Here is a 72,089-nt window from a genome sequence, read left to right as displayed (position 1 = left end):
ACACTTTCTTTACTGAAAACACACAACCTACTTTCCTTAAATGTTTTTTTCACATCGAGTTACTTGTTGACAAATCCGTAACAGAATAAGGTCTTATTTGACCTCTAGTAAACCTGGGTACAACAAAAGTACTATACTTAACATTGATGACTCTATAAAGACATGTCTATATTAATCAGACCAACCAGCTTAAGCCACCTTTAATACCAGATATCAGCCTAGTATTGAATATTTCCCAGATGACATGAGCCTGAAATTCATTCTGGCCAGTTTTATATTTGAGTATTTATATAAGCTATAAGGACTTAATTTCCTTTAAGCCAATTAAATAGAGCTCTTTTATGAATTAATTTTGGCAATAGCATACATCTGCAACACACATAGATACATACGAACACACAAACACAGAGACCTCATAGTTCCCATTTCAAAATTTCAGCCCCGAGTCAGGTACAGTAATATAAAACCCATCATTTACAAGGGGTTGGATTCAAATTGGGCTTCTGGCAGATGGAACAAATCCAGGTCACCTGTCTAGATGGCTAAACCCTTTTTACTAATGTTGACAAAAAAGACACTTAGGATTTCTATTTATCCTTGACAAGTCAAGATCTAAATTACCCTCTTTCAAAATTTGCATTTTAAAAAGATGGCAGATAGAGGGGCAAGATGGCGGAAGAGTAAGACGCAGAGATCACCTTCCTTCCCACAGATACAGTAGAAATACATCTACACGTGGAACTGCTCCTACAGAACACCCACTGAACGCTGGCAGAAGACGTCAGACCTCCCAAAAGGCAAGAAAATCCCCACGTACTTGGGTAGGGCAAAAGAAAAAAGAAATAACAGAGACAAAAGAATAGGGACGGGACCTGCACCAGTGGGAGGGAGCTGTGAAGGAGGAAAGGTTTCCACACACTAGGAAGCCCCTTCGTGGGCAGAGACTGCGGGTGGCAGAGGGGGGAAGCTTCAGAGCCACGGAGGAGCGCGCAGCCACAGGGGTGCGGAGGGCAAAGCGGAGAGACTCCCGCACAGAGGATCGGCGCCGAGCAGCACTCACCAGCCCGAGAGGCTTGTCTGCTCACCCGCCGGGGCGGGCGGGGGCTGGGAGCTGAGGCTTGGGCCTCGGTGCTAGCCGGGAGGGAGTCCGGGAAAAAGACTGCAGCTGCCAAAGAGGCAAGAGACTTTTTCTTGCCTCTTTGTTTCGCGGCGCGCGAGGAGAGGGGATTCAGAGCGCCGCCTAAACGAGCTCCAGAGACGGGCGCGAGCCGCGGCTATCAGCGCGGATCCCACAGCAACAGGGGCGCAGAGGGAAAAACGGAGAGATTCCCGCACAGAGGCTCGGCGCCGACCAGCGCTCACCAGCCCGAGATGCTTGTCTGCTCACCCGCCGGGGCGGGCGGGGGCTGGGAGCTGAGGTTCGGGCTTCGGTCGGATCACAGGGAGAGGACTGGGGTTGGCGGCGTGAACATGGCCTGAAGGGGCTAGCGCACCACAGCTAGCCGGGAGGGAGCCCGAGAAAAAGTCTGCAGCTGCCGAAGAGGCAAGAGACTTTTTCTTGCCTCTTTGTTTGGCGGCGCGCAAGGAGAGGGGATTCAGAGCGCCGCCTAAACGAACTCCAGAGACGGGCGTGAGCCGCGGCTATCAGCGCGGACCCCAGAGGCGGGTGCGAGCCACGGTTATCAGCGCGGACCCCAGAGATGGGCGCGAGCCGCGGTTATCAGCGCGGACCCCAGAGACGGGCATGAGACGCTAAGGTTGCTGCTGCTGCCACCAAAAAGCCTGTGTGGGAGCACAGCTCACTCTCCACACCGCCCCTCCCGGGAGCCAGTGCAGCCCGCCATGGCCAGGCTCCGGTGATCCGGGGACAACTTCCCCGGGAGAGCGCACGGCGCGCCTCAGGCTGCTGCAACATCACGCCAGCTTCTGCCGCCGCAGGCTCGCCCCACCTCCTCCGTACTGCTCCCTCCCCCCGGCCTGACTGAGCCAGAGCCCCCGAATCAGCTGCTCCTTTAACCCCGTTCTGTCTGGGCGGGGAACAGACGCCCTCAGGCGACCTACATGCAGAGGCGGGTCCAAATCCAAAGCTGAACCCCGGGAGCTGTACGAACAAAGAAGAGAAAGGGAAATCTCTCCCAGCAGCCTCAGAAGCAGCGGATTAAAGCTCCACAAACAACTTGATGTGCCTGCATCTGTTGAATACCTGAATAGACAACAAATCATCCCGAATTTAGGAGGTGGACTTTGGGAGCAGGATATATTAATTTTTCCCCTTTTCCTTTTTTTGTGAGTGTATATGTGTATGCTTCTGGGTGAGATTTTGTCTGTATAGCTTTGCTCTCACCGTTAGTCCTAGGGTTAGGTCCGTCCGTTTTTTTTTTTACTTAAAAAATTTTTTTTCCCTAATAAATGTTTTCTTAATAATTTTTTCCTTATTTTCTATTTTTAAAAAATTAAAAAAAAATTTTTAGTACGTTTTATCATATTTTTTATTTTAGAAAATTAAAAAATTTTTTTTCTTAATAAATTTTTTTCTTAATAATTTTTTCTTACTTTTTATTATAAAAAATTAATAAATCTATTTTTAAAAATTAAAAGAAAATTTTTTCTTAATAAATTTATTCTTAATTTTTTTCTTATTTTTTATTATAATAGCTTGATTTTATTTTATTTTATCCTCTTTCTTTCTTTCTTTCTATTTCTTCTCCCTTTTATTCTGAGCCGTGTGGATGAAAGGCTCTTGGTGCTCCAGCCAGGCATCAGGGCTCTGCCTCTGAGGTGGGAGAGCCAACTTCAGGACACTGGTCCACAAGAGACCTCCCAGCTCCACGTAATACCAAACGGCAGAAATCTCTCAGAGATCTCCATCTCAACATCAAGACCCAGCTTCACTCAACGACCAGCAAGCTACAGTGCTGGACACCCTATGCCAAACAACTAGCAAGACAGGAACACAGCCCCATCCATTAACAGAGAGGCTGCCTAAAATCATAATAAGGCCACAGACACCCCAAAACACACCACCAGACGTGAACGTGCCCACCAGAAAGACAAGATCCAGCCTCATCCACCAGAACACAGGCACTAGTTCCCTCCACCAGGAAACCTACACAACCCACTGAACCAACCTTAGCCACTGGGGACAGATACCAAAAACAACGGGAACTACGAACCTGCAGCCTGTGAAAAGGAGACCCCAAACACAGTAAGATAAGCAAAATGAGAAGACAGAAAAACAAACAGCAGATGAAGGAGCAGGGTCAAAACACACCAGACCTAACAAATGAAGAGGAAATAGGTAGTCTACCTGAAAAAGAATTCAGAATAATGATAGTAAGGATGATCCAAAATCTTGGAAATAGAATAGACAAAATGCAAGAAACATTTAACAAGGACGTAGAAGAACTAAAGAGGAACCAAGCAACGATGAAAAGCACAATAAGTGAAATTAAAAATACTCTAGATGGGATCAATAGCAGAATAACTGAGGCAGAAGAACGGATAAGTGACCTGGAAGATAAAATGGTGGAAATAACTACTGCAGAGCAGAATAAAGAAAAAAGAATGAAAAGAACTGAGGACAGTCTCAGAGACCTCTGGGACAACATTAAACGCACCAACATTCGAATTATAGGGGTCCCAGAAGAAGAAGAGAAAAAGAAAGGGACTGAGAAAATATTCAAAGAGATTATAGTTGAAAACTTCCCTAATATGGGAAAGGAAATAGTTAATCAAGTCCTGGAAGCACAGAGAGTCCTATACAGGATAAATCCAAGGAGAAACACACCAAGACACATACTAATCAAACTATCAAAAATTAAATATAAAGAAAACATATTAAAAGCAGCAAGGGAAAAACAACAAATAACACACAAGGGCATCCCCATAAGGTTAACAGCTGATCTTTCAGCAGAAACTCTGCAAGCCAGAAGGGAGTGGCAGGATATACTTAAAGTGATGAAGGAGAAAAACCTACAACCAAGATTACTCTACCCAGCAAGGATCTCATTCAGATTTGATGGAGAAATTAAAACCTTTACAGACAAGCAAAAACTGAGAGAGTTCAGCACCACCAAACCAGCTTTACAACAAATGCTAAAGGAACTTCTCTAGGCAAGAAACACAAGAGACGGAAAACACCTACAATAACAAACCCAAAACATTTAAGAAAATGGGAATAGGAACATACGTATCGATAATTACCTTAAATGTAAATGGATTAAATGCTCCCACCAAAAGACACAGACTGGCTGAATGGATACAAACACAAGACCCATATATATGCTGTCTACAAGAGACCCACTTCAGACCTAGAGACACATACAGACTGAAAGTGAGGGGATGGAAAAAGATATTCCATGCAAATGGAAATCAAAAGAAAGCTGGAGTAGCAATTCTCATATCAGACAAAATAGACTTTAAAATAAACACTATTACAAGAGACAAAGAAGGACACTACATAATGATCAAGGGATCGATCCAACAAGAAGATATAACAATTGTTAATATTTACGCACCCAACATAGGAGCACCTCAATACATAAGGCAAATACTGACAGCCATAAAAGGGGAAATCGACAGTAACACAATCATAGTAGGGGACTTTAACACCCCACTTTCACCAATGGACAGATCATCCAAAATGAAAATAAAGAAGGAAACACAAGCTTTAAATGATACATTAAACAAGATGGACTTAATTGATATTTATAGGACATTCCATGTAAAAACAACAGAATACACTTTCTTCTCAAGTACTCATGGAACATTCTCCAGGAAAGATCATATCTTGGGTCACAAATCAAGCCTTGGTAAATTTAAAAAAATTGAAATCATATCAAGTATCTTTTCTGACCACAACGCTATGAGACTAGATATCAATTACAGGAAAAGATCTGTAAAAAATACAAACACATGGAGGCTACACAATACACTACTTAATAACGAAGTGATCACTGAAGAAATCAAAGGGGAAATCAAAAAATACCTAGAAACAAATGACAATGGAGACATGACGACCCAAAACCTATGGGATGCAGCAAAAGCAGTTCTAAGAGGGAAGTTTATAGCAATACAAGCCTGCATCAAGAAACAGGAAACATCTCGAATAAACAACCTAACCTTGCACCTAAAGCAATTAGAGATAGAAGAACAAAAAAACCCCAAAGCTAGCAGAAGGAAAGAAATCCTAAAGATCAGATCAGAAATAAATGAAAAAGAAATGAAGGAAAAATAGCAAAAATCAATGAAACTAAAAGCTTGTTCTTTGAGAAGATAAACAAAATTGATAAACCATTAGCCAGACTCATCAAGAGAAAAAGGGAGAAGACTCAAATCAATAGAAGTAGAAATGAAAAAGGAGAAGTAACCACTGACACTGCAGAAATACAAACGATCATGAGAGATTACTACAAGCAACTCTATGCCAATAAAATGGACAACCTGGAAGAAATGGACAGATTCTTAGAAATGCACAACCTGCCGAGACTGAACCAGGAAGAAATAGAAAATATGAACAGACCAATCACAAGCACTGAAATTGAAACTGTGATTAAAAATCTTCCAACACACAAAAGCCCAGGACCAGATGGCTTCACAGGCGAATTCTATCAAACATTTAGAGAAGAGCTAACACCTATCCTTCTCAAACTCTTCCAAAATATTGCAGAGGGAGGAACACTCCCCAACTCATTCTACGAGGCCACCATCACCCTGATACCAAAACCAGACAAAGATGTCACAAAGAAAGAAAACTACAGGCCAATATCACTGATGAACATAGATGCAAAAATCCTCAACAAAATACTAGCAAACAGAATCCAACAGCACATTAAAAGGATTATACACCATGATCAAGTGGGGTTCATTCCAGGAATGCAAGGATTCTTCAATATACGCAAATCAATCAACGTGATACATCATATTAACAAATTGAAGGAGAAAAACCATATGATCATCTCAATAGATGCAGAGAAAACTTTTGACAAAATTCAACACCCATTTATGATAAAAGCCCTGCAGAAAGTAGGCATAGAGGGAACCTACCTCAACATAATAAAGGCCATATATGACAAACCCACAGCCAACATTGTCCTCAATGGTGAAAAACTGAAACCATTTCCACTAAGATCAGGAACAAGACAAGGTTGCCCACTCTCACCACTATTATTCAACATAGTTTTGGAAGTGTTAGCCACAGCAATCAGAGAAGAAAAAGAAATAAAAGGAATCCAAATTGGAAAAGAAGAAGTAAAGCTGTCACTGTTTGCAGATGACATGATACTATACATAGAGAATCCTAAAGATGCTACCAGAAAACTACTAGAGCTAATCAATGAATTTGGTAAAGTAGCAGGATACAAAATTAATGCACAGAAATCTCTTGCATTCCTATATACTAATGATGAAAAATCTGAAAGTGAAATTAAGAAAACACTCCCGTTTACCATTGCAACAAAAAGAATAAAATATCTAGGAATAAACCTACCTAAGGGGACAAAAGACCTGTATGCAGAAAATTATAGGACACTGATGAAAGAAATTAAAGATGATACAAATAGATGGAGAGATATACCATGTTCTTGGATTGGAAGAATCAACATTGTGAAAATGACTCTGCTACCCAAAGCAATCTACAGATTCAATGCAATCCCTATCAAACTACCAATGGCATTTTTCACAGAAGTAGAACAAAAAATTTCACAATTTGTATGGAAACACAAAAGACCCCGAATAGCCAAAGCAATCTTGAGAACGAAAAATGGAGCTGGAGTTACCAGGCTCCCTGACTTCAGACTATATTACAAAGCTACAGTAATCAAGACAGTTTGGTACTGGCACCAAAACAGAAATATAGATCAATGGAACAGGATAGAAAGCCCAGAGATAAGCCCACACACATATGGTCACCTTATCTTTGATAAAGGAGGCAAGCATATACAGTGGAGAAAAGACAGCCTCTTCAATAAGTGGTGCTGGGAAAATTGGACAGGTACATGTAAAAGTATGAAATTAGAACACTCCCTGACACCATACACAAAAATAAACTCAAAATGGATTAAAGACCTAAGTGTAAGGCCAGACACTATCAAACTCTTAGAGGAAAACATAGGCAGAACACTCTATGACATAAATCACAGCAAGATCCTTTTTGACCCAGCTCCTAGAGAAATGGAAATAAAAACACAAATAAACAAATGGGACCTAATGAAACTTAAAAGCTTTTGCACAGCAAAGGAAACCATAAACAAGACCAAAAGACAACCCTCAGAATGGGAGAAAATATTTGCAAATGAAGCAACTGACAAAGGATTAATCTCCAAGATTTACAAGCAGCTCATGCAGCTCAATAACAAAAAAACAAACAACCCAATCCAAAAATGGGCAGAAGACCTAAATAGACATTTCTCCAAAGAAGATATACAGATTGCCAACAGACACATGAAAGAATGCTCAACATCATTAATCATTAGAGAAATGCAAATCAAAACTACAATGAGGTATCATCTCACACCGGTCAGAATGGCCATCATCAAAAAATCTAGAAACAATAAATGCTGGAGAGGGTGTGGAGAAAAGGGAACACTCTTGCACTGTTGGTGGGAATGTAAATTGATACAGCCACTATGGAGAACGGTATGGAGGTTCCTTAAAAAAGTAAAAATAGAACTACCATACGACCCAGCAATCCCACTACTGGGCATATACCCTGAGAAAACCATAATTCAGAAAGAGTCATGTACCAAAATGTTCATTGCAGCTCTGTTTACAATAGCCAGGACATGGAAGCAACCTAGGTGTCCATCATCGGATGGATGGATAAAGAAGATGTGGCACATATATACAATGGAATATTACTCAGCCATAAAAAGAAATGAAATGGAGGTATTTGTAATGAGGTGGATGGAGTTAGAGTCTGTCATACAGAGTGAAGTAAGTCAGAAAGAGAAAAAGAAATACAGTATGCTAACACGTATATATGGAATCTAAGGGAAAAAAAAAAGGTCATGAAGAACCTAGTGGCAAGACGGGAATAAAGACACAGACCTACTAGAGGATGGACTTGAGGATATGGGGAGGGGGAGGGGTGAGATGTGACAGGGTGAGAGAGTGTCATGGACATATATACACTACCAAATGTAAAATAGATAGCTAGTGGGAAGCAGCCGCATAGCACAGGGAGCTCAGCTCTGTGCTTTGTGACCACCTAGAGGGGTGGGATAGGGAGGGTGGGAGGGAGGGAGATGCAAGAGGGAAGAGATATGGGAACATATGTATATGTATAACTGATTCACTTCGTTATAAGGCAGAAACTAACGCACCATCGTAAAGCAATTATACTTCAATAAAGATGTTTAAAAAAAAAAAATGGCAGAGATAAGGGTTCCTGAGAAGACCTTTACCCTCTTTCAAAATTTGCATTTTAAAAAGGTGGCAGAGATAAGGATTCCTGAGAAGACCAGGTAGGATTGGAGTATTACAGGGAGATTGGCATGGCACCAAAAGCCCATAATTAATGAATTTTGAGATTAGGGGTTGGAGGCCTCTTTGAGCCTCTGGTTTTATGGGGTATTGACGCCCGGAAGGGAAGTTATTAGTTTCCTGTAAGGTGATTTTTATAGGAGTGACAAACTTTGTTTTCCCTGGGATTCCCTGATCCCAGACCTGTGGATCTGTAAGTTTTTCAATTCCTGGGGGGAATATTTTGGGTTGGACTGTCCATGTCTTGTATAATACATAGTCCAGCCAAAAACACTCCTTGGCTTTGGTCTTCAGGGAGAGTAAGAGTTGCCCCCAAGACTGAGAAAATCCCTTCCCAATAATGGGCTGGGGCATTCAGGCATGACAAGGAGCTTGTGAGTTTTAAGACTCTTTCCCCAGGTGCAAGTTAGAGGGGTGGTGGAATGTTTTAATTTTGGCTTTCCTTCAACCCCAACAATAGAGCAGGTTTCAGGGGCAAGGGGCCCAGCAAGAGAAGTCAGGACAGAATAAGTGGCTCCTGTGTCCACTAGAAATTGGACAAGCTTACCTGCCACATCAATGGTCACCCACAGTTCCTCCCGTGTATGATGACTGTCTTCTCAGGAACCTTGGGAGGTCCCAGGTCCTGTCAATCAACCACTGCCATGACTGGCATGGGGGAATATCCTCACTCCCTTTGGAGCTGGGGGCAGTCCTTCTTCCAGTGGCCCATCGTCTTGCAGAGTGGGCATGGCGTTTTGGGTGTAGGCTGGGACCTGTTTCCTGAGCATTCCTTGCTCCAGTGTTCAGGACTCCCACAGCTGAAACTGGCTCCTTTCCCTGGTGGAGGTCTTCTAGGAGTACTTTTGGGGTGACCAGGAAGGAGGTGGCTTAGGTCTCGTCATGACAGCTGCCAAAATCCTGCCTTGCCGTTGTTCCTTCCTTAAATCATGCCGTTCCTTCTTTTCCTCCTCAGTCTGGTTTCTACTGTTAAAAACACTGAAGGCTGTGTCAATAAGAAGGTTGAGAGGGGTTAAGGGCCCCATGGCAAGCTTTTGAAGCTTCCGACAGATGTAGGGGTTGATTGGCTAATGAAGTGGGTTGCAAATATAATGTGTCCCTTGAAAATATTTGGGTCTATATTCGTATATTTTCTGAGGGCATCTACCAATCGGGGCTGAAATAGCGCTGGATTTTCATCTTGGCCTCGGGTGACCTCTTTAACCTTAACATAGTTAACAGGTTTAATTACGCATCATTTCATCCCTTCAATGAGGCAAAGGATCATGTGATCCCTACTAGTGATACCAGGCTGGCCTGGTTGATAGTCCCAATTGGGATCCATTAGAGGCACGGCTGTCAGGCCCAAAGGGTATCGATGTGGTTGGGCAACCTGTAATTCATCAGCATATGTTTGAACCTGTGCCCAAATACGGGCCTTTTGCTCACTAGTGCAGCAGTGGGAAAGGACAATATTTACATCTTCCAGGTAAGGTCAAAGGAGAGAGTCAGTGCCTGGAATTCTTCGGTGAACTGGCCAGGGTCCTCCAAGAATCTACCTAAGCAGGTGTGGCATTGGTTAAGGTCAGACAAGGAAAAAGGGGTGTGGACTCTGGTAATTCCCTGAGGCCCACCTACTCCTTCCTAAAGGGGGCAAAAGGCTCTGGCTGCATTTCTGGTACAGAAGGGTAAAGAGGCTTATAGGGCGGGGGAAAGGCTGAAGATGGTGGAAGAGTGTTAGGGCTTGGGTCTTCTGTCTGGGGCTCCTGTTCTTCCAGGTATGCCACTACAGAGGGCTTTTGTGTAGCCTAAATGGGTCCCAGCCGGCCAGGTTCCCTAACCTAGGACTTGCGAAGCTCCGGGTTTTCTCTCAGGGCCATAAGAGCCTGTACATAAGGAACTTCTGTCCCATTTCCCCTGCCTTTTGCAAAAGATGTCTAACTGTAGGATTGGTATTACAGTTGAGGCTCGCATTTGCTGGCCAGGCCTCATCGTCCTCAAGTTTATACTGGGACCAGTCTTCATTACAAAAGAAAATGAGCTTTTTCGTTTTAAAGAATCTAGAGAAAACTTGTCCCAGTGACTCAAGTTGCAACCAAGGGGTGAGTCCTTGGGGATGGAGGAGGTGTTTCCCATTGTTCCTTCAGGGAGAGGGTGCTCCTGTACCAGAGGGGAACGCTAGCGTTAGGAGGTCCCATGGGAGCGCTCTAAGACAGGAGTGGTTCCAGGCATCCCCATCCACATAGTCCTGTTGACTTTATCCACAATGGGGGTTAGCTACTCCCCCATGTGGCGGTCCTGTTGGCCCCAAAGTCCTGGGGCCTGTATCCTATCCTGGCGTCTGTGGTACCCAGGATGAGTGACCTTCCTGAAGGTTTCTCTATACAGTCTATAGATTAATTCCTGTGCTCTGGGATATGTTCCCCTGGAATGGACATCCTCATGGCTCTAAGACTTATTTAAGTCCCAGCCTTTTTCCCTAAAAAGGTGGTAAGTTTCAGAAAACAGGCACTGGCCATTAAGGGAGATGGTTTGTGAGAAAGAAAAAAACTTCTCTTTTCCCTTCCCTTTTGCGGGCAGTACCCCTGGGACCTTGGTGCCATCCTCCTCCTCACCCCCTCCCACACATGCTCTGGCCAGCGGGCAGTGGGGCTGGGTGCAGGGGCTGATATGGCAGCCGAGGCAGAGGCACCATGACTGTCGTTAGGGGGATGGAGGGCCCCGCAACCCTAGAAGACCACTCCCAATCACGTGACCCCAGGGAGGCAAGCACGGCAGATGCGGGTCATTGCTCAGGCATGTATCCCTGGGGCGTGGCCATGCAGTTTGAGTCGCCTGGCCAGCCCTAACAGGGCGTGGTGGCAGTGGGGTCAGGGTGGACTCTGGAGGGGGCCGGACAAACACCAGGAGGCGGGTGGTGAACGATGGTCCCACCACCGTGAGTCCCAACCACGTGGGGAGGAACCATCCCCCTCCTAATACCCGGGGGTATGCGCACAGACAGCCTACTGCTTGAGGGAGCTCCCGAAGGGATTGCAGCCGCTGTAACCATGGCACAAACTCTAAGTAAGGTTGTATTCCATATTTTTACACAATTGGACCTGTTAACAGTTAATTAAATGGTGGATGAGGCAAACCCAGAAGGCAAAGATCCTGTGGTTCAGGTCCCTAGATGTCTGTGAGGATGACTGGCAGTAAGGCTGTGCCTCTCAAGCCCAAGGGAGATGAGAAGCTAGGTCCAAAAAGGCGACAGAGTAAGAAAGCAAAAGAGAGAGAGTAAGGGAGAGAGTAGGAGAGAATGGGAGAGTAATGGTGGGAAATAAAGTAGTTCCTCTCAAGCGCAAGGGAGGCGAGAGGCTGAGGCTTACCGAATTCTCCTGGCTAGCTCACCAATATGTTCCCAGTGAATCTGAGGTTCTTGCTTCGTTCTAAAAGAATTCGGAGATGAAGTGATAGGTAAGAAGTGGAGTGTGGACCATCTCAGAAGATGAGAGGCCTTGGGAGAAACACGCTCCACAGACAGAGCGTGGGCCATCTCAGAAGGCGAGAGAGGGCCCCAAAATATGGTGCGGTTAGTTTTTATGGGCTGGGTAATTTCATAGGCTAATGAGTGGGAGGATTATTCCAATTATTTGGGGGAAAGGGGCAGAGATTTCCAGGAATTGGGCCACTGCCCACTTTTTGGTCTTTTATGGCCTTTTATGGTTAGCCTCAGAACCGTCATGGTGCTGGTGGGTGTGTCATTTAGCATGCTAATATATTACAATGAGCATATAATGAGGCTCAAGGTCCATTGGAAATCGAATCTCCCGCCATCTTGGATCTAGTGAGTTCTAACCAGTTTTTGTCATGCCTATGGCCATGTCATTCTTTTAATGGTTGTGCCCTGTCCCCTTCCCTCTTGTTTCAATACGAGATTTAGCCTTATGGGCCTTTTGGTGCCACTATAAACGATCTATAAGTAATCTGTAGCTTTCAATTTTTAAAAGATACCTTTCTAATAATTTATGACTGAAGTAACTTTTAAAAAGTCCTTTGTATTTCTCTACATTTTTTCTTTTAAAAGATAAATAGAGCTTGTAAGCCATAAAATACCTAACACCTTTCTGTTTCTGTTGGCTTTTTTTCCTCCTGATTAAGGTACTGCAACTTTCTACCCATGGAAATTGAAAGATGGGTATGAATCTGCAGTTATTTTAAAAATTTCTGTGCTTCATAAGTTATGGTGGACCAAAAGTTGCCTTAGCTAATTTTACTAAGCTAATCTGTATATTTCTACTTACATAAGGAGTCTTTTAAGACGGCTTACACTGCAGTACAGTGATTCTCAAGCTTTCACCAAAGGACTGGTTTTTTGTTTTGTTTTGTTTTTAATTTCCATCCATTGCAGATTGATACTTTAGTAAAATACAATAAAAATTAATTACTAGAAAAATTTTGAGATACAAAATAAAAGCCCCATTTATTATAATAGACATAAAATGGCTGTCAAATATAAAAATGTTTGAATGTTTTATTTTCTGTTTCTATGACTATCTTGTCATAAACCAGTAAAAGGACCACACTTTGAGTAGAGCTGATGAGAATACACGCACAGACATTACCACCTGCTCATTTACACTTCATCTGAGTGGACCGGGATAACTGAAGACCAACAGGATCTCCAAATGCCTTCCTGTCCCCATTATCTTAAGTCACTGTTTACAGAATAGCCACTTCCCACTTGAAGAACAGTGAAAACTAAAGTAAATGTGGGGGAAATGGCAGGCAGCTCAGTTGCTGTGGCAGCAACTCTACATTTTCCAGCTTAATGTTTCAACCTGAATGACCTGGAGTTGGAAGGATGTGCTGTGGAATTTGGGAGAGAGGCTGGAAGAAAACCAATTAGTCCCTCACCAAGTATTTAACAGGCTGGCAAAGGAGCTGTGTTGGAATGTTGGCTCTACATCTGCTCAGCTGTGTCTGCTTGGCAGGGTTACCCTCTCTGAAGCTGTTTCCATGAATATAAAATGGGGACAAGGATGCCTCTGGTAACCGCAGTGGTGGTTCAAAGGTTTCAATATGGTTGGTAATGGATGTTAAATTCTAAAGTGTTGTGTGGATATAAAGCATTAAGCAACTCTTTTCTAAAAGTTGAGCTAATTAGAAGTTGGAAAAATGGTTAAGACATCAGCTTTATGTTTATTTATCATTAGGAGAAAATGTCCTAAATTTGTCATATAAATGTCCTATGTCCTATATTCAAATTTACAGGTGGTAAAGACAGGGAGTGCATTTGCGGGTGGAAGATTCGTTTTCTCCAGTTTATTTTTAAAGCCATTCTCTGTGGTTGAACTCTCTCTACACCCTCTCTCTTGGTCTTTCATTCACTTTCACTTTCCTACTCCTGTTCTTTGTTGATACCTTAAATACTTGGAGCTAAATTCAAGCCTCTGAATCTCACTTTAGGATGGGAACTAAGGGGAAGTTCACCATGGAGAAACCCTGTCTCTTCGAAGCAGCAAACACAGTGACACAAGTGCTACTCAAAAGTCAGTGACCAGAGCTGGGTCTTTGCTTTAAAGTTTGCTGTTTCCTATCTGCAAGTTCACTTCCAGAAATTTATCCTATAGACATACTTCACAAAGATCATTGTGTAAGGATTATCAAGGAGGTCTGTAAAAGTGAAAAACTGAGACCAATCTAAACATCTGAAAGAATGACTAAAATTATGCTAGAGGGGTCCCAGACGCAGGCACTCATTTTTACTACTCTAAAAGTTGAGCTCAAATGGCTGAGGAGTTTTTCTACTCCCAGTATTCTGGCTTCCCTAGCTTACGCACCAGAAAAACTTCCATGTTATACTGTCTTCGTTTCCCTATTTACTGATTGTGAGCTTTGTAGAACAGACTATACTTGGCCTGAAATTTGGTAGATGAGGGAGAAGTTTGAGATAGAAAAGTAACATACAAAATGGAAAACTTCCTGATAACTTAGTGAGTATACCAAGGAGATTAGGCCAGTGGCAGAATCTCTTCTTCCACTTGATTCATGGCTTCTCTTTTAACCTTCTTTACATGTAGTCCCATCCCCATCCCCTTGAGACCCAAAGAGGCAGTAAGAGAGAGCTCTGATCTGTGGTAACAAGCCTAACGGAAATCATATATTTACCCTTTAAAACTTCACCATCAGATTTCTTTGCCAGACACCATGAAATCAAAGTGGTATTCCTGATAATCTCATGTTGGCCAGGAATTCCAACTGGCATTTATGTATTGTTATTGAATAAAAACAGGAAACTGAATTATTATTTAATAAGTTCACTTTGTTTAGTAAGAAAAAGTCCTTTCAAACCATGAGGTACCTGAGGGAAAAGTACTTTCTAGCATATTTAGGGACAGAACTGCCTGAACAACCAGGGGTCTTGCATCAAAAGAATTTAACCTACCTGTGGGTGCACTTGATAAGGTCAAATCTGAAGCTAAATCTTTTGATTTTACATTAGTAGGGCTCTTCCTCCCTCTCCCAACATTCAGTCTTTGCTAAACTTTACATAAAACCCACCAATATTATAAAACATTCAAAAAAACAAACAACCCAATCAAAAAATGGGCTGAAGACCTAAATAAATTTCTTTAAAGAAAACATACCAATGGCCAACAGGCATATGAAAAGGTGCTTAACATCGCTAATTATTAGAGAAATGCAAATGAAAACTACAATGATGTAACACCTCACACCTGTCAAAAGGGCCATTATCAAAAAGTCTACAAATAATAAATGCTGGAGAGGGTGTGGAGAAAAGGAAACCCTCCTACAGTGTTGATGGGAATGTAAATTAATAGAGCCACTATGGAGAACAGTATGGAGGTTCTTTAAAAAACTAAAATTAGAGCTACCATATGATCCAGCAATCCCACTCCTGAGCATATACCTGAAGAAAACCAAAATTCAAAAAGATACATGCACCCCAATGTTCATTGCAGCACTATTTACAAAAGCCAAGACATGAAAGCAACCTAAGTGTCCATCAATAGATGAATGGATAAAGAAGATATGGTATACACACACACACACACACACACACACACACACACATATACACACAATGGAATATTACTCAGCCGTAAAAAAAGAATGAAATAATGCCATTTGCAGCAACATGGAAGGACCTAGAGATTATCATACTAAGTGAAGTAAGTCAGAGAAAGACAAATATCATATGATATCACTTATTTGTGAAATCTAAAAATATGATACAAATGAACTTATTTACAAAGCAGAAACAGAGTTCAGACATAGAAAACAATTTTATGGTTACCAAAAGGGAAGGCGGGGAGGTGGGGGTTGATAAATTAGGAGTTTGGGATTAACATATACACACTACTGGGAACTCCCTGGCAGTCCAGTGGTTAGGGCTCCACGCTTCCACTGCAGGGGGCACGGGTTCAGTCCCTGATTGGGGAACTAAGCTCCCACAAGCTGTGCAGCACAGCAAAAACAAAGAAGAAAAAAAACATATACACACTACTATATATAAAATAGGTAAACAACAAGGACCTACTGTATAGCACAGGGAACTATATTCAATATCTTGTAATACCCTATTGTGGAAAAGAATCTGAAAAAGAATATATATGTATATAACTGAATCACTTTGCTGTACACTTGAAACTAACACAACATTGTAAATCAACTATATTTCAAAAAAAATTTTTTTAATATTATAAAACATTGAAATTCCTGAAAGAGGAAGAGATTCATAGGCAATGGAGTTGAGCACCTTAGTTAACAAGAGGAAGCCATCTTGGTTGAAGGAACAAGTCTGATGTGATAGGAAGATTGCCCAAGATATTTATTTTTGTATATACCATTTGAAATAAAAATTTTTCAGTGAACAAACAATTACAATGTATCCATGCTATGAATTGCATTGTGGAGGCAATAAGAATATTTAGGAATAGGTAGAGACATGAAATAATGCCCAAGAAACATTAAGGGAGAACAAGCAAGTTGTAGGGTAATGTGTATAATAGAATCCCATTTGCCTAAAAAGAAAATAGATTAAATATGTATATTGTGGTCCATGTATATATAGACAGATATTTTCATATATGCATGAGCAAGTCTAAAAGGATACACCCGAATTTAACTATTGCGTAGGAAAAAAGGAGAGAGAACTTTTACTTTTTACTTTAGATATGGACTCCAATATCATTTTAATTTTAAAAAACGATTCATCCCCTTTGTAATTAAACCAAACACCCACCTAATGTTGAAAATGCAGTGGAAGGACTTCCCTGGTGGTCCAGTGGCTAAGACTCCCAATGCAGGGGGCCCGGGTTGGATCCCCGGTCAGGGAACAACTAGATCCCACGTGCCACAACTAAGAGTTCGCATGCTGCAAATAAAAATCCCACGTGCCGCAGCTAAGACCTGGCATAGCCAAATAAATAAATAAATAAATAAATATTTTTAAAATAAATAAAGGCAGTGGAGATATCACTTACATGTGGAATCTAATTTAAAAATGACACAAATGAACTTATTTACAAAAGAGAAACAGACTCACAGATCTCAAAATCAAACTATGGTTACCAAAGGGGAAACATGGGGGGAAGGGATAAATTAGGAGATTGGGATTAACATATACACACTACTATATACAAAATAGATAACTAATAAGGACCTACTGTAGAGCACAGGGAACACTACTCAGTATTCTCTAATAACCTATATGGGAAAAGAATCTGAAAAACAATGGAGATATATATATATATATATATATATATATATATATATAACTGATATATAACATTCACTTTGCTGTACACCTGAAACTAACACAACATTGTAAATCAACTACACTCCAATAAAAAAAAAATTTTTAAATAAAAAAAAATTAAAATAAAATAAAAGGCAGTGGAAACAGTGGACTCAGTATCCATGTTCTCAGGGTTTGGAAAAGTTGACAGTGGGAATGGGTTATGGGTGTGCAGAGAGGTGCATGTGCTGGAGACTCGCACTGTCCCTTAATAGAAGCTGAGCTCTGGATCGACACACTATCAACTACCACAGGAATTTGATCTGCTTTCAGTAAACTAGAGGCGTCTGAGGCTTCCCTGAAAACTGGGCAGAAGAAACATGCTGGATATATAAAGGCTGATGACAGAGAGAGGGCTTCCCTTTCCCCAGTCTCCCCTCCCATGTTGTCAAAGGGGGCTGTATTTGCGTCTGGGCCCTGGGGTTTCACCCCATCACATTTGGTTCCTCTCGGTTCCATCTCCTAACATTCTATTCTGCCACGTCTTCTCTGCCCTCGTTACAGTTATCTAGCCTTTCCAAACCCTATCCTCTCTCAGGGCTTGTCTCTGCATCCCTGCACTGAGCAAGATATCCTGATAACCTTCTTGTCTCTCACTGCCTTGGCTCCTCAGCTCTGTGTGGTACCATTTCAAATCAGAGCAAGCGTGACGTCCTGTGGAGCATTTAGCATCTCATGCGGGCTCCAGAGGACAGGGGTGCTCTGTTTCAGCAATCCTTGCATACCTGGAACACCATGAAATGAGAAAGAACAGTGTGTCCCTTTTGGGTTTCTTAGATCACAATCTCTGAGAGGACATTCTGTCGACAAAGCACGTAAGTTCTGGCGTCTTATGCACCGTTGAACGAGGTGATAACAAGTGCCGCATCCTCGTTTCAGCCCCTTCTAGAAGCAGGAAGGACTCTATTGAATCACAAGTCACATTCCAGAAGCAAAAACTTCAAATTAGTCTTCTGGTTACAATACAGGGGAGAATAATGGCGCTAATAAAGTGTGGCTTTTCTGAATTGCTGAAGAATGTTTATGGTTAGAATCAATGTGATTAATTCCATTGTCATGAAAAAAAACCTGTCAGGTCCCTGGCTGTGGCTGAGGGTTTTGCTTCTGTCTACAGCTGATGGAAACCTCTCCCAGGGCCTCTGAGTTCTCCGCAGGGATGGGCTCACACACAAAGGACCAGAGCTTTGTTTGCAGGTTTTATTTCAGTCTTTAAAATGGTTTTTTTTTTTCCTCACAGCTTGAAACATAACTTATAGTTTAACATGTTCAGTGGCTAAACCTCTATGATTTAATGTTTTCTTTTTTTAAAAATAGACAAAACCCCCAGGCTCAAGAATCAAGAACTTTCCACAGGAATATTCAAGATGGGGGGAGCTTAAAAGTGCAAAATAAAGACACAGAAAGCTGAGGGAATAACCTTTCATGAAGATTTGGGGCAGGGGCGGGGCACAGATTTAATTTACATCTGGGTTTGTGTCTCTCGCTGGGTGTTCTTTTCCATTTCTCCTTTTATTACAAAGATGACCACCCCTGACTTCTCATAAACTGAGAGGTAGATTTCTGGAAAGCAGGTAGTGTCAAGAGGACAGAGGCTCTAGCAGCTACCCAGATCCAGTCCGGTTTCCTGCTGATGGGTGTGAAAAAGGACGAAGAAATGATCAGATTATCCTTGACCCTCTCTGGCACTTATCCTGCTTCTTCGCGGCACTGGAGACCAGTATAAGAAACCCATCCTTCATGGCATAGGTCTGGTTCCCGTGATTGCTGTCCAGGGAAAAGGGTGCAGGTGTGTGTGTTTACACATGTGTCCAGGAGGTGGCCTGAGGTGAGACCCTTGTGTGTGTCACATACTTAGGCTACAAATCGGTCGTGTAGATCAACTGCTCTCTCACCTTCTGAGTCAAGTAATGCCTTTGGAGCTCTGCTCTAGATCACTGATAGCCCCAAAAGATCCCTTCCTGTAACCCCGGATTCAGTATTCAGGGAAAAGCCTCCTACTAACGTCTCCAGGTAACTTCTGGAAAAGATGTGGACACTGGGGACTTGAAGAGAGGGAGAAGAGAATGTTCTAGCTCTCCTTCATGTTTGTGTGGGTAAATTCGCAGCTGAGGGCTGGGGACACAGCTACTAAGCTCAAATTCCACCAATAATTGGGATGGTGCCTTTGATCTGTAGCTAAGAATGTTGGAGAGGGAAAAGAGAATGGAAGATCAATTCATGCCTGCTTTAGAGCTTGCCGAAAGGAAGCTGAGATGGAGAAACTCAGGCAAACGCGGTGGCCAACAACTTCAGAGAATAACGGCCAAGGCCGGCTGTGACCCAGTCCCCACTTTCACCTGGGGCCCCAATACCCCAGGGTATTTTACATTTTCCAGGACGCAGCGGAGTGCTTATTGCTTTCTAGGCTCTGGAAGATTCCTCATGCTTTCCTTCCATTGCTCGGAGTGCTCTGTGCTACTGTGGGCCTCACGTGATACCCTGAGGGTGAGGTAGGCGCGGGCCAAGTGTTCCTCAGCCCAGTTGGGAGCAAGCAAGGCTCTGACTCGACAGGAAGTGTGAGTGGCTGAGGGGGACAGATTCGAAGGCCGCGCTGACTTTCCAGTTGTCCCTCCCACCGTGCAGGCCCAGCCTTCACACAGGTAGTGTCACCCAGCTTGTCAGGGGGCCATTTGGAAGCCAGACTCTGCCCATGGTGGAGATGAACTGTTTTCCTCACACTGGCCTACGCTGGGGCCGTAGAAGGGAAAAATCTAATTAACACTGGAGTAAGAGAGAAAGAGAAAGAGAATTTTCTCCCCATTCCTTGTTCCCAATGCTGGTCCCTGTGGAACAAATTAAGCTCTTCTCCCTAAAGCTCCACGCCACGGAGGGGGTGGGGGTCCTTTCCCTGCTCTGAGCAGGTGCTCTAATGCCTCAGCTCTCACGATAGCTCCCACAGCAGAGGGCTGGAGGAGGCCACAGGCAGAGGAGACCGGAGCACAGAGAGCTTGTTCTGGTGCTGGCTGCACACTTGATCCGGAAATACTCTGGCCTCTGGTACGGGGACCCTTCCAATGGCCATCCCCCCGCCAGAGCAGAGCGTGGTGAGGAAGCAGCCAGGGCCTGCACGGGGCCACTGTTGATGCGTCCACAAGGCCCGGGAGCCGCAGCCAAGCACAGCTCTAGCTCAGAGCCTCCACCCCTCTCCTCTTTGAACTCCATGCCACTGGAACTGCCTTTATCCAATCCAGAGTCCAGCTCCAGGCAGTGAACCCTGTCAGCATCCAGCTGTCCCATCAGGAACCAGTGTGTGGCACAAGAGGCTTGGGGTAGACTGGCCGTGTTTGCTCCTTTCATCAGGAGATAACGTTTCCCTCTGGAGGTAGGAATGTAACTGGGCCCAGCCTTGGCTAACACTCCACATCTTGCAGCTCGATCTCCTCCGTTGTGCTTTCTGCAAAGCAAAAGACACATCCATGAGTTGCCAATCGGCCGGGGCTGGTTTCTTGGTGAGAACAAGATGACAAGGGCCACCTTTGGCCATCCAAGCCACGAATCGATTATCACAAGGCCCAGAGAATTACCTTTGAGCTTGTGTCTTCTCTTCCTCTGGAATTTATACGCACACTTATTACAAACCCACATGAGGCTGATTAACACTGCAGCCACGGCAGCGAGAAGAGCAAGGAAGACAGCGACAAAGTGGAGGTCTTCATAGAGGATCTCTACGGGGCGGGGGGAGGGGAGGGGGAGATAAGGTCTCTTAATATCATGAAGTCGGCCTCCGCACACTCACAGTTCTGAGAGGCGCCGGGGCCCCTGGGGGGTGTCTTACCCGACACGTGCAGCACGATGGTGCCAAACTGACTGCTCCCCAGGCGCTCGGTCACCGTGATGACGTAGTAGCCGGAATCCCTCACACCCACACTGAAGAGCTGGATGGAGCCGTTGTCGAAGGTGCAGACCCTGTCCTTGTGGCTTTGGGAGATGTTGGCCTGAGTCCCTGGCTTCCACTCCACGATCTTCTGCACTCCCCAGTTGGACGTATACTTCCATTCGATAGTGGGGATGCCATGGCAGGAGTATGCAACTGAGAGCAGGATGTCCTCTTCCACCGTGGCATTGATGGCTGCCTGGGGAATGTACAGGGACACGCCCTGACCTGCGGGATGGAGTGCTAGACTTGGCGCCACTCATATGGACTCACAGTGAAGTGAACTTCTATAACACATTCATTTATTTAGCACGTATTTATTGAGTGCCTGTTACATGCCAGGCTCTCTTCTAGGTTCCAATGCTGATGCTACAATGGTGAATGTCATGGACTGAATGTTTGTATCTGCCCCCCACCTCCCAATTTCTATGTTGAAGCCCTAATCCCCCAGTGTGGCTGTATTTGGAGATGGGGTCTCTAAGGAAGTAATGAGGGTTAAATGAGGTCATAAAGGTGGGGCCCTGCTCCAGTTGGATGTCTTTTTTTTTTTTTCCTGCCATGCCAAATGGCATGCGGGATCTTAGTTCCCCGACCGGGGATCGAACCTGAGTCCCCTTCATTGGAAGCGTGGAGTCTTAACCACTGGACAGCCAGGGAAGTCCCCTGGATTGGTGTCTTCATAAGAAAAGTCTCTCTCTCTCTCTCTCATTCTCCCTCTCTCTCTCTCATTCTCTCTCCATGGGCTCATAGGGAGAAAGGACCATTTGAGGTCACAGTGAGAAAGCAGCTGTCTACAAGGCAGGAAGAGAGTTCTCCTCGGAAACCAAACCCTGCCAGAACCTTGATCTTGGACTTTCCAGCCTTCAAACTGTGCGAAAATAAATTTCTGTTGCTTAAGGCCCCCAGTCTGTGGTATTTTGTTATGGCAGCCCAAGCTAGGACAGTGAACAAAACACAAGGTTACTATTCACTATTCCCTAGAGCTTTCATTGTATAAGGGAGACACACAAGGGTTAAATAAACACATGAGATCATTTTAGATAACAAGTGCTTTAAAGACAATAAAATAGGGTACTAGTGGCGGGTGTGGATGGAGGTGGTACACAACATGAGACAGGATGGTCAGAGAGGACCCCGCTGAGGAAATGAATTGGGACCCAAATGACAGGGAGGACGAGGAGGCAGCCACGCGAAGACACACGTTTCAGGCAGAGGGAACAACTACAAAGAGTGAGGTGAGAGTGAACTGGTATGTCTGAGGGACAGAAAGAAGGCCAGAACTCAGAATGCAGGGAGCCGTGGGGCGAGTTCAGGAGACAAGGCTGGAGAGCTGGGCAGGACTTGGGTCATGACGTGAGAGTCAGGGGTGGGTTTTACTCAAGGGTGATGGGAAGCCATAGGAAGGCTTAGGTGGGAAGGTGACATTCTCCATTAAGCTTGAGAAAGTCCGCTGTGGAGAACATCTGGGGGTGAGGGGGCCAGAGTGGAGGCAGGAAGAACAGTCAGGTGGCTGCCGCAGAGACTAGATAAGAGATGGAGACATAGCCTTGGAGACAGTGAAAGGTGGTCTGATTTAGGATGCATTTGGAAGTAAAGAGGACAGAACATGCTGATAACTAGCCGTGGCAGTGGGAGAGGCAAAGAGGCATCAAGCCGAGATTTCTGCATGAGTGTGTAGATGAACAGTAGAGCCACTGGCTAAGATCGTATATGTCATGAAATATTTTATTAAGTAGGTACCATGCACAGGCCGTGCGCTAACTGCTTTACACACGCCACGTCATTAAAGTGTCACACAACCCACTACAATTCCATCAAGGATATAAGAAACTTCAGTGTCAACAGGATTAAGTAGCTTGTCCAAGTTGACCCTGCAAGGCTGAGATTCACACAAGGGCTGCTGACTCCAAAGGTCAGATATTTAACCTCTATGCTCAAGTCAAAGGTCAGTGGTTGGCAGTTCAGGGCACAGAATGTGACAAATCCCCTCCACCTCCACCCTCCCCACACAGAGAACGGTCAGGGCTGGCTGGAGACTGGATAGTGAATAGGGCAGGATTCAAGCTGGAGCCCATGCCTCTGTTTCCACCTCTACTTCCAATTAAGCCCCTCACTCTTTGGGTGCCCAGTTGCCCCAGGGCCCCTGCTGTGTGGCTCCAGGTAACCAAGCCTGTTACTTTTCCAGACTTTTCTCATTGTTCTCTCCCATCCCCAGAATATCCCATTACCATCCCTCTCCTAAGGCTCGGCTAAGTGGCCAGAGATAATCCGATAGGTTCCATGCTGAAAAACTGGGAGGTAATAATGGCTTTCAAGAGTTATAGCTGTCGGGACTTCCCTGGTGGTCCAATGGTTAAGAATCTGCCTTGCAATGCAGGGGACACAGGTTCGATCCCTGGTTGGGGAACTAAGATCCCATATGCCATGGGGCAACTAAGCCTGCGCGCCACAACTACTGAGCCCGCTCACTCTGGAGCCCACACGTCACAACTAGACAGCCCGCGTGCCGCAACTGCTGAGCCTGCACAGCACAACTAGACAGAAGCCTGTGCGCCTCAACGAAAGATCCTGAATGCCGCAATGAAGATCCCGCATGCCGCAGCTAAGGACCGTCACAGCCAAGAAAAAAAAAAAAAAAAAAAAGTTACAGCTGCCACGTAACAGAAAAATATTTTCTCCCCAACCCTATTTTAAAAAATGTTAAACTCACAGAAAGATTGAAAGCCAAGTACAATTAACATCTATATACCCTCTCCTAAATCCACCAATTATTAACATTTTGCTGCATTTGCTTTTTCTCTCTCTCTCTCAGGTAGAAAACAGAGGTTAAATTCCAGGTCAGCCCTTGGAGGGCAGGAATTAGGTGCTTTCTTCATCTCAGTGTTCCCTGTACCCAGCACAATGCCTGACACATAGTGATTGGCCAATAAACGTTTGTTGAATGAATAAGTGAATGACTAATTATAGCAGCAAGAAGGCGAGCCGATCTGATAGAAATGTTGCTGCTTGGGTGGTTTGAAAAATTAGGCACATCTAAAAGCTTATACACACATAGCAAAGAGAACTGTAATTTACTCAAGGCTTTATGTGCCCATTGCTTTATTATCTATTTATTATGTATTTTAAAATCCTTCTCTTTTATTTTTTACAGGAGTCAGCAACATGCCCATGTAGCTAGGAAATGGCAAAGGTGGGATTTGCATGCAGTTCTGTCTGATTCAAAACCCACAGTTTTTCTACTCTACTTGGTGACTACTGATCTATCATCTATTTATCTATACTTTCTGATTTCCCTGACCTCAAATATGAGCAGCTGGGATTATGATTACCGTAAGATTTGGAGAACCATATTTAGAACTAATGACAAATCTGGATCATCAACTATTTGTATTACATGTACATCCTGTGTTAACCATGTTAGTCAAGGTTACTGACAGACTAGTCTCCTGGGAGAGTAGCAGCCCTTTTCATAGCCTTAGGGACCTCCATTTTGAGCCTTTCAGTTATTTTGTCCCAAGAAACAGCAAAACTGAAAAACAAAAATAACATGCCCAAATTTCTCAGATGCTGACACAGCTGGAAGCTGGCCAACTGGTCCTTGTTAGTTTCTATATTTTCTTTTGACTAGAAAACCCTCTTCCTAATCTGACAAATTAATGAGGCATTTAACTAGGTTTTAGGAACAAAGAGTTCCTCTTCTTCCTGACACATAGAATTAGGAATAAATGGTCTATGGCAAAGATGGAAAATGAACAGTTCCAAGAGTTTAAAGGCAAACTGCTTGTCAACTGTTTAAAAAGTTGAATTAATGAGTAACCACTCCTGCACCTCATGCTAAAATCATTCCAGAACAAGTCCAGAGGAACTTAGTGGCTAGGCCAATAGTCAGACCTAGCTCAAATGTTCTACTCAAGGAGGTTGGTGCAATAAATCAGATTTTACGTGTAAAATGGATGCCAGGCAGCCATGAACAAGAATGAACTTTGTGCAGACAAGGAAAGATGTCTATGACATGTTACTCAGTTAAAAAATAAATTTATAAAACAATATACTATGTTCTTACTTACATTTGTGTAACTATGTGCTAATATGTATATATTTTATATGGAAAAATGTTGGAGTAATATATGCTATATCAACAGGGATTATCCGTTAGAGATTGGATGGCACCAGAAATTTTCCAAGTTATACATTTATATCATTTTGCATTTTCACATTGATTAAATTGAAAATAAAAAAAAATGTTTTAAAAATCATTTAAAGTTCTCCTGATTAGACCAAGACATCTGGTGAGCAAAGTTTAAAGTTTAAAAGTTTACCTTGCTTTTCATCTTTACTTGAATTCTATGTGGAGAGAAGAGAAAAACTAAATTCTACCAATTTCCCAGAAAGATGTAGATGCTTCCTTTAAGGAAGAGGTCACGTAACTGAAGACATTATCAGGGCAGAAGTCACTGGAACCTGAACCGAGGGGCTTCCGGAAAGCCTGATTTCCTAGAGCTGGTGACACCCCTTGGGAACTAATCAAAGGGAAAGTACCAGGCTGGTGAAGCCAGCTGCTGAGCAACAGGCTGGAGTCTAATACTCTAATCTAATCTAAAAGGAGTAATCCTTACTCCTTTTCTTACAAGTAAATTACAGAGGTAGCGCTTTGCTGCTTTTAAAAATTTATTATTTAAGAAGGATATATTTCCTGAAATCACAATAAAGGCTAATACTGTTCACACCACAATTTGGGGGGGACAACAGCATCAATTAAAGGGGAGACAGATATTGCCTGCCATGGAGGATACACCTTAATCAAGACAACTCATTTTTTAAAAATTAATTAATTTATTATTATTATTTTTTTTGCTTGCGTTGGGTCTTCGTTGCTGCACGGGCTTTCTCTAGTTGCGGCAAGCGGGGGGCTACTCTTCGTTGCAGTGCGTGGGCTTCTCATTGCGGTGGCTTCTCTTGTTGTGGAGCACAGGCTCTAGGTGCGCAGGCTTCAGTAGTTGTGGCTCGCGGGCTCTAGAGTGCAGGCTCAGTAGTTGTGGCACACGGGCATAGTTGCTCCGTGGCATGTGGGATCTTCCCGGACCAGGGCTCAAACCCGTGTCCCCTGCATTGGCAGGCAGATTCTTCACCACTGCATCACCTGGGAAGTCCCAGGACAACTCATTTTCATCTCACTTATCTGGAAAGCCACTTATCCAGCCAGTGTGATCATCAGATGAGAACCAGGAAACAAGCATCATCGTCATCAGCATCCTTATCAAGACTGTAGGCAACTAAACTAGAAGTCAGAAAGCCTAGTTTAGGGGTCCTAATTCAGAAGTACTGGAGCAGGTTGGTGACGTGATGAGCCACATCACAAAAGGGTTATTCCAGGTGCGGTGAGGTGCGGTGGAGATACCTGATGTGGGAGGATCCACACAGGTTCACCCTGGGGACCTCTTAGCTGTTGAGACCTAGAGACGGCGCCTTCACTGCTGAGAGCCCCGGCTTCCTCCGCTGTGGAATGAGGACTGGAAAACCTCGGGAGGAGGGCTGTGAGGATGAGGTGACACAACACATGTAAGGCCCAGCGGGGCTGAGCACAAGGTACCTGTCCAGTAGCTGCAGTCCCCACTGCTCACCCCTCTCCATCAGTGTGTCACCAGCCTCAGGTGACCAACCCTCATGGTTTGCCCAGGGCTGAGAGTTTTCCCAGGATTTAAGAGTTTCAGTGCTAAAATCAGGACAGTCATGGGCAAAACAGGACAGCTGGTCACCCCATCTGAGACTCAAAGAAACGTTGAAGAGCAAAGAGAAAACTCTAAGGTAGACAACAGCTGATTTCTGAGGCACCCAAGGGGGCTCCACAGTGGGGGTGTAGAGACAGCCAGCTCTGGGTAAACAGAGAGGACAAAAGCCCTTCTTCCCTTAACCCTCTGGCTTCCGAACACATCTCCCATGGGTCAGCAATCTCACTGCATCCCCTTTTTAGTGGGGACCACCCACCAGTGATTGAGCCCAGCCCCACACTCGCTACGCTTCCTCCATGGCAGAGCACTGGCTCGTGGGCGCTGGCCTGGTGAAGAGTATATCATCACCCCCATTTTATTAGAGAGGAGCAAGGTCAAGCCACTGAGGTTAGGTAATTTGTGCAATGTCACAGTAAGTGGCTGAGTAGAGATGGAAATCGGGGTATTCTTCAACTGTCCCGATAATAAGCCAGGATGTTTGCAGGAGCTGGGGAATGGGGAAGACATCATTACAGTTGAGGCTTGAAGAATAAGATTTTGAAAAGGAGGAAGGGCAATCCCAGCTAAGAAAGAAGTGAGCCCACCTAGAGGAGCATGATGGATCCTCATGTTTGGGACCTGGTGAGTAAGAAACAAAGATGGGCTATACCATGAGGAATCTGTCACAGGCTGGGGATCAACGGAAGGAGTTATCCGCGGGCAGTGAGGCCCTAGGATGGTATTCAAGTAGAAGCATGGCATGCTCTAAACTGGGCTTCAGGAAGGGCAATCTGGCAGCAGAATTCACGATTTTATCATCTACACAGCTCACCTGCACGGCCCTGGGCTCACCACATGTGCTTGTCCTATGCACCTTCAGGAGAGCTCATGGCTGGAGCCCAAACAGGTGGGAACAGCCTAAGGTGCTGAGTGTGGCCAGACCTGGGCCAGTCTCTGGCCTGGACTGGGGAGACGGGGTGGTGAGGGCAGCAGGAAGCACACACGTGCATGGTAGATCTGCCCTAGACTGTGAGATCTTTGCTGGGAGAACTCGTTTCCGATTCATCTCAGAAACACCAGTGTCCAGCACAGGGTCTGGCACTTCATAGGTGCTCACGATATGCCTGTGTGAAAGAATGAATAAAGAATAAACAAATATGCATGCCCTGCCTGTTGAACTGCTGCCCATTTGGAGAGATCAGGAAAGTAAGGGGTTGGATCTGTGTTGAGTTGAGGGGGCAACAGGTCTGGCTGAGGGAGAGCTGGCAAGACCCCTTTCCCAGCCCCAAGTTTGCTGAGAGTCAAATAGCTAGGAGGAGAAATGGGGTGGTTTTAAGCTGCAACTAATATATCCATGTCCCTGCCTAACTTCTGCCATTCTTGAAACAAGCGAGCCTGGAATTTCAGACACACAGCTTCATGAGGGGCCAACACAGAAACCCCAAATAATGGCTTTCAGGTTTAGATGCCATGACTAGTGTTGATGATTGACATGTGCATACAATTTACATGGTACCTATCCCTCCTGTTAGCTCAGGTAGTAATTCCCCCTCTTGGTGCCTGATTACTCAGAGACCAAAGAGCTCAGCTCCTCCCTGAGGGAGCTCCTCCCATCCCCCACCCCCCGATATTGCCATATAATGGCCTTGGGAAGTCACCCAGATGTCAGCCAAACCCAAACAAAATGGACAGATGCAGGTTTAGATCGAGGCTGGCAGGCTGCTTTCCTTCATCAGGTTCCTGTACTTGTACCCCAACCAGAAAAATCACTCCAAAATAGCAAGAGCCACCATTTCTACTGGTAACACTTGTTAAGTACTAGCTGTCCTACATATTTATCACAGCTCAGTGAAACCGAGGCTGGGAAAGTTGAATGACTTGGCTGCTATCAGAGAACAATGAGAAAGTTTGATAACATTATGTTGTCACGAGTGTGCAGAAGTTTTACTCAATCATTACTGTGGAGATTATAAATGGGTATAATCTGCTTGAAGGGCAACATGTTGAAACCTATAGAAATATTAAATAGCACATACCTCTTGACCCAGAAATTCTACTTTTAGGAACTTATCCTACAAGTAATAAGGGCACATAGATGCAAAGTTATAAGTGTACATATTGTCACTGAAGCACAGCATAGTTAACTGCAGTAGCAAAAGACTGGTGACAACCTATGTGTTCATAGGTAAAGGAAAACTGTTTCTTACTCCACAAAGAACACTTCTGACACTTACTACCTGAAGTTAGTGCAGACTCCACAGGTTAAGGGCTCAGTCTCACAAGATTGCTCCCCATTTCAGACACCAATCACAAGTCCAGGCTTCCTATACTTCTGACCAACTGGGTATAAATTGGAGGTTCCCATGACACCCTCTTCAGGTTTGATAATTTGCTAGAACAGCTCACAGAACTCAAGAAAGCACTTTACATACTATGAGCACTTTATTATAAGGGATACAACTCAGGAACAGCCACATGGAAGAGGTGCCACAGGGCAAGGCATGTTGGAAGGGGCGTGGAGCTCCCATATCCTCTTGGGCCACACTGCTCTCCCAATACCTCCATGTGTTCACCAGCCCAGAAGCTCTTCCAACTCCTTCAGTTAGGGTTTTTTGGGGAGATCCCATGACATAGGCATGATTAAATCATTGGCAATTGGTGATTAACTCAATCCCCAGACCTTCTCCCCTCCCTGGAGGTCAGGGATGGGGCTAAAATTCCAACTTTCTAACCACATGGTTGGTTTCTCTGCAAACGAGCCCTCATCTTCCAAGAGTCACATCATTAACAATCAAAAAAACACTCATCACTCTGGAGAATCCAAGAGTCTTAGAAGCTTATGTGTCAAGAACCAGGGACTAAGAACAAATATTATAACAAAAGATGGTCCTATCGCTGCTATCACCCAGGAAATTACTAGGTTTTTAGGAGCTCTGTGTCAGGAATCAGGAGCAGAGACCAAATATATATTTCTTATTAAGTCAGAACTGGTTAAATAAATTATCAATATTCACACTTGGGAATACTACAGGGGCACTTTTAAAATGAGGTAGATCTATATGCATTGATATTAGATGATCTCAAAAATAATGAAAAAGCACAGAGCAGAACAGTGTGTAGAGACTGTTTCTATTTGAGTAAACTAATGATATGTATATGTGCATGTGCGCACACACACACACAGAGATATGCACATTTATCCATAAAATGCACAGAACATCTCCCAAAGGGTATTCTAAAAATCAGGTGCCATGGTTGTCTTTGGGTAGGGGACTGGGTGTCTGGGGTGGAAGAAAGCTTTACATTTCATTTTATATCCTTTTGAACAGTTAGAATATTTTAGTGAGTTTGTGAATTACTTAAAGAAAAACAATAAATAAAATGAATGCCAAGATTGGATCACAGTCCCAGATTTTTCACATTTGATAATGTTAGTAATTCACATATACACAATTGACAAAGTACTTCACAGGCACTATCTCAACCTGTGAGACAGGCAGGGGACTGGGGTTAAGGACCCATGCTTTTTGCTTCACAGGTACTTACTTATTTGATCACTAAATATACGCACCCAACATAGGAGCACCTAAATACATAAAACAAATATTAACAGACATAAAGGGATAAATTGACAGTACCACAATAATAGTAGGGGACTTTAAGACCCCACTACGTCAATGGACAGATCATCCAGACAGAAAATCAATACGGAAACACTGGCCATTTAAGACACATTATTTAAGACATCATTTAAGACACATTAGACCAGAGGCACTTAATAGACATATAAAGAATATTCCACCCCAAAGCAGCAGAATACACATTCTTTTTAAGTGCACATGGAACATTCTCCAGGATAGATCACATGCTAGGCCACAAAACAAGTCTCAGTAAATTTAAGAAAAGTGAAATCATATCAACCATCTTTTCTGGCTACAATGCTATGAGACTAGAAATCAACTATAAGGGAAAAATACTGCAAAAACCACAAACACATGTAGGCTAAGCAATATGCTACTAAACAACCAATGGGTCACTAAAGAAATCAAAGAAGAAATAAAAAAAAATACTTGGAGACAAAGAAAACACAGTGATCCAAAATCTATGGGTTGCAGCAAAGGCAGTTCTAAGAGGGAAGTTTATAGCAATACAAACTTCCCTCAGGAAACAAACAAAAAAAACTCAAATAGCAACCTAACCTTACACCTAAAGGAACTAGAAAAAGAAGAAGAACAAAACAACCAAAATTAGAAGGAAAGAAATCACAAAGATCAGAGCAGAAATAAAAAGAGATATAAAAAAATAGAAAAAAATCAATGAAACTAAGAGCTGGTTCTTTGAAAAGATAAACAAAATTGATAAACCATTAGATAGACTCATCAAGAAAAAAAGAGAAAGGGCCCAAATCAATAAGGTCAGAAATGAAAAAGAAATTACAACTGACACTACAGAAATACAAAGGCTCATAAGAGATTACTACTAACAACTTTATAACAATAAAACGGACAACCTAGAAGAAATGGACAAATTCTTAGAAACATACAATCTCCCAAGACTGAAGCAAGAAGAAATAGAAAATATCCACAGAGCAATTAACAGTAATGAAGTTGAATCAGTAATTTTAAAAACTCCCAACAAACAAAATTCCAGGATCAGATGGCTTCACAGGTGAGTTCTACCACACATTTAGAGAAGAATTAACACCTATCCTTCTGAAACTATTCCAAAATATTGCAGATGAAGGAACTCTTCCAAACTCATCTACTAGGCTAGCATCACCCTGATACCAAAACCAGGCAAAGATATCACAAAAAAAGAAAACACAGGCCAATACACTGATGAACACAGAGGTAAAATCCTCAACAAAATACTAGCAAACTGGGGCTTCCCTGGTGGCACAGTGGTTAAGAATCCACCTGCCAATGCAGAGGACATGGGTTTGAGCCCTGGCCCTGGAAGATCCCACATGCCACAGAGCAACTAAGCCCATGCGTCACAACCACTGAGCCTGCACTCTACAGCCCATAAGCCACAACTACTGAAGCCTGCACGCCTACAGCCCGGGCTCCTCAACAAGAGAAGCCACCACAATGAGAAGCCTGCACACCACAATGAAGAGTAGCCCCCACTCACCACAACTGGAGAAGGCCCGCATGCAGCAATGAAGACCCAACACAGCCAGAAAAATATAAATAAATAAATTAATTAATTAAAAAAAATACTAGCAAACCGAATCCAACAATACATTAAAACAATCATACACCATGATCAAGTGTGATTTATACCAGGGATGCAAGAACAGTTCAACATTAGAAAATCAATATGATATGCCATATTAATAAACTGAAGAATAAAAACCATATGCTCATCTCAACAGATGCAGAAAAAGCTTTTGACAAAATTCAACATCCGTTTATTATAAAACTCTCCAGAAAGTGGGCATAGAGGCAACATACCTCAACATAATAAAGGTCATATATAACGAACCTACAGCTAACATCATACTCAATGGTGAAAAGCTAAAAGCATTTCCTCTAAGATCAGGAACAAGACAAGGATGCCCACTCTTGCCATGTTTTTTCAACATAGTATTGTAAGTCCTAGCAACAGCAATCAGAGAAGAAAAAGAAATAAAAGGCATCCAAATTGGAAAGGAAGAAGTAAAATTGTCACTGTTTGCATGATACTATACATGATACTATACAAAGAAAATCCTAAAGATACCAGCAAAAACCTATAGAGCTCATTAATTAATTTGGTAAAATTGCAGGATACAAAATTAATATACAGAAATCTGTTGCATTTCTATACACTAACAACAAACTATCAGGTAGAAAAATTAAGGAAACAATCCCATTTACCATCACATCAAAAAGAATAAAATACCTAGGAATAAACCTACCTAAGGAGGCAAAACACCTGTACTCAGAAAACTATAAGATACTGTTGTCTTCAATGAAACTGAAGACAACCCAAACAGATGGGAAGATATACCATGGTAAGATGGATTGAAAGAATTAATACCGTTAAAATGTCCAAAGTATCCAAGGCTATCTACAGATTCAATGCAATCCCTATCAAAACAATGGCAATTTTCTCAGAACTATAACAAATAATTTTAAAATTTGTTTGGAAACACAAAAGACCCCAAATAGCCAAAACAATCTTGAGAAAGAAGAACAAAACTGGAGGTATCATGCTCCCTGACTTCAGACTATACTACAAAGCTACAGTAATCAAAACAGCATAGTACTGGCACAAAAACAGACACAAAGATTAATGGAACTGAATAGAGAGCTCAGAAATAAACCCATGCACCTATGGTCAATTAATCTATGATAAAGGAGGCAAGAATACACAGTGGAGGAAAGACAATCTCGTCAATAAACGGTGCTGGGAAAACTGAACAGTTACATGTAAAAGAATGAAATCAGAACATTTTCTTACACCATACACAAAAATAAACTCAAAATGGATTAAAGACCTAAATGTAAGACCTGAAACTGTAAAACTCCTGGAAGAAAACATAGGCAGAACACTATTTGACATAAAACATAGCAACATTTCTTTGATCCGTCTCCTAAGGTAAAGGAAACAAAAGCAAAAATAAACAAACAGGATCTAAGTAAACTTAAAAGCTTTTGCACAGCAAAGGAAACCGTTGACCAAAAAAAAAAAAACACACAAACAACTGAATGGGAGAAAATATTTACAAATGATATAACCAATAAGGGGTTAATATTCAAAATATATAAACAGCTCATACAACTCACTATAAAAAAACCCAAACAACCCAATTAAGAAATGGGCAGAAGACTTGAATAGACATTTTTCCAAAGAAGACACACAGATGGCCAATAGGCCCGTGAAAATATGCTCAACATGGCTAATCAGGGAAATGTAAATCAAAACCACAATGAGGACTTCCCTGGTGGCACAGTGGTTAAGAATCCGCCTGCCAATGCAGGGGACATGGGTTCGAGCCCTGGTCCGGGAAGATCCCACAGGCTGTGGAGCAACTAAGTCCGTGCGCCACAACTACTGAGCCTGTGTTCTAGAGCCCGTGAGCCACAACTACTGAGGCCACGTGCCACAACTACTGAAGCCCACGCTCCTAGAGCCCGTGCTCTGCAACAAGAGAAGCCTCCGCAATGAGAAGCCCGCGCACTGCAACGAAGAGGAGCCCCCGCTTGCCGCAACTAAAGAAAGCCCGCGTGCTGCAACGAAGAGGAGCCCCCGCTTGCCGCAACTAAAGAAAGCCCGCGTGCAGCAACGAAGACCCAACGCAGCCAAAAATAAACAAATAAATAAAAAGAAACAATAATACATAAATATAAATATATATATATTTAAAAAAACCCACAATGAGCTATCACCTCACACCTGTCAAATGGCCATCATCAAAAACTACAAATAGCAAATGTTGGTGAGGATGTGGAGAAAAGGGAACCGTTGAACACTGTTGGCAGGAATGTCAAGTGGTGCAGCCACTGTGGAAAACACTATGGCGGTTCCTCAAAAAACTAAAAATAGAATACCATATGATCCAGAAATTCCACTCCTGGGTATATATCCAAAGAAAACAATAACACTAACTTGAAAAGATATATGCACCCCAATGTTCATAGCAGCATTATTTATAATAGCCAAGATATGGAAGCAACCTAAGTGTCCATCAACAGATGAATGGATAAAGAAAATGTGGTATAAATACACAGTTTATATTGAATATTAGCCCTAAAAAAGAATGAAATTTTGCCACTTGCAACAAGATGTATGGACTTAGAGAGTGTTATGCTCAGTGAAATAAGTCAGATAGAGAAAGACAAATACTGTATGATATCACTTATAAGTGGAATCTAAAAAATAAAACAAACTAGTGAATATAACAAAACAGAAACACTCACAGATACAGAGAACAAACTAGTGGTTACCAATGGGAAGAGGGAAGGGGGAGGGGCAAAATAGAGGTAGGGGATTAAGAGATACAAACTACTGTATATAAAATAAATAAGCTACAAGGATATATTGTACAGCACGGGGAATATAGCCAATATTTTAAACTATAAGTGGATTATAATCGATAAAATTTTTGAATCACAATGTTATATACCTGAAACTAATACTGTAAATCAACCATACTTCAATTTAAAAAAAAGATAGTTGGTGATCAGAATGTTTTACAATCAAAATCTTATTAAGCCAGCAGTACATTTATTCATTAAAAAAAAAGATGAGGAAACTGAGGCTGAGTCACGGTATAAGTGTCCAAATCCCTGACAAGTAGAAAATCAGAGCTGAGACTGGAACCCAACTCTCCTTTCACTGCTCCACAGCTGCCTCTAATAAGATAAGGCACTTTGAGTATAGAGGTGGAGTTTTTCACTTCTTTTATGTTTCCCAAAATAGCACATCACTCAGTGCTGGTAAGGACTTGGGAGACAGATGTGACAAGAAGCAAGAGTCTAGACCTGGGCTTTCCTATATGGTAGCTGCAAGCCACAGTAGCTATTGAGCACTTGAAATTAGCTAGTCCGAATTGAGATGTGCTCTAAATGTAAAATACACACCAGAGTTTGAAGACTTGGTACTTAGTATGTTAAACAGAATGTAAAATATCTCATTAATAATTTTTTATATTGAATACATGTAGAAATAATATTTTAGACATATTGGGTAAGACAAAATATATTAAAATTAACTGTGCCTGTTTTTTAATGTGACCACTAGAAAATTTAGAATTACATACATGTCTTGCATGTGTGGCTCACATTCTATTTCTATTGGATACCATTGGTTTCGACCATCACTCCTCCACTCGCTTCAGAAAAATCCTCTTCCCTTGAGTTTGTTTCATCCTCTCCCCTCCTCGTCATCGTGAGTGCTCTGTTCCCCCAGTCTCCTCTTCACTCTTCAAACACGTTGGCAACCCTACTGCAAGGTATGGCATCATCCTACATACCTCCAGCATCCTTGTCTACAAGAAGATTCTCCCTCTACCTCGGTCTCCAGTAGAGCAGCCTGCTCTGACCACAACCTTCTCTCCTTCCTGTTTACTGTTCAACATCTCCCACTGGCCTCCTCAGTCCTTCCACTCCAACTCTCTCTACCTTTCCCAATCCATCATTCTCACATCCCTCCCTCTCCAGCCTGGGTTCTATAGCCCATCATGTCCCAAACACTCTTGCCAAGATTCTTCAAACTCCAGTGGCCTCTGTCTTTTAATCACATCTACTAGCAAAACCCTCACCCTGGATCAACAGCTTTACACTTCCTCTCTGCCCAGACTTGAGACCTGAGCAGTCAGCATGGCGGGAGAACATCCCACGGCTGACACTCTCCAGAACAACAGAGAACGTGGTTTCCAGTGCACATTCGAGAGGGCCCTCCAGACTGCCCATCTTAATGTGTTGTTCACGTAAATTCACTCTTCCTTTCTCCATGGTTATTATGTCCCTCCAATCTCTTTGACCTCCAAATTCCTCCACATTCCCAGCAGATGACCTCGTCCTGCTGGGACACCACTGGGCACCCTCTCCTGCTTGAAACGCCCTGTGGCTTCTGGGCCACCACACTCATCCGATGTTCTCCTCAGCTCCTTTTCTGCCGGCAGAGAGGAAACGCCGCCCTTCTCCCCAGATGCCGGGAAGGCACACCTGCCTGTGGGGACAGAGGGTGGCAGAGGAGGGCAAGATGCCGGCTGGGGAAGCCCTGGAATAAGAAGACCCAGGTCCTGTTTCAGCTGTGCCAGGCCCTAGCTGAACAACTGCGCAAATCCCCTCCCCTCTCTGAGCCACTATTTCCTCATTTGTAATTAAGGATCATCGTGGCTTGGCTGTTAATGATTCAATTAAAAAAAAAATGTAGATGAGAGAGCTTGACAGCCAGGAACAATTCCAGGGGGCACAGGAGCTTCGTTCTCTGATTTTTCACCCAGACTCAATCCAGTCTCCTCCCATTCAACAAGCATTTGGGAAAGTAAGTCAAGGGGACCGACACTGATGGAGCACCAGCCCGGAGTCACACACGCTACATGCAAATCCATAATTAGCTCCTTTGGCATCTGACCAGCTCCACCCAATCTCTTCTCAGAGCCCCGCAGAGAAGGCCCGGCAAACCCACCTCCCCCGTCAGCAGACTGGACCAAGGGGAACCACCAGATCTAATCTAGTTACTGTCAATCTTTGAATATTAGACCATTTGGGGAAGCTTTTAAAAATCCTACCTTGGACTATGAGTTTAGAATCTTTGGGGATGAGACCAAAGCCTCTCTGATTTTTAAAAGTCCCCACATGATTCCAGTGTACAGCCAAGACTGAAAACCACTGAACGAATCCACAGTAAGGGGTCAGCAGCTGAAGCCCAGACCCACTTCCTAGGGGCATTTAACAATGCCTAAACCAAAGGAACGAAGGGCCATTGTGTGAAAAAGGAATGTTTGAGGCCCTGTGACAGCCTTTCAGCAAGATATTTGGGGGAAATGGGCTCTTTCTGGCATCCCTCAAATTTTCCTATATCTGGCCCTATTTCTAGAGATGCTTTTGGGTTAGGGAGGAAGAACGAGTGACCTAAGTATTTTCCTTTGCCTTCTCTACTCTCTGCAATGTTATAAGGCAATGGTTCTCAACATTTAGTTGCATCAGAATCACCTGGAGGGCTTATTGAAACAATTGCTGGGCCCCATCCCTAGTCTCTCATTCAGCAGGTCTGGGGTGAGGCCCCAGAGTTTGCATCACTAACAAGTTCCTAGGTAATGCTACTGCTGGTCCCAGGACAACACCCTTAGAACTCTGGGCAAAGGGGGCACTGAGGATGCTCCTAGGATCCCTGAAATCTGGCCCCTCCTCTCCTTGCCGAGCACAGTTAATACCACTTCTGCCAGGCAGGGGAAGAGCCTCTGCTGCAGAACTTCTCATCTTGGAGAAGGGAAGACTTGAGACACCTAATCATTGCCAGAACAAGGACCAGTGAGTAAAGATTGAAAGAAGATGGGTTCTGGTGAAGAGAACTGAGAGAGTGTGTGTATAACGAATGCATTCATAGACCTGGAGTCAGGCAGACTTATCCTCAACATTTAGGTCTGCCAATAACAGCTGTGTGATCTGGGGTAAATTTCTTTCAGTCTCTGTTACCGTACCAATGAAATAAGTATACTGTAATAGGGTTGTGCCCACCTCTTGCAGCAGAATGAAGTTTAAGGGAGGCAAGACATACAAGGAGCTTATCACAGTTTCTAACACTTGGTGCCCATTCAATCATTATTGAACGATTACTCTTCAAAGAACGAGAATTCTTTGAAGATGCACTGAGCTGCTTATTGAGGTAGTGAGCTCCCCATCTTCATGGGTGTGTAAGCAGAAGCTGGAGTTGTACTAGGGACTGAAGCAGTAGATCTGAGACTGGGAGCTGGAGTGTTGAGTGAGGGAGGCTCATTCTTCCAGCCCAAATTACGTAACAGGTATAGAACTTGAATCAGCATTTGTAAATCTGTGATCCACTTGTGGAGGTGTGGCAAGAGATTGGGTGACCCGAAATTCCTCCCTGTGGAATTCCTTCTGGAATCTCTCTGACTTAAGCAAGAGCCACCCTTGCTAGAAAGCCAAACACTTTTCTGAATGGTCACAGGCTATGGTCAAGTCACTGCTGTGTTTCTACTCGGATGTCAAGGAAGCCAGGTATGGCGAAGGTGGCTGCCTGGCCCTGCCCAAGCTTGGGGGATGGGGTGCTGCTGGTTTTTCCCTCTGCAGATCTGGGCTGCAGGACTTACGGCGGGCCTGAGTCAGTGGCCAGCCTGGGGAACCAGGAGGTGGGGCGCTCCTCAGACACTTCTGTGGAAATGTGTGTGGAACGGGAGGATGAAGGAGGAAATGAGGTGGCTGACCTCCCAACAATTCTTTTTTTTTTTTTAATTAATTAATTAATTAATTAATTTTTGGCTGTGTTGGGTCTTCGTTGCTGCGCGCGGGCTTTCTCTAGTTGTGGCGAGCGGGGGCTATGCTTTGTTGCAGTGCGTGGGCTTCTCATTGCAGTGGTTTCTCTTTGTTGCAGAGCATGGGTCCTAGAGCACGCGGGCTTCAGTAGTTGTGGCACATGGGCTCAGTAGTTGTGGCTCACGGGCTCTAGAGCACAGGCTCAGTAGTTGTGGCGCACAGGCTTAGTTGTTCCGCAGCTTGTGGGATCTTCCCGGACCAGGGCTCGAACCCGTGTCCCCTGCATTGGCAGGCGGATTCCTAACCACTGCGCCACCAGGGAAGTCCCCCAACAATTCTTTTTACAGGATGCCTGAAGGCACTTGGAAGAGGGGTGTCGAGTGATCAAAAGATAATTCAGGCACACACGTGACTGGGTACCACAGTTAGGAGTACAAAGCTCCTCCTTCAACGAGACTAAAGGGCCAATCCCTCTTCATCCTACAGGTCTTAGTTTAAACATCACTTTTTCCAGGAAGCCTGCCACAGTCCCTCAACACCAGGTTAGGGGTCCCAGCTCTGGGTTCCCATGGCTCCCTGTCCCTCTCTATCAACTTATCCCTGTCCATTGTAATTTCTCTTGATTAATGCTCCATCCTCCCAGATCAACTTTCAGCTATGAACACAGGGGCTGGTCTATCTTGTTCTTCATTGAATCCCCCGGGCCTGGCACTTTGGGTTTCCCATAAACACCTGATGAAAGAATGAATGTCTTTAGGCAAGTCTCTCAACCTCTCTGAGCCTCAGTTTCCCCATCTATAAAATGGGGACTAATAATACCTATTTGCAGGATTACTGTGAGTTGCATGGAAAAGCAGCTGTTACAGTGCTTGGCACAAAGTATGTGGTGCTCAATAAATAGTCACAGATATTATTGTCTTGTAATTGTTATTAACAATTATAAAAGCTCAGGAGGTACTGGCTTTTCTTCTCTTCAGTTGGCTAGAGGCTATTATTAGTGATCTTTCTAAACTACACATATTGCTGTGTCTCTCCTGGCTCTGAAAGACCTAAAAAAATCTCGCCTCAACCTTCTTTTCCTTCCCCATCTCCCAAGACTCCTTGCCACCCCCCAATTCCAGTTGCACCAAACTGTGGACCACTCCCAACTGTGGCTTACTCCCTCTAGCTCAGCTCAGATCACCCATCCCCATTCTCAGCCTTCCGCTCACTCCTAAAGGCCCATCTTAAATGTCACCTCCTCTGCCAGGCCCCACTCGGCTCCCACAGCAGAGTTCCCGGCTGGCTTTGAATTCGTGTTGGATGAGTGACTGCCCATCTCCCCCGCTAGGAGGAGCAGGCAAGCACACACTTAGGTCCGAATCGCCAGCACCCCAGCAGTGTGTGACATGACGGATGGCTCATTCAAACTGGGGCTGTCAAATTGAATTGACAGTCTACCTGACATAAAAGAGCAAGCTCTGGTTCAAGGGCTCCTGAACTCCCATCCCAGAGTATGCAGAAGGCCTGCTTGATGGCAAGAGGAAAGAGCGGGTCTGGTGTTCCGCTTTTGGGCATTGGCTTCCAAAAGGAATGTGATCCAGTCCCACAGTGAGCCTGAGGGTGGGGATATTGCAATAGGACAGAAGGGCAAACAGCCAGAGAAGGCTCACGTTAGGTCCCCTGGCCAGTGTCTGGTGCCGAGGGACCCACATCTCCCTCCTGATCCCCTGGCACTAGTGTAAGAGTCTATCAGAGGAAATATTCCAGCACTTAAAATCCAAGACCTTCCCAAGCCCCAGTCCTTTAACTGTTAAGACAACTTATCAGATTGAATATGAAGAAATTGACCAGAGCTGAAAAACTTGACTTAACTAAAGAATTGTCACCCGCTACTGGCCCCAAGAGCGAGAAGGTGGTGGTGCTGTGTCTGTGCTCATTATTTCCTGTTACTCAGAACCTTCCTCCTCCCGGCTCACCTGGCTTCCTCCTACTTTGCCTTCGAGGCTTCTTCTTTGAGAAGACTCCTTCCAACTCTCAGCTGAGCTAAATGCTTTTCTCAGTACTCCCTGGGCATCTGACCTCAAATCATCTGGGTAGGATCTGACCTCCCCTCTGGGTCATGTGATTCCCCCCACTGCAGGGACCGTGCTGAGTACCCCTGGCTCCTGGCACAGTAGGTGCTCAGGAACCATTTATTGAACCGAACCAAACTTCAAAGCAAAGCAGCCTTCTCTCTTGACCTAAGCCCGGTGGCAGAGTATCATGGGTTTGTCAGGATTAAACTACAAATAAGGCATAAGCGAGACTCGTCTGCATACAATGGTGGGTGTTCTGAGAACGGAAGATGGGAGAAAGGTGCACTCTTCATGCCCAGCTCTTTCCTTAAGATAAGATGAATGGAGGGGACATGGAAATGGTCTAGTCCAGGAACTCTCTGCCTGGCCGCACATTAGAGTCACCCCAGGAGCCTAACTTGAAACGAAACAGTGTTGGGTCCTGCCCTCAAAGAGACTGATGTAACCAGCTGGGGTAAGGTGTGGGCATCTGTAGGTCTTACAAGCCCTCCAGGAGGTTCTCATGTGCAGCCTTGGCTGAGAACCGCGAAGCCAGCCCACCCTCCTGGCCCTGTGCACTCAGAGAATGAAGGTGACCCCATATACAGGGCTTACTGCCAGCACGGGACTGGAACCAGCCCCTCAGGCCCTGCCCCTTCCCAGCTGGGGACTCCCCAGGAAGCCCCAGAGCAGCGGGGTTCCTCTGGGATCAGCATGTCACTGGCCTGAGCTGCCCCTAGGGATGCGCCTCAGCAAGGGAAAGGCCACTGTGCTTCCTGGACCCCAGTGAACAGCAGGAATGTTCTGTGCTCACTTCACGGTCCAGTGTATCCTTTCCCCTTTGCCCACAGGGCTGACCGGTGCCTTCCCAGCCCAGCAAACCAGTTACGGGTATGAAGCCCAACTTCATACTTGCCAATGATGCCTCTCTCCCACTCCCATTTCTGCTAGGTAAGTAAATACTTTCTGACCCTGAGACTGTGTTCCAGGGAAAACCCAGGTGCAGGCAGCCCAGTGTTTGAGACCACAGGCTACGGGGGTGCAGTGTCAGTGGGGTCTCTGAGTGGGGCACCAGTTAAGTTTCCAGTAGGTGCCTACCAAGGCAACTCCCCCACTCCCCCACTTCCTCTTCCTTCGCTTAGCACACCCAGACCCTGCCAGGCCCCAAGAGGATGCGTGAACCTAGTTTTTGAGCACTTGCTGTATGCCTAAAACTCTCTTCTCCACCTGTCCTGCTGTATACCCTTACTCATCTTTCAAGACTCAAGCTCACCTTCTTCATTCCCGTTCCCCAGGTAGGAGGATGCTTCCCGGTGACGGTGACCGACAGAAGCAACACACATTCGGGAAGGACTCAACTTCAGTCCAGGCTGACAGAGAGTACAGCAAAGTTATTCATTTGTAACATGCATCTTGACTTTAGATATATCGGAATATTAAAAGTAAAAAAAAAAAGTCTTAGAGCAGATGAAATAAATAGGTGTCCTTAAGTCCTGGGGACAATGGAGAAAGGAGAGTCTCCTGACTGCAGCCCCTTCCCAGACCAGCAGAGAATATACTCAGGACTCCCTTGGAGACCAGAAATGAAGAAATCTGGGTGACTTTCTGGTTGATTCCGCCCCTCCCTCAATAGCTTCAGTGTAATCCCCCAGCCATTTTTTGAGCACTACCCCCAAGGGGAAGAGGTGTGAGTGCAGGGGGTACCTGTCAGCCTGGCGGTGGCCCCCGGCCTTCCTCATCCTCCATACGATGTGCATATCAGTACCACTGCACTCAGCACCCCGTATTAGGGCTCTGTTTTCCCCCCAGGGAGGCTAAAATCCAAAAGCTGACCTGTCCATCAGAAGGGGGCTAGCTAAGGAAAAAGTAGCATGTGGATACAATGACATACGGATAGCAGTTGAGAGGAATGAGCAAGATCTAGGCTATCAACATGGACAGAGCTCAAAAACTGCTGTAAAAAGGGAATTCCCTGGCGGTCCAGTGGTTAGGACTCGGCGCTCTCACTGCCGAAGGCCCGGGTTCAATCCCTGGCCGGGGAACTAAGATCCCACAAGCAGGGTGGCATGGCCAAAAATAAATAAATACATAAATCGCTGTAAAAAGTAAGTTGCTGAGTAACAAGTACGGCATGACTGCAATTTTTTTTTATTGCATTTTTAAAAGCACGCCCAAGCACCACTCTTTTGGGTGGGTACCTTTATAGGTATGCAAGACCATTGTCTATAAATCAGAGAGGACAGTGCAGAGAGAGACCACGCCTCATTTGTTTCACCTGGCCCAGTGCAGAGCCGGATACACCATAACTGCTTAGTAACTGTGGACGGCTGCATAGGTGACCAGTGGGGCCTTGTCCTGGTGTGATGGATCCCGGTGTCTCCCCGGGGCCTCCAGGGGATTCCTCCAACACCGGCTCTCCCTCCCCTCCTATGGCACCTCCAGCTAAGCCAGAACCCATAGCTCCCATCTGGCTGTGGCCGCTCTGGCCTATCAACTCCCTCCCCAGACCCAGGCTCAGCCCCCATGCTGCTCTTCTGTTCTCCCGGGCACTGGGCCATGAGTGACTCAGTGGGGCTAACTCCTCCATCCCTGGCTCCACCCTGGTAAAGTGGGGATGTTAAAGGGCACTCGTGTGTGTATTCATGTGTGCACGTGTGTGGCTGGGTGTGTGTGCGTGCTGGGGGAGTGGGCTGCTTTTTAGAAGCTGGGGTTGGAGCACAGGAAGCAAGCTGACTCGGCCCAGGCCATTAGCTAAACTTTCCTACTTAACAATAGGTCCTACTGTATAGCACAGGGAACTATATTCAATATCCTATGATAAACCCGAATGGAAAAGAATATTTAAAAAAGAATGTATATATATACATATATATATGTATATATGTATATATATATGAATCACTTTGCTGTACGGCAGAAATTAACACAACATTGTAAATCAACTATACTTCAATTAAAAACAAACAAACAAAAAAACCAACAACAAAAAAACCGAAAACTTTCCTACTTGAGTCTTGGATCATCTGCTTCCAAATAAGCGGGAGCACTGATGAGGAGGAGGCCTGATGGATAACTTCCCATGTTGAGAGCTGAGAAAGGAAACGAACAAGGGTCCTAGAAAAGCGCCCCACCTTGGCCAGGTGTGGGAGACCTGCCAGCTTTCAGAGGGGATATGCCTTTGAGTCCCTGTCTTATTCAGCTTGAGCTGTTATAACAAAATACCAAAAACTGGGGGGCCTAAACAACAGACATTTACTTCTCACAGCTGTGGAGGCTGCGAAGTCCAAGGTCAAGGTGACAACAGACTCAGTTCTCGGTGAGGACCCTCTTCCCGGCTTGCAGATGGCCGCCTTCCTGCTGTATCCTCACATGTAGAGAGAGGGAGCTCTGGTCTCTTCCTCTTATTATAAAGACACTAATCCCCTCATGGAAGTCCTACCCTCATGACCTCATCTCAACTTAACTGCTCCCAAAGGTCCCACCCACCTCCACGTACCATTATATTGGGAGTTAGGGCTTCAACATATGAATTTCTGGGGGACACAAACATTCAGTCCATAACATCCTGCCCCTGGCCCCCCAAAATTCATGCAATGAATTCTTGCATGCAAAATACATTCATTCCATCCCAACAGCTCCAAAAGTCTTAACTCCTTTCAGAGACTTGGGGTATGATTCATCTTGAAAGAAAATTACTCTCCAGCTGTGAACCTGTGAAACCAGGTAAGTTATGTACCTCCAAAATGCAGTGGAGGGACAAGCATGGGATAGACATTCCCATTGCAAAAAGAAGAAATGAGAAGTAAGAAGGAGTGGCGGGTCCCAAGTGAGTCCAAAACCTAGCAAGGTAAATGCCCTTAGCTCTTTGGTTCGATGCTCTGCCTTCTGGACCCACCAGGGTGGTGGTCTTGCCTTTAGGACCCACTGAGGCAGGGGTGCACCCTCACCCCTGCAGCTCTGCTGGGCATTTCCATGTCCCCCGGGAGACTCTGCAAGGCCTCCATCTTGCCTGTTGAAACCAAGGCAATGCCCCACCCCCGCCTTTTGAAACCGAGGAGACAGCTCTGATGCTGGCTGAACTGCCTTCAGAGTCATTCTTTTCTTAACCTGAAAAATAGTGTACACAGCTAAACAGCGATACAGTCAACCCTGTAGGATCTATCAAATCTGACAGCCTTCCCTCATTCCATTCTGTCTTCACCCCCTTCAGTTACACTGGAGTTGTTTCTGCTGGGGTGGCTGATTAGGCCTGTGGTTCACACCCAGGCTAATCTTATCAAGCAGTGTTTGGCCGCAATCTACGTGTTCTCTTCTGAACATGCCCTCTTTTTTCGTAACATAGATAGGCTGAGAATTTTCCACATCTTTAAGTTCTAGCTACTTTTTGCTTAAGAATTCCTTCTTCAAGTCATTTCTCTCTTCTTGCATTTTACTATAAGCAGACAGGAGGGACCAAGTTGCTCCTTCGACACTGCTTAATATCTCCTCAGCTAAATATCTAATTTCTCATCACTCCCAAGCTCTACCTTCTAAGAACACTAGAACATGAACACAGCTCAGCCAAGTTCTTTGCCACTTTCTAACAAGGATCACCTTTTCTCTACTGTCCAATAACATGTTCCTCATTTCCATCTGAAACCTGACCAGAATGGCCCTTAGAGTCCATATTTCTAGCATGTACTTCAAAACTCCTCCGCTTCTACCCATTACTCAGTCCCAAAGCTGCTTCCACATTTCTGGGTATTTGTTACAGCAGCACTTTACTTCTCGGTACCAATTTCTGTCTTAGCTTGGGCTGCTATCACAAAATACCATAGACTGGGTGCCTTAAACAACATAGTTCTGGAAGCTGGGACATCAAGATCAAGGTGCCGGCAGATTTGGAGGACTCTCTTCCTGGCTTGCAGAGAGCTGCCATCTTGCTTCGTCCTCACATGGCAGAAAGAGACAGAGAGAGGGATCTCTGGTGTCTCTTCCTCTTCTTATAAGGACACTACCCCCATTGTGGACGCCCCACCATCATGACCTCCTCTAAACCTAACTGCCTTCCAAAGGCTCCACCTCCAAATACCATCACATTGGGGGCTGAGGTTTCAACATCTGAATTCCAGGGGGACACAAACATTCAGTCCATAACAGTCCCGTTTATAGAGAAAAGGCCTCAAATGCAGGGTGTTTGTGTGTTTGTGTCTGTGGAGCATGCTTTCACGCAGACTTCAGTGTAAATGATGAATATCTGACTTTCTGGGTGGAAGCTTTGGGCAGAGGCTGAAGAGGCAGAGAATGGAGGGAGCTGGTGGGAGGGAGGAGGCCCCCTCTACATCATCAGTGCTGGCCCTGAAGCACAGGCCCCCATCAGGCAGGTGCACAACCACTCACTATCCTTAAAGGGTAGACTCTGGCTGGCACTGGACAAGCGCTGGGAATCTGTCTTCCTGGAGTTTACAGCTTTGCAGGAGTCACTATTCAATGGAGAACTGCAAACCTTTGACCCTTCCTCCTGGTTTTGCATGTGCTTCCTCTTTACCTAGGACGCGCTGTGTTCCCTCTGTCCCATTCCCCTGGCTGCTCCTGTCCATCTGTCACTGGGTAGGTGCAGCTCCCTTTGGGAGGCTTGGCCTCATTCCCCTGAGCCTCTAGGACTTCCAGAACTTTGGCACTTCCTGCCTCTCAGGACTCGCCACTCCAAGCCGGCACTCTTGTCTGCTCGTCTGAGGACAGGACTGTGAACCATGGTATCCCCAGTACGATTGTGGCCTGCTTCCTGGAAGCAGAGGGTGCCATGAATGAGTGAGTGAATAAACGAATTATACACTGTGGTGAATCGCTGGTCCTTGAATGCCTGGGACAGCTGTACAGATGTTGCATGAGAATGCCTGATTGGAAACACATGTTGAAGGGTTGAAAAATGATAGAAAAGGTCACTGCAAGGCCAAACACACCCACCCACCTGATGGACTAGATGACTATTGCTTGCTCCACGGACAGCCAGAGGCACATGCCCCCTCCCAGTCCTTTTGGGTTTCTGAGATCTGCAGCCTCCAAAGCTGGGCTCTAGCTAGAGAGGTGTAAAGGTCAAGCGTGCTAAATTGCCCAGGTTTAAATCCTAACTCCACCACGGCCTAGCTGGTGACGGCCGTGCATCAGTTTCCTCACTTGTGAAACAGGGATAAGAGCGGCACTTTTTTCATAGGGCTGCTCCGAGGATTCAATGAAAGAAGTGTCGTCAAGCCCCGGGGACAGTGGCCGCAAACGTGCTTAGTAAGCACCGCCTCTTACTAGAGATCCTCCCACCGCCGGTGGCCCTGCACCGGTCAGTCTCTACACTTCAGATGACTAATCTGTAAAATGGGAATGATCATAAGGATCCTGATTAGATGAGAAAGTAGAACTGCATTCTAATCTGTGGTTTGGGTCCATGGTAGTCTGTGGGGCTGTGCGTTACATGCAGACTCACCAAGCCGGGGGATTCTGGGGACAGCCCATCCAAACCCTCCGCTCCGGGCAGAGCGGTGAGGACCACCGCCGGCCTGAGGGATTCAGGCCCCAACACCCAAACCAAATCTCTACAACCCTTTCTCTTTGAGAGAGTCTGCTGGGGGTTCCTCTGAGAGGTGGGGAGGCCTACAGCACCAGGGACCAGCGCTGGGGACCAGGGAAGGCGCGGGAGGGAGAGGGGGAGGGTTCCCGCAGTAGGGGGCGGGGCCCGTGTGCCCGGAGGTCGCGGACGCCTGGGCCGCAGTCTGGTTATTCCAGGAAAAAGAAATAAAAAATGCTGCAGAGGAGGCGGCCACCGGGCCGAGCCGGTTATCTTCCGGGCGGTTTCCGGCTCTGATAACGCCCGGGGCGGGGCGCGTACCCAGAGTGGCCCGGGAGCCGGCCTGGGGGATCCTCGCCGGGCCCGGTCCCCGCTCCAGGCCGCGCACAGCCCCGCGGAAAGCGGTGGTTCCCCGCGCGCCCCGCGCCCCCAGCCCCCCGCCCGGTCCGGCCCTTGCTTACTTTGCAGACAGCGGGCAGCGGCCAAGCAGAGGGCGAAGACTCCCAGCGAGAGGCCGTAGCTCTTCCTCCTCCGGCTCGGCACAGGCCTCATGAGCAAGCCCCGCGCGCCGCCGGCCCGGCGTTGGCGTCCCGGGCGGCGCGGCGCGGCGCGGCCCCGGCTGTGCGCTCACGTGGCAGCCGCTGCAGCTCCTGGCCGCCCGCCTGCCCGCTCCTCCTCCTCCGCTGCCTCCTGCCTGTCCTGTGAGGCCAGATGCAGATGAGCTGGTTGTACTCTGGTTGAACCAGTTCCAAGGAGTGGGGAAGGAAGAGGAGACAGGGAGGGAGGGAGGGAGGGAGAGAGAGAGAGAGGAAGCAGTTGGAATGCACACACCCAGAGGTAAATAATAGCAAAAAATGAGTAGTCTCCTTCCGTTCACACCCACTTGACTGGTATTGATTCAAGATTCAGCTGGATGCTGGGTGGCAGAAGAAAGGGAAGCTATTAGCTGTTGCCTGAGGACCAAGAGGGACCATCTAATGGCTCCATGTGAAATGAGAAGGCTTTCAGGTAGGTGAAATGACAGCCTAGGGTGAGAGGGGTGAGAAGAGGACAAGGGAGCCTCAGGCTGCTCTGGGTGGAGCCACTGGACAGTGATGATAGCTATCCACCATGTACCATCCAGCCATCTAAACACCATCCATCCACCCATCCATGCATCCACCCATCCATCCATCCATCCATCCATGCATCCATCCACCCATCTATACACCCATCCACCACCCATCCACCATCCATCCACCCATCCGTCCATCTACCATCCACCATTCTTCCATCCACTATCTACCCACCCCCCATCCACACCTCCATTCATCCATGCATACAAGATGTGTTCACTGAGAGCCTACTTATTTGCACAGGGCCTGACACATGGTAGACAGTCATAAAACATTGGTGGATTGAAGCTGGGCACTGTGCTAAAGGTTGGGGATACAGCTATGAACAAGATAGAAGTCTTTAGAAATCCTAGCGAGGGGTAGGGCTGGAAAAACAAGCAATTGCTGTACAGTGCATATGTCTCTTTGATAAGGGAGGCCCAGTATGCTATGGGGACTCAGGGCAAGAGTAATTAACCCTGGGGAGGGAGAGTACAGGGTGGAGGAGGAATTAGTATTGATCCCAGCTAGTCATGAAATTCAACTCCGGTTTGTTAAAACTAGATTTTCTAGCCTTCTTTGCAGCTGGGGGTAGCAGGGTTGTCCAGTGCTGGCCAGTGATGTTAAGGGATGTCTTCTTGGGGTGTTTCTGGGAAAGTTTTTGCTTTCTTTTATTTTAATTAATTAATTAATTTATTTATTTATTTTTATTTTTGGCTGTGTTGGGTCTTCGTTGCTGCACGTGGGCTTTCTCTAGTTGTGGCGAGCAGGGGCTACTCGTTGCGGTGCACGGGCTTCTCATTGCGGTGGCTTCTCTTGTTGAGGAGCATGGGCTCTAGGCGCGTGGGCTTCAGTAGTTGTGGCACATGGGCTCAGTAGTTGTGGCTCGCTGGCTCTAGAGCACAGGCTCAGTAGTTGTGGCGCATGGGCTTAGTTGCTCCGTGGCATGTGGGATCTTCCCAGACCCGGGCTCGAACCCGTGTCCCCTGCATTGGTAGGTGGATTCTTAACCACTGCGCCACCAGGGAAGTCCCTGCTTTCTTGATAAAAGTGATAGATAAGGCTAAGGCTGCCCCTCTCCCTTTCTTCCTGCCTTGAAGACATCATAATGTTTAGATCTGTGGCACCTATCTTGTATCCATGAAGTTACATGGATGAGGACAAAAGCCATATGCCAAGTAGGATGATGGAGCAGAAAGATGGAAAGATAGAAGACCATGGCAGTCGGGCACACTTTCCTGTCTCCTTCTTCTGGTTCCTAAGGGGGACTCCTTGCCAATTTCATGTGTTCTTGGTGAGGTTGACAGTAGTGGTACCCTGCCGACCGCCCCTGGGTGAGCTTGTGAGCCAGGCTGACCAATCAGAGTACACTTTTCACCAGCCAAAGTGTTTGGTTCAGGGATGGTTGGACAGGGCCCTCAGAGTCTTCCCTGGGAATGATATGTGGTCATTGTTGGGATTGCTAAAATGAGAGGATACGAACCTGGGAATACTGGGAATATTGGAATGGCCCTGAATTAAGCATGAAGCCAAGATGGTACAAACTAAGCTGGGAGCTGAGAAGAGAGATAGAGCCATCATGACATGGATTGAGCTCTGGGATTCTGCACACTAGCCTTTGCCAGTTATGAGCAAATAAATACCCTCTTTTGCCTCAAAAAATTAAAGTTGGATTTCTCTGACATAAAATTGAGAAAGTCCTGACTCATACAAGGGGTCTTCTTGACAGTTTTCTGGGTTTTTTTTTTATTCCATGTAAGGGGATTCAGGAATCACTTGCATTCATTTATTTATTCATCAAACTTTCATAACATCTGACCCCGTACCAGGCTACATGCTAGGCCCTGCAGCTCCAAAGATGAATAACTAACTCATGGCTCCTGGTCCCAAGAAACTCACAAAGTAGCATGATCCAGATTGAGAAAGGCCTCCAGGTATATGGGGTCTTCCTGCTGAGGCCAAGATGAGAGCAAACGCTGTTTTGCTCACTGCCATGTACCTGGCACCTGGCACACGAATTAGAAAAACTGTAGTCTGAGAGATGTAAGAGAGAAAGAAGAATTTCATGAGATCAAGAGCTGATAAAGGCTAGAGTGACTCAGTGATGCTCTGAGTTCCTGTCCTGCCTCTGTCACCCACCAGCTCTCTGGCCTTGGAGAAGTAACATCAACTCTCTGGACCTCTGAGGGGGTTGGGCTATACCAGAAATGCTCAACCCTGTCTGCACATTAGAAAAAAAGCACCGCGGCCTGGGCCTCACTCCAGTTCAATTCAATCATATTTTCTGGAGTGGGGCCCTGGCATTAGTGTTTTTTGAAAGCTCACTGGATAATTCTAATGTGCTGCCAGAGTGGAAAAACACTGCTCTAGGTTAGTTAGAAGCTTCTTGTGTCATATTCAAATGATACTTTGATCTGAGTTTATGGGATCCTTTATATAGAGTAGGATTTCATAGAGGGGAGGAGGGAGATAGCATGAGGTCATTTAAGCCCTGATTATATTTACTATTTCATTTGTTCATTCTCTCCTACCTTCCTCCCTCCTTCCCTTCCTTCCTTCCTTCCTTCTTTCCTTCCTTTCTTCCTTCCTTTCCTCCCTCCCTCCCTTCCTTCTTCCTTCCTTCCTTCCTTCCCTTCCTTCCCTTCCTTTCTTCCTTTCTTCCTACAACTTTTAGTTAAGTGCCTACAAGATCCCAGGCATGGCAATAGTCTGGTTGAGGCAGAGAGGGAGGAATAGGGAGAAAAACTAGAAAAGCATGTTGGGACTAAGATTTGAGGGGCCTGTATACTGATACTGAGGATGCTTGTTTTTGCTATAAGGGTATAATTCAAGATTCATACTTAGTATGAAATGTAGGCTTCTCCATTGAAATCTTTGACATAAACTATAGCCCTCAGGTATTTGGTAACTATTCTCACCAATCAACCACTTGGTTAAAAAAAAAAACACCCACCATTGTTTATTTTCTCAAAACCTTAGGAGCCGTTCTTCACTTCCAGAAGAAGAAAATGATGTGTGTTTATAGTGATCTAGCTTTATGACAGCCATAGATATCCCCATATAATTCTCATGTTCAAGGACAGCCCTGATTTTAAATATGCTCTTCCAGTGAGACCATATATCTTGGTGTTCAGTTTTGCAAAATGGATTACCACATTTAGATAACCTGTAACTTCTTGGGCTTTTTTTTTTTTTTTTTTTTTCGTCTCTCTTGAAAATATGCTTGTAGTTTATTATGTATATATGTATGGTATTAGGGTGCCAGGCAGGTGGTTGAAGTGGGAGGGGATTGTGTTGAATGTTACGGTATGAAAGACCTATACAAATCTTTGTTAAAACTGGTTCCTTTGAGCCAGGCTTTTATGGTGCCATACGGTGCCCTAAGTCTCTTAAACTGAGCCGTTGTTGTGTTCCCCATGTCACTCTGGGACCATATGGAGGCCAAGCCTACTAAGGGGGAGATCCAAAATGGCAATTCTCTTTCTCCCTTGAACTTGGCTGGTCCAAACTGCCTGGACCACGCAGCCTGGGTGTAGCCTCTGTGAGCAGGAGTTGTGGTGATGAAGCAGGCAAGCCTTATCCCCTATCAGCCTACGGTTACCTTAAGGGTAAGTGCCAGTGCTATTCTCTTAATATCCCTTCTGCATGATAATAGTGATTCTGGGGAGCACATTGGATAAGAGCTCTGGCTCTGGAGTCAGACAGACCCAGGAAAAGCCCAGCGTTTCCACTCCTAGCTGTGTGACCTTAGGCAAGCTACTTAACATTCCTTTACAGCAGTTTTTTCTCTGAAAAGTGGGATTCTGATATTACTACTTAGTAATGCTGCTGGGAGGGTCAAATAAGACACAGGTGTGAAGTGGGATGGTTGCAGGGGAACCCCGGATCCACGTCAGTTATTATCACAGCGTCCAGCTCAGTGTCTTGTATAATAGGTGCTCAGCAATTGAATACATTTCCCTGGTGGATTCATGCTTTTTTAGTCTTGGACGCTAAAACTACACTTCTAAAGGGCAGAGACCATTTCTTTCAGATCTTCTATGGGCTGTCTCTTCCTGCACAGGGCCCGGCTTGTAGAAGGTGTTCAGTAAATATGTAGTGGGGGCAGTGTGGTGGACGGCAGAAGTCTAACCTGAATCCTGGTCTTAGCTGTTCCATTATGGAAATGATTTAATATCTCTGGGTCTCAGTTTCTTCATTGGTAAAAATGAGGTGTTAGGCACTGAATGCATGGTTTAGAGCAGATGCCAGGTGCTTGATCCCAGAATATGGTCTGCAGGAGATTTTCAGTCAAACGCAACAAAACAAAAATAAAAATTAGAAAAACAAATAACAGTTTTCCTCAATTCACTGGCATTTGTGAGCTGGTTGGCCAGCAGGATCTGACATGACCATTAGGGACCCAGATGGGCTGGGTATCCCATGTACAAGATGGGAATTGAGCTCTTCAAGTCTAATTTCAATAAAAGTCAATGAAAAAGTCACAAAGGCAGGGCACTATGAAGGAAATTATAATAGGTATGATAAAAGCTTATGAGATATTTTTAAAATTAATTAATTAATTAATTTTATTTATTTTTGGCTGCTTTGGGTCTTTGTTGCTGCGCGCAGACTTTCTCTAGTTGCGGCGAGCGGGGGCTACTCTTCGTTGCGGTGCGCGGGCTTCTCATTGCGGTGGCTTCTCTTGTTGCAGAGCACGGGCTCTAGGCGCGCGGCCTTCAGTAGTTGTGGCACGTGGGCTCCGTAGTTGTGGCTCACGGGCTCTAGAGCGCAGACTCAGTAGTTGTGGCGCACGACCTTAGTTGCTCGGCGGCATGTGGGATCTTCCCGGATCAGGGCCCGAACCCGTGTCCCTTGCATTGGCAGGCGGATTCTTAACCATTGCGCCACCAGGGAAGCCCTATGACACACATTTTAAAATCATGGTTTACCACTGTACTCAACAAAAAATTAAGGTTAACTATACGCCACACAGAATTTTCTGATCCCATGGACCATTACTGAAAACATTGGTTGTAGGAGTGGTCTGCTTGAGCAGGGAAGAGTATTCTGTCACTGACATTGTTTAGAACTGCTGGTGCATGGTGGTAATGAAATTTCTTAAGTGGGTCTTCTTCTTATTTTTAAGTTCTTTTTAGACACTGCACCTCCTCATTGCATCAGGGACCAGACGCCCCCTGCCCTTGGTTTGCCATGGATTGAAAATATTTGGGTGCCCTTGGACTAGATCTCTTACCGCTTGAACATCATTAAATTCTCAGCACAAATTTCATTCTGTTCGAGAGACCTAAAGTAGCCCTGCCCTACCAACCTGCACAGTCACTAGTCCATGTTTTAAAATCAACTTGACTGAGGTTTAATTAATGTGCAGGAAACTGTATCCATTTAAAATGTACAGTTTGATGGCTTTCGTTATATGTATACACCCATGAAACAGCCACCACAATCAGGAAACAGAGCATTTCCTTCACTCCAGAAGTCTCCTCTGGGCAGTCAGCCCATCCTTCTCTCTGCCCTCAGCCCTAGGCAACCACTGGATTGTTTTTTGTCAATATAGATTCATTTGCATTCTCTAGAATGATATAAATAGAATCATACAGCATGTAGTATTTTGCATGTGCTTTTTTTCGCCCAGCATAATGATTTTGAGATTCATCCATGTTGTTACGTGTATCAGAATTTCATTCCCTGCTATTCCATTGTATGGATATACTACTGCCATTTGTGTATTCATTCTCCTGTTGATGAACATTTGGGTCATTTTCCGTTTTTGCCTATTGACGTCAGTCTGTTTCATTGTCTTCATTGCATTGTCACTGTCTGAAATTTTCTTCATCTGTTTGGTTGTTTTTGGCTCCCCTCTTTTACCCAAAACAAACAGGACCTCATCTTCTAGTTCTCCACTTTCTCTGCAGTGCCTGACACATCATGGGAGCTCAGGATTGAATAATGCCAGGAATTTCAACGTTGGGCTGTACTTGGAGCATTCCTGAGTTCAAATACCTCCTGCACTATTAACTTTGTGACCTTGAGCAAATTGCCTCACGTCTCTGAATTTCAGTTACTTCATCTGTAAACTGAGCATTGTTATACTATCTCACAAGTATGCTGTGAACATAAAAGTAGACTTATTATTGTTTTTTCAAATAAATTTATTTACTTAATTTATTTATTTTTGGCCGCGTTGGGTCTTCCTTGCTGAGCGCGGGCTTTCTCTAGTTGCGGCGAGCGGGGGCTACTCTTCGTTGTGGCGCGCGGACTTCTCATTGCGGTGGCTTCTCTTGCTGCAAAGCACGGGCTCTAGGTGGGCAGGCTTCAGTAGTGGTGGCTCGCGGGCTCTAGAGCGCAGGCTCAGTAGTTGTGACTCGTGGGCTCAGTTGCTCCGCGGCCTGTGGGATCTTCCCCGACCGGGGCTCAAACCCGTGTCCTCTGCATTGGCAGGCGGATTCTTAACCCCTGCGCCACCAGGGAAGCCCTAAAGGTAGATTATTAAACATGGAAAGTCAGTGCTGTCCTAAGTGTCTTATGAGTAATAATTCATGTAATTCGTTAATCAGTTCATCAACCCCATGAGGAAAGTACTATTATTATCATTCTGACCATTTCACAGATAAGAAAATTGAGGCAGGAGTTAGTAAGAGCAGAGCTTCACTTGTACCCAGCTGTTTAGCTTATGAGACTGTGCTCCCCATCGCTGTTATTCTGCTTCTCTAGGCTATTAAACCAGATAACATGTGAAGTGCCCAGCACAGTACCTGACACATAATAGCTTCACAGTAAATATTCGTTTCCTTCTTCCTTAGGTATAAAGTCACAGAGCAAGATGCCAAACATCCCACCATTTACCTATCATTTCAGGACCATATGTGCAAAGTTGCAGCAGGTAAAATTCAATAGAATTTTATAGACTGTGATACACTGCATTATTTTCATCCTCTTGACATTTTAGTTTCTTGTGTTGAGACATGATTTAAGTACTGGGAAGGATAATAAGTTTGTTAAGTAGATCAGTTTGATTACATATTTTTCCAGTACATTGATTGTGAATTTTTGTTCATAATTTGGCCCAGAAGGAGACTCTCTAGGCCCTTTTAAGGCAATCTGGGGGCTGGCCTGGGAGTGGGGTCTGATCCTGAGGGTGTCCAGGTTAGCAATGTAAGCAATTCACAAACAACCACAGGAAACCAATCAATGTCAAATGATCAGCCAGGAGCCAGTGCCAACCCTCAGAGAGGGAACCACTATTTTCTTTTTTTTTTTCTTTCTTCCAGTTTTATTGAGATATAATTGACATACAGCACAGTATAAGTTTAAGGTGTACAGCATAATGATTTGACTTACATACATCCCTGAAATGATTACCACAGTAAGTTTAGTGAACATCCATCATTTCATATAGATATAAAATTAAAGAAAAAGAAAAAAATATTTTTTCCTTGTGATGAGAACTCTTAGGATTTCCTCTCTTAACAACTTTCATACATAACATAAAGCAGTTAATTATATTAATGATGTTGTACATTACATCTCTAGCACTTATTTGTCTTATAATGAGAAGTTTGTACCTTCTGAGTACCTTCATCCAATTCTCCATTGCCCCACCCCTGGGAATAGCTTTTTCTGATTTGGACCATACAGCACTCTGCTGAAAATAACTATTCAGCAATATTCTTGGAGCTACAGGCTGTGAACTGTGTTCATAGCTTGTTATCGGAGTGGCCAGTCTGCGAGAGACCCACAGGTCCAGGGAGGGGCTGGAGGGAGGGAAAGCCGGCTGCTGCGGCTCAGGGCAGCACAGCTCTGCCTTGGCACAGGGGAGGTGGGTGCAGGACAGGGATTGAAGCCCAGGTCTGTTGCTGATCTGGGGGGACTTAAACAAGCCACACCCAGGCTTCTATGAGACCAGGTGGGGGGGAAAGAGCAAAGCAGTCGCTCTTTCTGCCCCCCATCATCTTCCAGTCTCACTGGGGAGGCATGCATAGGAGCTAGCAAGACCAGTGCCTTGTGGGAGGATAACGTGTGAGGGAGTTCCAGGCAAGGAGCATGGCATTCCCTAGGGCAGAGGGGCTGGGACAGGGGCTACCAAGGGCACCAAAGATAGTTTCTTGGAGTAGGTAAGTCTTGCTGTTGACAAATCTGTCCCAGGATGTATGACCCATGCTCAGAGGGCCTCCCACCCTTGGGTTAATGCTCTGCTCTCGCCATCTTGAAATTCTCAATAATTAAAAAAAAATGTATTCCCTTGACGTATAGTTGATTTATAATGCTGTGTTAGTTTCTGGTGTGCAACAGAGGGTTTCAGTTATATATATATATTCTTTTCCATTATGATTTATTATAGGATATTGAATATAGTTCCCTGTGCTATACAGTAGGACCTTGTTGTTTGTCCTTTCTATATACGATAGTTTGCATCTGCTAATCCCAAACTCCCAATCCATCCTTCCTCCATCCCCCCCTCCTCTTTGACAAGCACAAGTCTGTTCTCTATATCTCTGACTCTTTTTCTGTTTAGTAGATAAGTTCATTTGTGACGTATTTTAGATTCTGCAGAAATTCTTATTAATTATGAACAAGGGGCTCCACATTTTCATCTCGTACTGGGTCCCACAAATTATGTCCTGATCATCTCTATCAGGTTACTTCCATCATTGATTATTTTTCCTCCCAATCAGGCTTCTCCTTTTAAAATTCCTCATCTCACCTAAAAATGCCAGCTTCTTCCCAGTCCTCTGGACTTCAAACCTCAAGGCAGCTGTCACCCTTGCATCACCCTCTATGCCCAACTGATTGCCAAGATTTGAGGAGTATCCCTTCACGCACTTCACATCCTCGTGCTCTACACAGTTTCCAGAGCCATACACCAAGTTCAGACCTGTCTTGTCCTGTGTTAGAGTCTCTAGACCCTTGCTACTTTGTGTGGTCTGGCAACCCTCAGCATCAACATAACCTGGGAGCTTTTTGGAAATGCAAAGCCTTGGGCCCCACCCTAGATGTGCATTTTGACCAAACACTTAGATGATTCCTAGGCACTTTACAGTTGAGAAGCCCAGTCAGTGGATTCTGGCTATATATTAGAATCACCTGGGGAGATTTAAAAACTACCAGTGATTGGGCCCCAGCCTTAGAAATCCTGATTTAAGTAGTTAGCAGCAGTATAAATTTTTAAAGACCCCACCCCCTTTTCCACTTCTTTTCTTTATCTAGTGCTGTGTACCAAATTACCCCAGCACTTAGTGGCTTCAAACAACATGCATTTATTATCTCACAGTGTCTGTGTTCAGGAGTCCAGACACAGCTCAGCTGGATTCTCTGCTTCAGGGTCTCTCACAAAATTGCAATCAAGGTGTGGGCCCAGGGTCTCTCAGAAGGTTGCAATCAAGGTCAACTGGAGCAGGATCTGCTTCCAAGTTCACTCAGTTGTTGGCAGGACTCAGTTCCTCACAGGCTGCTGGGCCGAGGGTCTCTGTTCCTAGTTGGCTGTTGGCTGGAGGCCACTTTCAGTTCTTTGCCACTTGGGCCTTTCCCACATGGAAGCTTGCTTCATTCAAGTCAGCAAGAGAGAGGGAAGTCACACTGCTTTATAACCCATTCATGGAAATGACACCCCATTACTTTTGCCCTATTCTTTTTTTATTGAAGTATAGTTGATTTACAATGTTGTGTTAATTTCTGCTGTACAGCAAAGTGATTCAGTTATACATATATACAAATTCTTTTTTTTAATATCCTTTTCCATTATGGTTTATCATAGGATATTGATTATAGTTCCCTGTGCTATACAGTAGGACCTTGTTGTTTATCCACTCTATATATAATAGCTTACATCTTACTTTTGCCATATTCTATGCATTAGAAACAAGCCACTAGGTCCAGCCCGCACTCAAAAAGGGGAGAAGTACACAAGGACGTGCCTACCAGGAGGCGGGGATCATTGGGGGCTATCTTGGAAGTCTGCCCACCCCACCACCCAGGTGATTCCAATATGTACCAGGGTTGAGAACCATTGCTCTAGAACAAGGATGTAAAGAAGCCCACCCCTTATCTCAGCTTGATTAAAGAGTAGTGAATCTAGAGTGATGAAAGTGATTATGAGGCTATATCTGGGCTCCATGGGAGCAGTGTGGTAGTTGAATAGTAACATCTGCCAAGGTCAAGGGATGTGGCAAATGTGGGCTATGCCACCCCTAGTCTACACTCTGCCAACCCAAATATAGACTTTGGGGGTAGTCTAAAAACTCTCTCCAGTCTCCCCCAGTCCTCCAACAACAATAATTTTTTTTTAACTTGTTTGCAACATCAACTGTTCTAAGCCCAGTTGTATTTCTTTCCTCATAATACTGTATATAATAGCTAATACCTCTTGAGGACTTACTAAATGCAAGGCATGTGTCTAAGTGCTTTATATTTATTATCCCATTAAACCTCACCACAACCCTAGAGGTAAGTTACTATTAATATCTCCATCATTTCCAGTGAGGAAATTGAAGCAGAGAAAGGTTAAGTAACCTGCCTGGGTCCCACAACTAGTAAATGGTGGAACTGAGAGTCAAACTTAACTGGTCTGCTCTTAAACCACTAGTTTCATGTAAAAAAATCTTTAGTACCTACGCATTTGCATTTATGTTTGTCATGACATTGCCATTAATAATAGTGAAAAAATGGAAACAACCTACCTGTCCAATAATAGGGAAATGGTGACATAAATTATGGTACATCTCTAGGATGATCTATTATATTCATTAAAAGGGATGCTTTTCAACAAATTTTAAAGATGTAGGAAAATGCACAAAATGATGTTAAAAGAAAAGGAATTGTATATATCATTTAACCTCAGTTATGAAAATATATTTGTATATGAATAGAAAAAAAGAAAATATAGCAGTATTTTTTTGTGGATTATGTAATTATGGGTGATTTTAAAAACGAACATAGTTTACGTACAATAGAATGGACAGATATTAACTGTCCAGTTCAATAAATTTTGATAACTGTATACACTTGTATAAATGTCATCCAAAATGAGAGAACATTTCCATTATCTGAGAAGGTTCCTTCTCCAGTTAATCTCCCTTCTGCCCTTGCCTTCTTGTCAGTACTACGCCACCACCGTCCTCATCTTTCTCACAGTAGGTTAGTTTTAATGACATGAAAAAAACCTCTGCCCTCTCCTTCAGAGTCTCACAAAGTTGCAATCAAAATCAACTGGAGCAATTTGTCTATTTTTAAATTTCATATAAATGGAAACATATTCTTTTGTGTTTGGCTTCTTTCACTCAACGTAACGTTTTAGAGATTTGTCATCATGTTATGTGTTTGTTCCTTTTTATTGCTGAGTAGTATTCCATTGTATGAATATAGCATGATTATTTATCCACTTTCTTATTGATGGACATTTGGGTATTTTCCAGATTTTGGCTGTTATGAATCAGTTTGCTATGATTATGTTTTGTCTTTACGTGATCATAGTTTTTCACTTCTCTTGGGTTTATACCAAAGAGTGCAATTGCTGGGTCATAGAGCAGATGTACATTGCACTTTATGAGAAAAGAAAAAGATAGTTTTCCAAGGTGGTTGCACCATTTTACATTTTACTTCCACCAGCAGCGGATGAAAGTTCCATTGTTTGTACATCCTTGCCAACAACTGGTCAAGTCAAATTTTTATCCAGTCTTGTGGGTGTGAAATGATATTGTGTTTTATTTTGGAAGGAGAAAACCCTCTTTAACCTGGTTTCAAGATTGTCTCATAGATAATTTCAAATACCATCCCAGGTTCTTCTGCTTACCCCCTCTATGTGTTCTGTGTCCTATTAGAATTGGACTTTTCTTGTGCCCTAAACCGTGCTTTCCTGCCTCTGTAGTGGTTGCAAGATTGAGGGCGAGAGGGTTAGAAATGTAGAGGGAGGGAAGAAAGAGGAAAACAGGGAAAGGGAGACAGAGGCAGACATATACAAAAGACAGAAAGAGGCAAGGTGGCAGAGAGATGGGATTAGACAAAGATGAGAAAAATAAAGGAAAGGAGGTAGGCACCAGATAAAGGAGGAGGGGGACAATGGGACAGCAGGAAAAGTGATAAGGAAAGAGAGTAAGAAGAAGTGTGCATGAGGGGAGGGGACAAAAAAAGGAAGTGAAGCGGGACAAGGAAGGGAAGGGAGGATGGAGATGGGAGACGGAGGAAGGGAGGAGACAAAGGGAAAAAGAGAAGCAAAATCTTTCCCGCACCACCCATCCAGCGGGCAGCCTTGGATTGTCCCAGCCCTGGAGGGAAGCTCATTTGCCAGTGAGATCTCTCTCTTCTCCTGGTGGGCTGATGCCCAGGAAGCAGCGCTGAGCTGTGCTGAGAGCATCCCTCATTAATATCAGAGGCCCCAGCCAGCCCTAATGGCCCCTGAGCCTCATGGCCTGCAGAGGGACCAGAGAGCTTACATGTTGGTTGGGCAGATGCCAGGCTGTGCTCACAGAGAGGACACTTCCCTGGGCTAGCCTGGGGTCTGATGCCAGGCCAGGGCCTTGAGACTTCTGAGTCATCTGGAAGGCATACAGTAGTTCCTTTGGAGTGATGGAAACATGGTGAATCCAGTTCCCTCTCCTGGGCCTGACTTGGGTGACAAGCAGCCCCCATGAGTATAGTTAACGGTCAGAGAGAAGCAGCTCATGGCAACTGTGTCATTTGAGTCAGTCCTTTGGGTACATTTGGTCAGTCAACAGAAACTGAATCTTACCCAAATCTCACCTGTTCTCAAATAGCTCGCAGTCTAGTCAGAAAGAGGTGACAGTCAACAAAATTACTAAGACTTAAATATGTCCTATAAGAGATAAATATGGTAGTAACTCCTTTCAAACCTCAAAAGCTCAGTAAAGATTTATTTATTTAATGAATAAATGAATGTTCAACCCATGTATCCAGTAGCACCGAGGAAGAAGGGTTATTGATGAACTAATCCTTTGCACAGGATTGGACACATGATGGATGCCCCAGTTCAGCTTTATTAAATGAATGGCTGGTTACATTTTACTACAGGGGAAAATGCGATACTTCTCAGGAAAGTAGCACTCTAAACTGCTGTCACTCACTAGTACTTTAACATGTCCATTTTTGCTGATATTTACAAATCACATTAGCTCCCTTAAAACTCGTATCCATTCTGTGAGTTGGGCAGGGCTGGAATCACCGTCTGCATTTACAGATGAAGAAATCGAGGACCAGACAGGCTGGGTGTTGCCCGTTGAAGTCCTAAAGCCACATCTGAAGTGCAGGGCTCCTAATAGCTCAGCCAATTCTCTTTCTCCACTCCATGTGGCCATCCTCATGTTCAGTAACAGCTAATGGAGGGGGAGGTCTGATGCCATTGGGGCTTTGGGGGTAAGGATTATAGTGGTAGAAGTGGGAACTCAGTGCCGGCACTAAGGGAGTGGCTCTATAGAAATGATTTCATGTAACTATCACAACAGCCTTATGAGATGGGAATTGTTAGTTAATTAATTAATTTATTTATGGCTGAGCACAGCACGTGGCTTGCAGGATCCTAGTTCCCCTACCAGAGATTGAACCTGGGCCACCACAGTGAAAGCGCCGAGTCCTAACCACTGGACCAGGGAATTCCGCAGCGCCCCACTCCCCCTTTTTTTTGACTTAAGGAAATATAGGCTCAGAAATATCGAGTAACCTGTCCAAGGTCAGAGCTGGAATTCAAACTAGATCTGTTGTACTTTGAAGTTCACATTTTTTCCACTGCATCATGGTTACTCGAGGTGATTTTGGAAAGAGATGAGCTAAGTGATAACATCAAAGTTTCTGAGACTTTTCAGCAAATCACAGTTCCTCTGGCATGGGGTGGGAATCGAAGGGTGCAAATTGTGCATCTCCAGGCCTCAGGGGCACTTCGGGATTTCCTCCCTGTGGGATGAACACACTGGATTTTATTTGGCTCCCCCGTTCCCCCCTCCAGCGATAGAAAGAGTAAAAAGTCTTCATTAGCTGGGGTAGCTGGGCTCCCTTGCAAATTTAGGGACAAACCAACCAATCAAGTTTAAGTGGGACAGAGGAGGGGAAGGGTTTGAGGGGAAAGAAAATTACGCATAATTCTCTGAGGTAGATTTCTACATCACGCCTGCAACCAGCCTGGGGAATTTCAGTGCCTGTGAGGATGGCCCAGCCTCTCCGCTCAACTTTCTCCCCTTCCCTCCATCTGCTTCAGTCCCCAGCCCCAGGGCCCATCCCCAACTCTGCTGTCACCAAGAGCAACTCTACCTCAGACATCGTAAATGGCTTTCTTATTGTCTCCTTCCCACTGCCATTTTAATACTTATAGAAACCTCCAGAACCTGGGGTCTGGGCCCTGATCTGTCTGTTACACTTCATTCTGTTTGTCAGTGTGTATTAATAGTCAGGGCTTTTCCAGTGGCAAATGGTAGGTACCCATTTTACACTTGCTCAGAGAGAAAGAGTTTTGCTGGCTTTTTAACTGGGAAGGACAGGGGTACGATATCAAGGGTCAGAGGAGCTTGTCAGACTCAGGATCCCTGTGTACAACTGTTCAGCTTGTATACTGCACAAGGGCACCACATCTAAGGGAGGGCCATTCCCATGGCATTGTATGTGAAATACATGCCATTCACATACTAACCCACATGAGGTAGGTGAGACGGTTTCAGCTGAGTCCTGGAGCAGTGAGGGAGAATCCCCTCCTTAATAAAGCCACATTGGCATACGAAGCCCTAAACAAGCTCAGGAGATATGTTCACACAGGTGCAACCGTGCATGTCCCAACCACTTCCTGCCTCCCCTAAGAATGCTTCTCTCACCTGTGGCTCTCAGAGACACGTTCCTGTCACCCTGCCCTCCAACTCCAGCCTTCCTCAGAGGGCAGGATGGCCACTGGGGCTAGAACGTTCCTTCAGGGTGACTGAACATGGCAGAGGGCATAGCCACCTCTGTTTCTATTTCCAGGGACCATGACTTAGGGTTGTTCAGGTTGTACTCTGATATATATGTATATATGGGATATATATGTGATATATAATGATATATATGTGTATTATATGGATGTGTGTGTGTGTGTGTATATATATATATATATATGTATGTATATATGTATATGTATATATACACACACACACACACATATATATATTTTTTTCTTTTTTTTTTGCCGAGTGCTGCGCAGCAAGCAGGATCTTAGTTCCCTGACCAGGGATTGAACCTGGGCTCACAGTAGTGAAAGCGCTGAGTCCTAACCGCTGGACTGCTAGGGAATTCCCTGTACTCTGATATATTAACATAGAGCTTTTATAACTTGAGGCAAATGTGCTTTTCCCTAATTCACATAAAGGTGTAATATAGGCTGGGATGACCCTGGCCAGTGTTTTCATTTCTATAAGGAGGCCCAACAGGCTTTAAGTAGGGGTGTGACCCATTTATAGAGTTCCAAATTGCAATAGGTGTCATTGATTTCTGTATGCCCACCTTCAAACTATCAGGTTCCAGAGTGATCTTTCTAATGTACAAATCCAATGATATTGCATGAATGAATGAATGAATCAAAAGAGTTATTCAGGAACAAAGAAAAAGGTTGTCAACCTGCACTGAGGATCCAGCTGAGATGAGAAATCATGAATTTGCAGAGCCGCCAACTTGCACTGCTGTGTCATGTTCTCCAGCAACAGACCAGTAGAAAAGACAGGTTTGTAAGATGGAGACAGCGTCAGAATTTTGCCATGTCAGACTCGAGAGTGAAGGGTGCTGGTGAGAGAGTAATTTTGATGACTCACCACAGCGGTGAAGGTTGGGTAAGAAGGAGCATAGCACAGTGCTTTCGTCTCTCAGCTCTGCTCTGTCATTCCCCACTGTTGTAGAGAGGGCTCCTCTGTGTGGAGAAGATGGTTGTGGTGAGCCCTAGACTTTCATCCTTCCAGTATAATTCTACAGGCAAAAGGCTGGCTTCCAGCTAGTCCCAGTTGCAGTGCTGGGAAGAACACTAATTGGCCTGCTGTGGGTCACATGACCATCTTGGGGCCTATCGTGGTCATGGGAGGGGAGTGGAGCATTCTGATTGGCCAGCCCTGGATCACATGGTCACACTTACTGTCAGGAAAGTGGGTGTGTCTTACTAGAAGACGGGGGGGGGGGGGGGAACACTCACCAGTGAGTAAAATTGGTAACTGTCATACCCATCTTCCCATCTTCTCATCATTCAACAAAAATGTACTGAGCACCCACCATGTGCCAGGCACTGTGCGATGCTCCTTCTTTTTTTTGCAGTAACGTCTCAACTTTTATTGGCCTCCTACTCCCCAGGACACCCTGCTTCTGCTAACTCAATGCCTCAGAACTTTGGTGTCTGAGGTCTCAGACACCACTTTGCCATCCACGAGCCTGAAGGTGGTGGTCTTCTGGATGGTTTGCATGGAGTTGCTGCTGTCCACGGTGTCACCAAGATTGAAGTCCTCCCCATCTTCCAGCAGGCGGCGGTAGGTGTTGATCTCAGCCTCCAGCTTGACCTTGATGTTCAGCAGGGCCTCGTACTCCTAGGTCTGGCGTTGCCCCGCTGCTCAGGTCTGGGCCAGCTCCGACTCCAGGTGCAGGAGGACCCCATTGAGCTGTTCCATCTGCATGGCATAGCGGGCCTCCACTTCCCTCAGGCTGTTCTCCAAGCTGGCCTTCAGACTTCTCATGGAGTCCAGGTCGATCTCCAGGGACTGGACAGTGCATCTCAGCTCCGTGAGTGTCATCGCAGCAGCTCCTATCTCAGCAGTCTGCGAGGTGACCACTGTGGTGCTCTCCTCAGTCTGCTGGGACCAGTACTTGTCCAGCTCCTCTCGGTTCTTCTGAGCCAGCTCGTCATACTGGGCCCAGATGTCCGCCATGATCTTGCTGAGGTCCTGAGGTTTGGGGGCATCCAACTCCAGAGTCAACCCAGAGTTGGCAGTCTGGTTTTGTAGACCCTTTACTTCCTCCTCGTGGTTCTTCTTCATGAAGAGCAGCCCCTCCTTGAGAGCCTCGATCTCAGTCTCTAGCTGCAGCCAGGTGACACTGGTGTCATCAGTGACCTTGTGGAGCCTGTGGATGTCACTCTCCACAGACTGGCACATGGCCAGCTCCGTCTCATACTTGACTCTGAAGTCATCAGCAATAAGACAGGCATTGTCCACAGAACTTGCAAAAATCTGAGCCCTGAGGTCCTCGATGGTCTTCAAGTAATGCCTCCAGTCTCTGACCTGGGGTCTCTTCTTCTCCAGGTGTTCCCGGATTTTGCACTCCAGTCTCCTATCATCGGCCTCCAGGCTCCTCACCCTCTCCAGGTAAGAGGCCAGGCGGTCATTCAGGTCTTGCATGGTCTCCTTTTCGCCCTGGATGCCCCCTACACCCACCAGACCCCCGGCCATCCCGGCGCCCAGGTTCCTGGATCCCCAGCTGCCCCGGACGCTGGTGGAGTGGGACACGAAGATCCGGGAGCCCGAGCCCCCGGCGCCTGCATAGACGCTGGCAGCACTGCTGACCGGTCAGACCCGGTGGCCTGGTGACTGCACGGAGCCCAGGGACCGGTAGTTGGAGAAGGGGGACTGGGCCCTGAAGTTCATATTGTTTGTTCCGTGAGGAAAGAGCGAGGCCAGGACTCAGGTGCCGGGCCGTCGCTATGCTCCTTCTTACCCAACCTTCACTGCTGTGGTGAGTCATCAAAATTACCCTCTCACCAGCACTCTTCGCTCTCGAGTCTGACATGGCAAAATTCTGACTCTGTCTCCATCTTACAAACCTGTCTTTTCTGCTGGTCTGTTGCTGGAGAACATGACACAGCAGTGCAAGTTGGCAGCTCTGCAAATTCATGATTTCTCATCTCAGCTGGATCCTCAGTGCAGCTTGACAACCTTTCTCTGTGTTCCTGAATAACTCTTTTGATTCATTCATTCATGCATGCAATATCATTGGATTTGTACATTAGAAAGATCACTCTGGAACCTGATAGTTTGAAGGTGGGCATACAGAAATCAATGACACCTATTGCAATTTGGAACTCTATAAATGGGTCATACCCCTACTTAAAGCCTGTTGGGCCTCCTTATAGCCTATAGAATAAAGTCTAACCTGTTTATTAGTTTGGCATACAGAGCCTGGCCCCTCCCTCACTAACGGCCTTAGCTCCCTGCCCTCCTATCTTCCTACTTTCTGACCTATGAACTCTCAGCTCGTTTCCTTAACTCACCCATGCTGTTCATGCTTCTGAGCCTTTGCTTACACTGTCGTTCCTGCCTGAGTGCTCTTCTCACTTTCTTCCACGAGTAAATTCTTGCTCATACTTAAAGACTCAGCTCAAGTGTCATTTCCTTGACGTAGCCCAACCCCTTTTCGTGGTGAGGTGTCCCTCCACCAGGCTCCCATGGCACCCTGGGTATGTCTCTCTCCTAGCACTTACCATATCTTATTGATATTATCTGTCTATTTCCCCCACCAGTCGGTCTGTTCTGGGAAGACAAGGGCTGTGTCTTGTTCATCTGTTCGTCTCTGGCCCTGGCACATAGAGGGGAATTGAGCTGATCTGAACTGACCTATGATCCACTAAGCTTTTCTAGCCATCTCTCTCTGGAAGAGACAATCCCCCACGATTTCTCTTTCATGCCCCTAAGAGCTGCAGCCCTCACTCCAAGAGGGGCAAGTACCTTTCATTCCCACTGGTGTTGCACAGTGTTTCCTGCACAGGCCACAGAGCAGATGTCCTGCAGAGGTATCAGGCAAACCACTCCTTCGCTTCTTGGTCCACACTGCTCATTATAGCTCCTAATGTACAATCTGAGAGGTAGACATCACCCAGCATTGAGATTCACGCCTCTCCTCCAATGTCGCTGACCCCTTCAAATACGAGGGACTCTTCTATTAGGATAAATAATTTGCCAAGATGCTACTTGTTCCTGATGTAAAACTGGCTCCTGGCCAACAGTTGCCCAAACATGCTCACTAGGTCTGAACCCGCAAGTGGGTGTGGCTTGGCTTTGCTAAGCAAGGGTCACTCTTTCACGGGTAGTTGGTTGGAACATGATTTTTGAAATTCAAGAGTGGTCTGCTTTCTTTGGGGATCCTTGGTTGATGAGTACTGTGCCCCACCAAGTGGTCCAGAGAGAGTCTCTGACCTGATGGAATTGTTCTTGAACCTGGGCCACCAGGTCATGTGAGAAGAGAGGGAGAGAGAAGGCCTGGACCTCTGTGGACCTTTGAGCCACAGGATGGCTAGTGATTTTTTTGTGCCCAGAGAGAAGGGAGGCCATTCCTGACACAGGAGTTTGCATGAATTAGCATTAAGCATCCCTAATATAGTTCTGCTGAATAGTCTAGAAAAAAAGAAATGAATTTCCAAGAACAGTTCAATGTTCTCATTAGGAGGGTAAAACAGGACAGCACCGCAAGGCCCAAGCCTGGCAGGCTTGGGCTTAACACCTGAGCTGCTCCAGAGCAGAGGGAAAGTGAGGAGCAGCCACAGATGGTGGCATGGCTGGGAGGAAAGAGCAGGGCATTTGGAGTCTGGAGACTGGGAGGCAGACCCAGCCTTGACGCTAATTACTTGGGAGGCCCAGGCAGGTCAGTTAATATGACCGTGCCTCACCTTCCTCACTGTATGGTGGGAACACATATGTGGCCGTGCTTCCTACCTGAGACACCTGCTTAAGTTTACTCGGTCACCGTGTGTTAGGCCAGAGTCCGTCAATACTGGGTGCTTATATCCAGCTATGATGGTTAATTTTATGTGTCAACTTGACTAGGCTGTGATGCTGACTTGTTTGGTCAAACACTAATCTAGATGTTGCTGTGAAGGTTTCTGTGATTTATTCCGTTGACTGTAAGTCAAGGTGATTACCCTCCACAATGTGGGTGGGCCTCATCCAATCAGTTAAAGGTGTTAAGAGCAAAGACTGAGCTTTTCTGAAAGAAGCAGTTCTGCTTCAAGATTGAAACATAGAAATCCTACTTGAGTTTCCAGCCCGCTGGCCTGCTCTACTGAGTTCAGACTTGCCCATGGTGTGAGCCAATCCCTTAAAATCAATCTCTCTTTCTCTCTGGGTCTCTCTGTCTTTGTCTCTGTCTCTCTCTCCTTCCCCTATTTGTTCTGTTTTTCTTGGGAACCCTGACTACTACATCTACCAGTTGGGGTCCCAGGCATCATTTACTAATCTGTGACCTTGGACACATCTTTTAACCTCCCTGATTCTCAATTTCTTGATCTGTAAAATAGGGATTAAGAAATATGTGTTTAAAATATCTCCATCTCTTCCCTTTGCACATAGCTCTTCTGCCTGCTTCCCTGTGCCCATGAAGGAGTGTTTGGGGGCTGAGGCATCAGAGAGGGCACAAACTGCTTATCATCTTACACTGTTCAGGCCTGCCCCAAACTGCCCTGCCACGCCCTGTCAGCCCTGTCCTTTTCTCCTGATGGTCCTTCCAGCCTATCCAGTGTCTATGCTCTGGTGAAATGTGTAGAATGACTTTCCAGTCCCAGCCCCCAACTGGGACCAGAAAAATCAGGCAGCCCTCTCCCCACTGCCCAAAGCTGCTTCTAACCAGGGCTTCTCCTTCTGGTTCAATAGCATCTCCGCCTTTGAAGTCCATATATTTGGACATTACCAGCCTCCTCTATTCTTAGGGACATCATCCTCTTCCCTTCAGACCCCCTCCCATGTTACTTGAGTGGTATGCCATCTGCCCATACGTTTGTCTTCAACTCTCTCCTGTACTGTTGTCTTTGTCGACCTTAGGTGATGATCCATCCAAACACAATACCCATAGGAAGATGCATAAAACATAAACACACAATTTGACAAATAACAAACACAAACGTACAAATTAACAAATAGTGATAAAGCCAACACCTCTGTAACCATCATCCAGGTCGAGAAATTAAATATTGCCAGACCCCCAGAGGTCCCTTTCAGGTCACAGCCCCCTCCCTCACATATAAGTATCCATGATCCTGATTTGTATGGTAACATTTTCTTGCTTTTCTTTGTGGTTTTAAGGCCTATCTGTACATTTCTAAATCCTATAGTGTCATTGTGCCTGTTTTATATAAATGGAATTATATTCCTATGGTTTATATTTATGATTTTTGTATATGTGATTTGTATATATGTATGTGTATTTGTGTCGCTTCTTTAGCTCAATGTCATGTTTGTAATAATCATTTGCGGGGTTGCAGGTAGCTGTAGTTCATCCATTTTCAATGCTGTATAGTTTTCTTCTACATAAGGGGTTGGCAAACTATGGCCCATGGGCCATGTTTTTGTTTGGCCCATGAGCTAAGAATGCTTTTTATATTTATAAAGTTGGGGAAGAAAAAACAACTAAGATTTTGAGACAGAGACCTGCAAAGCCTAAAGTATTTATTCTCTGGCCCTTCACAGGAAATGTTTCCTGACCCCAGCTGTATATGAATATACCATCATTTACTTTTCTGTTACATTCTTGATGGGTATTTGAGTGGTCTACAGTGTTTTGGCTCCTGAGGAATGCTGCTATGAATATTCTTGTACATGTTTTCTGGTACAGATGTACATATGTTTCTCTAAGGAAGGTATCTAAGAGTGAAAATATACACACATTCCAATTTAGTAGATAACCCCAGTGTTCCAATGTGGTTGTACCAATTATATTCCCAACACCAGTGTCTGAGAATTCCAGTTGGTCTACATCCCCAACACTTAATAATACCAACTTTAAAAATTTTTGCCTATTTGGGGGGTCTGTAGTGTTGTATCATTATCATTGTAATCTAGTATTTCTCTATAATGAAGTTTATTGGACAGATATATATTTTTTTTTCTTTTTTTTTTGGCGAAATACTGATTCCATTCCAATGTATTTCCTATTTTTCTATGGGATTGTCTGTTTTTTCTCACTGATTTGAAGGAGTACTTTATATATATATATATATATATATTTTTTTTTTTTAAATAAATTTACTCATTTTTGGCTGCGTTGGGTCTTCGTTGCTGCGCAACGGGCTTTCTCTAGTTGTGGCGAGCGGGGGCTACTCTTTGTTGCAGTGCGCGGGCTTCTCACTGCGGTGGCCTCTCTTGTTGAGGAGCACAGGCTCTAGGCATGCAGGCTTCAGTAGTTGTGGCACACAGGCTTAGTTGCTCTGCGGCATGTGGCATCTTCCAGGACCAGGGCTCCAACCCGTGTTCCCTGCATTGGCAGGTGGATTCTTAACTACTGCACCACCAGGAAAGTCCCTACTTTATATATTTTGGATACGAATCCTTTCATCAGTTATGTATGTCGTGATTATGTGGCTTGCCTTTTAACTCTCTTAATGGTATCTTTTGATGAACAGAACTTCTTAACTTGAATGTAGTCAAACTTTATCAGTGTTTTCTTTAACAATTAGTACATCTTATAATTGTTTAAGAAGGCTTTCTTCTCTAAAGTCATGGAGATATTCTCTCATTTTATCTTCTGAAAGCTTTATAGTTTTGCCTTTTACCTTAAGGACTTGGATACATCTGGAATTGATTTCTGTTTAACTTATATGGGTAGCTAATTGTCCCAGCAGCACTCACTAAAAAACTGTCCTTTGCCTGCCTCTATCATGTGTCAAGTGCTTACATAATACAAAGTTCTTTTTCTGGACTTTATTGTATAGGTCTATTTGTTGACCCATGTACCAATCCATACTGTTTTAAATATTATAGCTTCATGACAAATCTTGATATTTGGTAGTACGAGTCCTCTATTTTTCTCCTTCTGGTTCTTCTTCTCCTCCTCCTCCTCCTCCTCCTCCCCCTCCTCCTCCTCTCCCCCCACTCCTCCCCCCCCATCCTCCTTCCTCTTCTTCTTGTAGTGCGTCTTGGCTGTTCCTTTCCCTTTGCATCGTCGCATAAGATGGGAATTAACTTGTCAAATGTTACTAAAAAAACCTGTTGGAATTTTAACTGGAATTGCATTGACTCTAGAATTGATTTGAAAGAATTGACATCTTTATAATATAGAGTCTTCCAGTCCATGAACATGGTCTATCTCTTAATTTAATTCAGTTATCTTTAATGTCTCTCAATAAGTTTGGTAATTTTCTTTGTTAAAAACTTGCACAACTTTTGTTTTATTTATTCCTATGTGCTTCATATTTTTTGATGTGGTTATAAAAGGTAGAATCTGTCTGCCATAGATACAGATAATTTTTCTATGTAGTTTCGATTTTTTTGTGAAATGAAAAATGGCTTTGTTAAGATGTTCATGGCATTCACCTCACCTTTCTCTCATTTACCTGGGTCAGTGATGGCTCATCAGTGAGAAAGGGATGTGTTTTTCCTTTATGGAAGGTACCCTTCTATGGACTTATAACAGTAATAACCAAAATTTGATCAGCACTTTGAAATATGTTTCCTACCTTATTATCTTTTAATATTTATTTATTTATTATTTATTTTATTTTTGACTGCACTGGGTCTTAGTTGTGGCATGCGGGATTTTTGTTGCGACACAAAGGATCTTAGTTGCGGCATGTGGGCTTTTTAGTGTGGCATGCGGACTCTTAGTTGCAACATGCATGTGGGATCTAGTTCCCTGACCAGGGATCGAACCTGGGCCCCCTGCATTGGGAGCGCAGAGTCTTACCCACTG

At 44.9% G+C, this 72,089-nt stretch overlaps 1 protein-coding gene and 1 pseudogene across 3 annotated transcripts; both read right to left on the bottom strand.

Annotated features, from left to right (window-relative positions):
* Positions 1 to 18,592: 18,592 nt before the first annotated feature.
* VSTM5 (V-set and transmembrane domain containing 5) lies at positions 18,593 to 47,987 on the bottom strand. 3 transcript variants are annotated; one of them, XM_061202702.1, is made up of 4 exons: positions 47,850 to 47,987; positions 21,078 to 21,404; positions 20,827 to 20,967; positions 18,593 to 20,696 (listed from the first exon to the last, which is right to left on the bottom strand). In XM_061202702.1, exons 1-4 carry the CDS (start codon positions 47,938 to 47,940, stop codon positions 20,653 to 20,655), a joined length of 603 nt encoding a protein of 200 aa, XP_061058685.1. In that variant the 5' UTR covers positions 47,941 to 47,987; the 3' UTR covers positions 18,593 to 20,652. The 3 variants fall into 3 exon arrangements, with proteins under 3 accessions (XP_061058685.1, XP_061058686.1, XP_061058687.1); XM_061202703.1 differs by lacking the exon at positions 47,850 to 47,987 and adding an exon at positions 46,378 to 46,544; XM_061202704.1 differs by lacking the exon at positions 47,850 to 47,987 and adding an exon at positions 43,858 to 43,902.
* A 16,761-nt stretch (positions 47,988 to 64,748) lies between these two features.
* On the bottom strand, positions 64,749 to 66,098 carry LOC133099196 (keratin, type I cytoskeletal 18-like; annotated as a pseudogene).
* Positions 66,099 to 72,089: the final 5,991 nt, after the last annotated feature.

Source organism: Eubalaena glacialis, chromosome 10, assembly GCF_028564815.1.
Source record: "Eubalaena glacialis isolate mEubGla1 chromosome 10, mEubGla1.1.hap2.+ XY, whole genome shotgun sequence".
NCBI lineage: Eukaryota > Metazoa > Chordata > Mammalia > Artiodactyla > Balaenidae > Eubalaena > Eubalaena glacialis.
Note: the sequence above shows the minus strand (reverse complement) of the source record. Positions and strands in the feature narration are given on the sequence as shown.

Coding starts and splice junctions, on each gene's coding strand:
- VSTM5 (XM_061202702.1), bottom strand. CDS start 47,940: ATGAGGCCTGTGCCGAGCCGGAGGAGGAAGAGCTACGGCCTCTCGCTG. Junction 20,968..21,077: donor CATCGTGCTGCACGTGTCGG/GTAAGACACCCC, acceptor CCCGCCCCGTAG/AGATCCTCTATGAAGACCTC. Junction 20,697..20,826: donor GAGAAGACACAAGCTCAAAG/GTAATTCTCTGG, acceptor TTTGCTTTGCAG/AAAGCACAACGGAGGAGATC.